General features: G+C 43.0%; 5 protein-coding genes and 1 non-coding gene across 17 annotated transcripts in view; 1 reads left to right on the top strand and 5 right to left on the bottom strand.

Moving 5' to 3' along the window:
• Positions 1–26,958: 26,958 nt before the first annotated feature.
• On the bottom strand, positions 26,959–27,810 carry LOC127302145 (uncharacterized). Its single transcript, XM_051332543.2, has one exon. The coding sequence runs from the start codon at positions 27,703–27,705 to the stop codon at positions 27,196–27,198; it is 510 nt and encodes a 169-aa protein (XP_051188503.1). The 5' UTR covers positions 27,706–27,810; the 3' UTR covers positions 26,959–27,195.
• Positions 27,811–34,124: 6,314 nt separating this feature from the next.
• Positions 34,125–34,629, bottom strand: LOC127298262 (uncharacterized). The gene has a single exon (XM_051328168.2). The coding sequence runs from the start codon at positions 34,541–34,543 to the stop codon at positions 34,175–34,177; it is 369 nt and encodes a 122-aa protein (XP_051184128.1). The 5' UTR covers positions 34,544–34,629; the 3' UTR covers positions 34,125–34,174.
• Positions 34,630–38,834: 4,205 nt separating this feature from the next.
• Positions 38,835–42,125, bottom strand: LOC127302143 (uncharacterized). The gene is made up of 4 exons (XM_051332540.2): positions 41,399–42,125; positions 40,919–41,038; positions 40,694–40,842; positions 38,835–40,266 (listed from the first exon to the last, which is right to left on the bottom strand). The coding sequence occupies exons 1-4, from the start codon at positions 41,850–41,852 to the stop codon at positions 39,934–39,936; spliced, it is 1,056 nt and encodes a 351-aa protein (XP_051188500.1). The 5' UTR covers positions 41,853–42,125; the 3' UTR covers positions 38,835–39,933.
• Positions 42,126–45,722: 3,597 nt separating this feature from the next.
• Positions 45,723–45,794, bottom strand: TRNAM-CAU (transfer RNA methionine (anticodon CAU)). The gene has a single exon. It is a non-coding gene; the product is annotated as a tRNA-Met (tRNA).
• Positions 45,795–55,464: 9,670 nt separating this feature from the next.
• On the bottom strand, positions 55,465–62,418 carry LOC127302139 (wall-associated receptor kinase 3). Of its 5 annotated transcripts, none has more exons than XM_051332504.2 (8): positions 61,884–62,418; positions 60,892–61,108; positions 60,247–60,320; positions 60,087–60,160; positions 59,930–59,995; positions 59,720–59,841; positions 59,066–59,180; positions 55,465–56,881 (listed from the first exon to the last, which is right to left on the bottom strand). In XM_051332504.2, the coding sequence occupies exons 7-8, from the start codon at positions 59,118–59,120 to the stop codon at positions 55,695–55,697; spliced, it is 1,242 nt and encodes a 413-aa protein (XP_051188464.1). In that variant the 5' UTR covers positions 59,121–59,180; positions 59,720–59,841; positions 59,930–59,995; positions 60,087–60,160; positions 60,247–60,320; positions 60,892–61,108; positions 61,884–62,418; the 3' UTR covers positions 55,465–55,694. The 5 variants fall into 5 exon arrangements, with proteins under 5 accessions (XP_051188464.1, XP_051188461.1, XP_051188465.1 ...); XM_051332501.2 differs by having other exon boundaries at positions 60,892–61,099; XM_051332505.2 differs by having other exon boundaries at positions 59,720–59,837; positions 60,892–61,099.
• Positions 62,419–69,250: 6,832 nt separating this feature from the next.
• The window catches only part of LOC139831103 (uncharacterized), a 6,561-nt gene continuing 4,057 nt past the window's right edge, over positions 69,251–71,754 (top strand). For 2 of the 8 annotated variants that reach the window (XM_071820328.1, XM_071820329.1), the window contains exons 1-4: positions 69,258–69,808; positions 70,017–70,079; positions 70,847–70,927; positions 71,258–71,509. In XM_071820328.1, coding sequence (XP_071676429.1) covers positions 69,384–69,808; positions 70,017–70,079; positions 70,847–70,927; positions 71,258–71,384 — 696 coding nt within the window. In that variant the 5' untranslated portion in view covers positions 69,258–69,383 and the 3' untranslated portion in view covers positions 71,385–71,509. Of the gene's footprint in view, positions 69,853–70,016; positions 70,111–70,846; positions 70,974–71,257; positions 71,510–71,754 lie in introns of all 8 variants that reach the window. The other 6 variants (XM_071820333.1, XM_071820332.1, XM_071820331.1 and 3 more) reach the window with 6 other exon arrangements.

Raw genomic sequence — 71,754 nt, 5'->3', positions numbered from 1 at the left:
CTGCAATAGTTAGGCCTTACAAAGGGTTGGAGGATCCAGCAACGCGTAGGGTGTAGTTTGCTAGCCCTAGACAGGATGTTCCGGGGATCAACCTCGTGTTGGTTTTTAGGCCTTGTCTAGGATCGGCTTACGATCACCGTGCGTGACCGCGAGGCCCAATCGTGAGTAGGATGATCCGATTATGCGGTGAAAACCCTAAATCGTCGTAGATCGTTTTAGCTTTATCTTGATCAAGCAGGACCACCATATATTCGTACACCTTGTGCGAATCATGGGTGGATCGGCTCTTTGGGCCGATTCACAGGATAACCTGAGAGCCGATCGAGGCTCGTATTTAATGTTTACGTGTATGCCATGCAGGAAACTAAGCGAGGCATCTCCATCACCTTCCTGACCAGGTATAGGTCAGGTGGCACGCCCTTGCACCAGCATCGGACGTGCGTGCCGGAGTCTTTGCGGGCCGTCGCTCGGAGGGACCAGGGCCAGCCGCAGCCCTAAGTTGTTCCCGGCTCTACTGTGTTGCCCGTCGCTGCTCGCCGGTGGGTTTCTGACCGCAACACTCTCTTTATGTTTTCAAAATCAAAGCTCTAGCACAAATATAGCAATCAATGCTTCCCTCTGCAAAGGGCCTTTCTTTTTCTTTTATGTTGAGTCAGTTCACCTATTTCTCTCCATCTCAAGAAGCAAACACTTGTGTGAACTGTGCATTGATTCCTACATACTTGCATATTGCACTTGTTATATTACTTTATGTTGACAATATCCATGAGATATAATGTTATAAGTTGAAAGCAACCGCTGAAACCTAATCTTCTTTTGTGTTGCTTCAATGCCTTTACTTTGAATTATTGCTTTATGAGTTAACTCTTATGCAAGACTTATTGATGCCTGTCTTAAAAGTACTATTCATGAAAAGTCTTTGCTATATGATTCAGTTGTTTACTCATTACATTTACCATTGTCTTGGATCGCTGCATTCATTACATGTGCTTACAATAGTATGATCAAGATTATGATGGCATGTCACTCCAGAAATTATCTTTGTTATCGTTTACCTACTCGGGACGAGCAGGAACTAAGCTTGGGGATGCTGATACGTCTTCAACGTATCGATAATTTCTTATGTTCCATGCCACTTTATTGATGATACCTACATGTTTTATGCATACTTTATGTCATATTTATGCATTTTCCGGCACTAACCTATTAACAAGATGCCGAAGAGCCAGTTGCTGTTTTCTGCTGTTTTTGGTTTCAGAAATCCTAGTAAGGAAATATTCTCGGAATTGGACGAAATCAACGCCCAGGGGCCTATTTTTCCACGAAGCTTCCAGAAGTCCGAAGAGGAGACGAAGTGGGGCCACGGGGCGCCGCCACAGTAGGGCGGCGCGGCCTACAGGGGGCCCGCGCGGCCCTGTTGTGTGGGGCCCCCGTGACGCCTCTTGACCTGCCCTTCCGCCTACTTAAAGCCTTCGTCGCGAAACCCCTAGTACCGAGAGCCACGATACGGAAAACCTTCCAGAGACGCCGCCGCCACCAATCCCATCTCGGGGGATTCAGGAGATCGCCTCCGGCACCCTGCCGGAGAGGGGAATCATCTCCCGGAGGACTCTTCACCGCCATGGTCGTCTCCGGAGTGATAAGTGAGTAGTTCACCCCTGGACTATGGGTCCATAGCAGTAGCTAGATGGTCATCTTCTCCTAATTGTGCTTCATTGTTGGATCTTGTGAGCTGCCTAACATGATCAAGATCATCTATCTGTAATGCTATATGTTGTGTTTGTTGGGATCCGATGAATAGAGAATACTATGCTATGTTGATTATCAATCTATTATCTATGTGTTGTTTATGATCTTGCATGCTCTCCGTTACTAGTAGAGGCTGCGCCAAGTTTTTGCTTGTAACTCCAAGAGGGAGTATTTATGCTCGATAGTGGGTTCATGCCTCCATTAAATGCAGGACGATGTGAGAAAGTTCTAAGGTTGTGGATGTCTTGTTGCCACTAGGGATAAAACATCGATGCTATGTCTAAGGATGTAGTTGTTGATACATTACGCACCATACTTAATGCAATTGTCTGTTGTTTGCAACTTAATACTGAAGGGGTTCGGATGATAACACGAAGGTGGACTTTTTAGGCATAGATGCATGCTGGATAGCGGTCTATGTACTTTGTCGTAATGCCCAATTAAATCCCACAATACTCATCATATCATGTATGTGCATGGTCATGCCCTCTTTATTTGTCAATTGCCCAACTGTAATTTGTTCACCCAACATGCTTATTCTTATCGGAGAGACACCACTAGTGAACTGTGGACCCCGGTCCATTCTTTTAATCGAATACAATCTACTGCAATACTTGTTCTACTGTTTTCTGCAAACAATCATCATCCACACTATACATCTAATCCTTTGTTACAACAAGCCGGTGAGATTGACAACCTCACTGTCACGTTGGGGCAAAGTAATTTGGTTGTGTTGTGCAGGTTCCACGTTGGCGCCGGAATCCCTGGTGTTGCGCCGCACTACACTCCGCTGCCATCAACCTTCAACGTGCTTCTTGGCTCCTATTGGTTCGATAAACCTTGGTTTCTTACTGAGGGAAAACTTGCCGCTGTACGCATCACACCTTCCTCTTGGGGTTCCCAACGGATGCGTGCTATACACGTATCATAAGGCAGCTCATGAGATCATTGTATTGAAGTACATAGGGAGAGAGATTAACCACATAGCTACCGGTACATCCCTTAGCCTCGAGGGAGAACTACTCCCTCCTCATGGGAGACAGCAGCGGTGATGAAGATGGCGGTGGTGTCGATGGAGATGCCTTCCGGGGGCACTTCCCCGTCCCGGCGGCGTGCCGGAACAGAGAGTCCTGTCCCCCAGATCTTGGCTTCGCGATGGCGGCGGCTCTGGAAGGTTTCTCGTACCGTGGCTTTTCCGTCTCGAAGATTTAGGTCAGGGACCTTTAAATAGGCGAAGAGGCGGAGTCGGAGGGCTGACGAGGCGGTGACACACTAGGGGGGGGCGGCCCCCCTCTGGCCGCGCCGGGCTGGCGTGTGGGGCCCCCAGGGCTCCCCTCTGGTGGCTCTCGGGTGTTCTGGAAGCTTCGTGGAATTTTAAGACTCTGGGCGTTGATTTCGTCCAATTCCGAGAATATTTTCTTACTAGGATTTCTGAAACCAAAAACAGCAGAAAACAGGAACTGGCACTTCGGCATCTCGTCAATAGGTTAGTTCCGGAAAACACATAAAATCATCATAAAGTGTGAACAAAACATGTAGGTATTGTCATAAAACAAGCATGGAACATCAGAAATTATAGATACGTTGGAGACGTATCAGGCTTCCACCCATTTAGTAACATAATCAACAGCAACAAGTACATGAGTGTTACCTTCTGAAGAGGGGAAAGGTCCCATGAAGTCAAATCCCCAACAATCGAATGGTTCAATAACAAGAGTATAATTCATAGGTATTTCATTGCATCTGGAGATATTACCAACCCTTTGACATTCATCACAAGATAAAATAAACTTTCTTGCATCTTTGAAGAGAGTTGGCCAATAAAAACCTGATTGTAGAACCTTTTGCGCGGTTCTATCTCCGGCGTGATGTCCTCCATAGGCACTACCATGACATTTACTCAGTATCTCTTGTTGTTCATATTCGGGGACACATCTTCGCAGAATACCATCCACTCCTTCTTTATATAAGTGTGGGTCATCCCAAAAATAATGCCTCAAGTCATAAAAGAATTTCCTCCTTTGCTGAGCTGAAAAGGTTGGAGGTAAGTACTTGGAAACAATAAAGTTAGCATAATCAGCATACCAAGGACTATCTCGCGAGCTCACCTTTATTACAGCCAATTGTTCATTTGGAAAACTATCATTAACAGGAACAGGATCATAAGCAATATTTTCCAATCTAGACAAATTATCGGCAACAGGATTATCAGCACCTTTCCTATCTATAATATGCAAATCAAATTCTTGCAACAGAAGCACCCATCTAATAAGCCTTGGCTTAGCATCTTTCTTTTGCATTAGGTATCTAATTGCAGCATGATCAGTATGAATTGTAACTTTTGAATCAACAATATAGGATCTAAACTTGTCATAAGCAAAGACTACAGCTAACATTTCCTTCTCAGTTGTAGCATAATTTCTTTGAGCAGCATCAAGAGTTTTACTAGCATAATGAATAACATTTAATTTTTTATCTACTCGATGTCCAAGAACAGCGCCTACAACAAAATCACTAGCATCGCACATAATTTCAAAAGGTAAGTTCCAATCAGGAGGTTCAACTATAGGAGCAGTTGTCAAGGCTTTCTTTAGAGTTTCAAAAGCTTCCTTACAATCATCATCAAAAACAAAAGGTACATCTTTTTGAAGAAGATTAGTAAGAGGTTTTGAAATCTTGGAGAAATCTTTAATAAACCTCCTATAAAACCCAGCATGACCAAGAACACTACGAATACCTTTAACATCCCTAGGATAGGGCATCTTCTCAATTGCTTCAACTTTAGCTCTATCAACTTCAATACCTCTCTCGGAAATTTTATGTCCCAATACAATTCCTTCATTAACCATAAAGTGGCATTTCTCCCAATTAAGAACAAGGTTAGTTTCTTCACACCTCTGCAAAACTTTATCAAGGTTCCGCAAGAAATTATCAAAAGAATTCCCATAGACAGAAAAATCATCCATGAATACCTCCACAATATTCTCGCAAAAGCCATGAAAAATAGCAGACATGCATCTTTGAAAAGTAGCAGGAGCATTACATAAACCAAAAGGCATACGTCTATAAGCATAAGTTCCATAGGGACAAGTGAATGTGGTTTTCTCTTGATCCTTAGTTTTAATAGCAATTTGTGAAAACCGTAATATCCATCAAGAAAGCAAAAATGAGTATTTTTAGACAACCTTTCTAACATTTGATCAATAAAAGGCAAAGGGTAATGATCTTTCTTAGTAACCCTATTAACTTTTCGATAATCAATGCACATTCTATACCCTAAAACTACTCTTTGAGGTATGAGCTCATCATTATCATTAGGCACAACAGTCATTCCTCCTTTCTTAGGAACACAATGCACAGGACTAACCCATCTACTATCAGCAATAGGATATATAATACCAGCTTCAAGAAGTTTTAATACCTCATTTCTTACCACGTCCTTCATCTTAGGAATTAGACGACGCTGATGTTCAACAACAGGCTTTGCATCATCTTCCATATTAATGGCATGTTGGGAAATAGAGGGAGAAATCCCCTTCAAGTCATCAAGAGTGTAGCCAATAGCTCCTCGGTGTTTCTTTAATATTTCCAATAACCTTTCTTCCTCGATATCTGAAAGCTTAGAACTAATAATAACAGGATATATTTTCTTATCATCAATATGAGCATATTTAAGATTATCAGGCAATGGTTTTAAATCAAAAACAGGATCTTCCTTTGGTGGTGGTGTTGTACCAAGGTCTTCTACCGGTAAATCATGCTTAAGAATAGGTTGACGAAGGAAAATTTCATCAAGCTCATTTCTTTCTTCCCTAAAGACTTCACTCTCACTATTCTCCAGATGTTGCTGCAAAGGATTATTAGGAGCAAGAGTAATAGATGCACACTGTTCAATTCTAAAATCATTATTAGGCGAATCAGCTTTATAAGGAGTTTTGGCAAATTTAGAGAAATTAAACTCATAAGATTCACTAGCAAATTTAGTCAAAATTTTCTCTTTCTTGCAATCTATAACAGCTCCACAAGTATTTAGAAAAGGTCTACCAAAAATGATAGGACAATGTTTACTAGCAGCAGAACCAAGTACTAAAAAGTCAGCAGGATATTTAATCTTACCACATAGAACTTCCACATCTCGAACAATACCAATTGGAGAGATAGTTTCTCTATTAGCTAGCCGAATAACCACATAAATATCTTCAAGTTCACAAGAACCAATTTCATGCATGATCTCCGTGTAAAGCTCATAAGGAATAGCACTAATACTTGCACCAATATCACATAAACTATAATAACAATGATCACCAATTCTAACAGATAGCATAGGAACACTAGTTTTCCTAGACTTATTAGGATGTGAAACAATATTAGAAGCATCTTCACAGAAAATAATATGACCATCTTCCACATTTTCAGTCACAAGATCTTTAACTATTGCAATAGCAGGTTCAACTTTTATTTGCTCTTCAGGTTTTATAGGTTTCTTTTCACTTTTATTAACCACACTATTTATAACAGAATACTCCTTCATTTTAGCAGGGAAAGGAGTTTTTTCAATATAAGCTTCAGGAATAACATGATCAACAGTTTCAATTACAACACATTTATTTATAGATGAATCAATTTTATCTTTATACTGTTCATGATACTTATCAAAATTCTTCTTAGGCAATTCATAATGAGAGGCAAAAGCTTTATAAAGATTTGCAGCGACTTGAGAATCAAGACCATAAGTAGCACTCATATTACGAAATTTATCAGTATCCATAAAAGCTTCAATGCATTTATAATCATAATTTACACCTGACTCTCTATCTTTGTCGTTCTCCTATCCTTCAGTATTCTCCTGAATCCGATCAAGAAGGTCGCTTTTAAACTCTTCTTTGTTGCGTGTAAATGATCCAGAACAAGAAGTATCCAGCAAGGTCTTATCTTGAAAAGAAAGTCTTGCATAGAAATTATCAATGATAATATTACCAGGAAGCTCATGAATGGGGCATTTGAGCATTAAAGACTTCAATCTCCCCCACGCTTGGGCAATACTCTCTCCATCATGAGGCCAGAAATTATATATGCGGTTCCGGTCCTTGTGAATTTCACTTGGAGGATAAAATTTAGGATAAAATAGAGGCACAATATCATTCCTTTCAAGAGAATCCCCATTATTCAATAATTTGTACCAATGCGCCGCTTTACCAGACAGCGATATAGAGAATAGCTTCTTCCTCACTTCATCCATAGCAATACCTGCACACTTGAATAAACCACATAATTCATGTAAGAACAGTAAATGCTCACCAGGATGGACAGTTCCATCCCCTGCATAACGGTTATCCACAACACGTTCAATAATTTTCATAGGTATTTTGTATGGAACATCGTTCTCACCTGGCGCCTCATCCACTACCTTTGCAGTAGTAGTAGATTTTCCAAATAAAAATTCAAGAGAAGATCTCTCCATAATGAATTATAGCAGCATGCAGAAATAAAATCAGCACTAACAGTAAAAGTTTCCATTACCAATTCCACTTACCAATAGCGCTTCACTCCCCGGCAACGGCGCCAGAAAATAGTCTTGCTGACCCACAAGTATAGGGGGTGTATCGTAGTATTTTGATAAGTAAGAATGTCGAACCCAACGAGGAGCAGAAGGTGTTGACAAGCAGTTTCGATGAAGGATTTACTGTAAATGCTCACAGACAAGTATTCAGGGGGTTTTGATATAGCAGATGAATAAAGTACGAGTAAGTAAAATGCGAGAGAAATAATTGCAGCGAGTGGCCCAATCCTTTTTAGCACAAAGGACAAGCCGGTTTGTTTACTTATAATGACCAAATGTTCTTGAGGACACACGGGAATTTAGTCTAGTGCTTTCGCTTCATATAGCTAATTAATATTCATTGTTTTGATAAGTGTTGTGTGGGTGAACCTATGCTAATGCACCGCCCTTCCTAGGACTAATACATACTTGTGATTATACCCCTTGCAAGCATCCGCAACTACAAGAAAGTAATTAAGATAAATCTAACCACAGCCTTAAACTCTGAGATCCTGCTATCCCTCCTGCATCGATATACCAACGGGGGTTCAGGTTTCTGTCACTCCGGCAACCCCGCAATTGGCAAACGAGTACAAGACGTATTCCCCTAGGCCTATAAAGGTGAAGTATCATGTAGTCGACGTTCACATGACACCACTAGAAGAATAACACCACAACTTAAATATCATAACATTGAATATTACTCAACCATAATTCACTACTAACATTTAGACTTCACCCATGTCCTCAAGAACTAAACGAACTACTCACGAGACATCATATGGAACATGATCAGAGGTGATATGATGATGAATAACAATCTGAACACAAACCTTGGTTCAATGGTTTCACTCAATAGCATCAATAACGAGTAGAAATCAATACCGGGAGAGTTTCCCCTATCAAACAATCAAGATCCAACCCAAATTGTTACAGCGGTGACGAGGTGCAGCGGTGGAGACGGTGGTGATGATGATGGAGATGATGATGATGCTGATGGAGATGATGTCCAGCTCGATGACGGTGACGATGGCGTCGATTTCCCCCTCCGGGAGGGAATTTCCCCGGTAGATTTCAGCCTGCCGGAGAGCTCTTTTCTCTCTGGTGTTTTCCGCCCCGCAGAGGCGGCTATGACTCTTCGCGACTATCCTCTGGAGCTTAGGTTTTCGGGACGAAGAAGTACGCGAACGAGAGGAGGCCAGAGGGGGCTGTGGGCCCCCTCCCCGCATGGCGGTGTGGCCGGGGACAGGGCCCGCGCCGGCCTATGAGGGGGCCCATGGCGGCCCTCCTCGGCTCCTCCTTTTGGCTCTCTTCGTCTTACGGAAAAATAGGATTTTTCATATAATTTCCGTCAATTGTCGATCTTCCGAAATATTGCATTACGACGGCGCTTTTTCCAGTGAGAATCCACGACTCCGGTGCGCGATCCTCCAATAATCATGAAACATGCAAAATAGATGAAATAACATAAGTATCACCTCTAAATATGAAATATATCAATGAATAACAGTAAATTATGATATAAAATAGTGATGCAAAATGGACGTATCATTCTCCCTCGAGGCTAAGGGCTGTACCGGTAGCTATGTGGTTCATCTCTCTCCCATGTACTTCAATACAATGATCTCATGAGCTGCCTTACATGATTGAGATCCATATGATGAGCTTTGTAATCTAGATGTCGTTATGCTATTCAAGTGGATTTTACTTATGTGATCTCCGGAGACTCCTTGTCCCACGTGTGTAAAGGTGACAGTGTGTGCAGCATGTGGGTCTCTTAGGCTATATTTCACAGAATACTTGTTCACTGGGTTATGATTTGAGTTGGATGTCTCTATGAAATTGTGGTGTGTTAGTACCTCCTATGAATGCTCACAGTGACAGCGTGGGGTGTTTATTAGTACTTGGGAATACATCTTTAAGGTTTGCCTACATGATGAATTAGTGTTCGTTATCTTGCCAGAGAGTAATTCAGAATAGCATAGTGAAGTGCTTATATTTATATTCAATTATGATTGCAATGTTGGGAGTGTCCACTAGTGAAAGTATGATCCCTAGGCCTTGTTTCTAAGCATTGAAACACCGTTTCCAACAAGTTCTACTGCATGTTTACTCGCTGCCATATTTATTTCAGATTATTATTACTACTCATATTCATCCATACCACTTGTATTTCACTATCTCTTCGCCGAACTAGTGCACCTATACATCTGACAAGTGTATTAGGTGTGTTGGGGACACAAGAGACTTCTTGTATCGTGATTGCAGGGTTGCTTGAGAGGGATATCTTTGACCTCTTCCTACCTGAGTTCGATAAACCTTGGGTGATTCACTTAAGGGAAAACTTGCTGCTGTTCTACAAACCTCTGCTCTTGGAGGCCCAACAACATCTACAGGAAAGAAGCCAACGATGAGACAGCAAGCTATTTTAAGGCGCCGTTGCCGGGAGGTAAGGTAAAAGGTATTCACATCCTCCGACTACTAAGCTATTTCCTAGCACTGTTGCCGGTGTGTGAGTGCTCGAAGTTATTTCCTTTAGATCCTGCAACTGCATCTTTTTGTTTCTTGTTTTTATCTTTCACTAGTTAGGCATAATGGAAAACAATAGTGAGCTTTTTAATCTATTTCCTGAGTTAAGACATGGATTGTTTGATGCGAAAATTAAAAAACCTATGGAACCTTATTTGCATGCTAGTAGCAATGATATTAGTATGAACGCTTTGAACACCATTGTTGCTAATGCTATGGAAAATTCTAAGCTTGGGGAAGCTGGTTTTGATGAGCATGATATTTTTAGTCCCCCAAGCATTGAGGAGAAAATTTTCTTTGATGATACTTTGCCTCCTATTTATGATGATTATAATGATAGTGGTATTTTGGTGCCGCCTACTATGGAGGACAAATTTTATTATGATTATACTATGCCTCCTACACTTGATGAGAATAATAATGATAGCTACTTTGTTGAATTTGCTCCCACTACAATTAATAAGAATGACTATGCTTATGTTGGGAGTAGTAATAATTTTATGCATGTAGCTCATGATAAGAATGTTTCATTTGATAGTTATATTGTTGAGTTTGTTCATGATGCTACTGAAAATCTTTATGAGAGAGGAAAATATGGTTGTAGAAATTTTCATGTTACTAAAACACCTCTCTATATGCTGAAATTTTTGAAGTTACACTTGTTTTATCTTTCTATGCTTGTTGCATTATGCTTCATGAATTTGTTTATTTACAAGATTCCTTCCCATAGGAAGTGGGTTAGGCTTAAATGTGTTTCTTACTTGCTTTTTGATGCTCTCTTTTGCTTCAACTCTTATTTCTTGCGAGTGCATCATTAAAATTGTTGAGCCCAATCTTAATGGCTATAAAGAAAGCACTTCTTGGGAGATAACCCATGTTTTTATTTTGCTACTGTTTTGTTGTGTCTTGGAAGTTGTTACTACTGTAGCAACCTTTCCTTATCTTATTTTATTGCATTGTTGTGCCAAGTAAAGTCTTTGATAGTAAGGTTGATACTAGATTTGGATTACTGCGCAGAAACAGATTTCTGTCTGTCACGAATTTGAGTAGTATTCTCTGTAGGTAACGCAGAAAAATCTGCCAATTTACGTGAGTGATCCTCAGATATGTACGCAACTTTCATTCAATCTGAGCATTTTCATCTGATCAAGTTAAGTGCCCCAGAAAAATTCGTCTTTACGGACTGTTCTGTTTTGATAGATTCTGCCTTTTATTTCGCATTGCCTGTTTTGCTATGTGGGATGGATTTCTTTGTTCCATTAACTTTCAATAGCTTTGGGCAATGTCCAGAAGTGTTAAGAATGATTGTGTCACCTCTGAACATGTGAATTTTTGATTATGCACTAACCCTCTAATGAGTTTGTTTTGAGTTTGGTGTGGAGGAAGTTTTCAAGGATCAAGAGAGGAGGATGATACAATATGATCAAGAAGAGTGAAAAGTCTAAGCTTGGGGATGCCCCCGTGGTTCATCCCTGCATATTTCAAGAAGACTCAAGCATCTAAGCTTGGGGATGCCCAAGGCATCCCTTTCTTCATCGACAACTTATCAGGTCACCTCTAGTGAAACTATATTTTTATTCCGTCACATCTTATGTGCTTTACTTGGAGCGTTTGTGTGCTTTTATTTTCGTTTTTGTTATTTTCATTCTATGAATAAATTCATGCTTGTGTGGGAGAGAGACACGCTCCGCTCATTCATATGAACACTGGTGTTCTTAGCTTTACTTTTAATGTTCATGGCGAAGGTTGAAACTGCTTCGTTGATTGTTATTTGGTTGGTTCAGAAAATGTTATATGTGGTAATTGGTATAATGTCTTGAATAATTTGATACTTGGCAATTGTTGTGCTCATATAGATCATGTTTAAGCTCTTGCATCATGTACTTTGCATCTATTAATGAGGAAATGCCGTAGAGCTTGTTGACATTTGGTTTGCATGATTAGTCTCTCTAAAGTCTAGATATTTTACGGTAAGGGTTTGAACAACAAGGAAGACAGTGTAGAGTCTTATAATGCTTGAAATATGTTCTTATGTAAGTTTTTGTTGTACCGGTTCATACTTGTGTTTGCTTCAAACAACCTTGCTAGCATAAGCCTTGTACTGAGAGGGAATACTTCTCGTGCATCCAAAATCCTTGAGCCAAAAACTATGCCATTTGTGTCCACCATACCTACCTACTACATGGTATTTCTCTGCCATTCCAAAGTAAATTGCTTGAGTGCTACCTTTAAAATTTCATTCCTTTGTCTTTGCAATATATAGCTCATGGGAAAAATAGCTTAAAAACTATTGTGGTATTGAATATGTACTTATGTATCTTATTTCTTAATAAGTTGCTTGTTGAGCGATAACCATGTTCCTGGGGACGCCATCAACTATTACACTTTGTTGAATATCATGTGAGTTGCTATGCATGTTCGTCTTGTCTGAAGTAAGGGTGATTTATCATGAGTTGAATGGTTTGAGTATGCATATTGTTAGAGAAGAACATTGGGCCGCTAACTAAAGCCATGATCCATGGTGGAAGTTTCAGTTTGGACATCAATCCTCAATCTCTTATGAGAATATTATCTGTTATTGAATGCTTATGCATTAAAGAGGAGTCCATTATCTGTTGTCTATGTTGTCCTGGTATGGATGTCTAAGTTGAGAATAATCAAAAGCGAGAAATCCAATGCGAGCTTTCTCCTTAAACCTTTGTACAGACGGCATAGAGGTACCCCTTTGTGACACTTGGTTAAAACATATGTTATGCAATGATAATCCATGTAAATCCAAGCTAATTAGGACAAGGTGCGGGCACTATTGGTATTCTATGCATGAGGCTTGCAACTTATAGGATGTCTTATACATAACACATATGCTTTATTACTACCGTTGACAAAATTGTTTCTATGTTTTCAAAATAAAAGCTCTAGCACAAATATAGCAATCCATGCTTCCCTTTGCGAAGGGCCATTCTTTTACTTTTATGTTGAGTCAGTTTACCCACTTCTTTCTATCTTAGAAGCAAACACTTGTGTTAACTGTGCATTGATTCTTACATACTTGCTTATTTGCATTCATCATATTACTTTGTGTTGACAATTATCCATGAGATAAACATGTTGAAGTTGAAAGCAACTGCTGAAACTTATATCTTCCTTTGTGTTGCTTCAAAACTTTCTACTATGAATCTATTGCTTTATGAGTTAACTCCTATGCAAGACTTATTGATGCTTGTCATGAAAGTACTATTCATGAAAAGTCTTTTCTATATGATTCAGTCGTCTACTCATTGTCTTTAACATTGCATCGAATCGCTGCATTCATCTCATATGCTTTACAATAGTATGATCAAGATTATGTAAGTAGCATGTCACTACAGAAATTATTCTTTTTATCGTTTACCTACTCGAGGGCGAGTAGGAACTAAGCTTGGGGATGCTGATACGTCTCCAACGTATCAATAATTTCTGATGTTCCATGCTTGTTTTATGACAATACCTACATGTTTTGTTCACACTTTATATCGTTTTGATGCATTTTCCAGAACTAACCTATTGACAAGATGCCGAAGTGTCAGTTCCTGTTTTCTGCTATTTTTGGTTTCAGAAATCCTACAAAGGAAATATTCTCGGAATTGGACGAAATCAACGCCCAGAATCTTATATTTCCACGAAGCTTCCAAAACACCGAAGAGTTGCCAGAGGGGAGCCAGGGGGCCCCACACGCCAGGGCGGCGTGGCCAAGGGGTGGGGCGCGCCCCCCTATGGTGTGGCCCCACCAGGGCCCCTCCGAGGCTTCCCTTTGATACGTCTCCGACGTATCGATAATTTCTTATGTTCCATGCCACATTATTGATGATATCTACATGTTTTATGCATACTTTATGTCATTATTATGCGTTTTCCGGAACTAACCTATTGACGAGATGCCGAAGGGCCAGTTCCTGTTTTCTGCTATTTTTGGTTTCAGAAATCCTAGTAAGGAAATATTCTCGGAATCGGACGAAATCAACGCCCAGCATCTTAGAATCCCCGGAAGCATCCAGAACACCCGAGAGCCGCCAGAGAGGGGACACAGGCCCCCCAGATGATAGGCCGGCGCGGCCCAGGGGTGGCCCGCGCCGCCTTACCCTCTCACCGCCTCTTCGCCCCTCCGACTCCGCCTCTTCGCCTATAAAAAGGTCCCTGACCTAAAACCTCGATACGAAAAAGCCACGGTACGAGAAACCTTCCAGAGCCGCCGCCATCGCGAAGCCAAGATCTGGGGGATAGGAGTCTCTGTTCCGGCATGCCGCCGGGACGGGGAAGTGCCCCCGGAAGGCTTCTCCATCGACACCACCGCCATCTTCATCACCGCTGATGTCTCCCATGAGGAGGGGTAGTTCTCCATCGAGGCTCGGGGTTGTACCGGTAGCTATGTGGTTAATCTCTCTCCTATGTACTTCAATACAATGATCTCATGAGCTGCCTTACATGATTGAGATTCATATGAGTTTTGTATCACTATTCGTCTATGTGCTACTCTAGTGATGTTATTAAAGTACTCTATTCCTCCTGCATGGTGTAAAGGTGGCAGTGTGTGCATCATGTAGTACTTGGCGTAGTTTATGATTGTGATCTCTTGTAGATTATGAAGTTAACTATTACTATGATGGTATTGATGTGATCTATTTGGTTATGTTGATCTATCTTGCACTCTAAGGTTATTTAAACATGAATATCGAATATTATGGAGCTTGTTAACTCCGGCATTGAGGGTTCGTGTAATCCTACGCAATGGTGTTCATCATCCAACAAGAGGGTGTAGAGTCTAGCATCTATTTATTTATTCTGTTATGTGATCAATGTTGAGAGTGTCCACTAGTGAAAGTATGATCCCTAGGCCTTGTTCCTAAATACTGCTATCGCTGCTTGTTTACTGTTTTACTGCGTTTCTACTATCTGCAATATTACCACCATCAACTACACGCCAGTCCTGGATAGCAAAGCACTTTTCTGGCGCTGTTGCTACTGCTTATATATATTCATACCACCTGTATTTCACTATCTCTTCGCCGAACTAGTGCACCTATTAGGTGTGTTGGGGACACAAGAGACTTCTTGCTTTGTGGTTGCAGGGTTTCTTGAGAGGGATATCTTTGACCTCTTCCTCCCTGAGATCGATAAACCTTGGGTGATCCACTTAAGGGAAACTTGCTGCTGTTCTACAAACCTCTGCTCTTGGAGGCCCAACACTGTCTACAAGAATAGAAGCTCCCGTAGACATCAAGCACTTTTCTGGCGCCGTTGCCGGGGAGGAAAGGTAAAAGGCACTCATACTTCGGTTCCAGGTAACAGTACTTTTCTGGCGCCATTGTGTGTGTGCTCGAAGCTATTTCCTTTAGATCCTGCAATTGCATCTTTTTGTTTCTTGTTTACACTAGTTCGGCATAATGGAAAACAACAAAAATATGAGAGATCTTTATGAACTTTATCTTGAATTAGGACATGATGTGTTTGAAGAGAGAATTAAAAAACCCATGGAACTTTATATGCATGCTAATGGGAATGTTATTAATATGAATGCTTTGAACACTATTGTTACTAATGCTATGGAAAATTCTAAGCTTGGGGAAGCTGGTTTTGATGAGCATGATCTTTTTAGTCCGCCAAGCATTGAGGAGGAAACTTACTTTGATGATACTTTGCCTCCTATTTATGATGATTATAATGATAGTAGTCTTTTGGTACCACCTGTTATGGAGGATAAATTTGATTATGATTACAATATGCCTCCTATATTTGATGATGAGAATAATAATGATAGCTACTTTGTTGAATTTACTCCCACTACGACTAATAAAATTGACTATGCTTATGTGGAGAGTAATAATTTTATGCATGAGACTCATGATAAGAATGCTTTATGTGATAGTTATATTGTTGAGTTTGCTCATGTTGCTACTGAAAGTTATTATGAGAGAGGAAAATATGGTTGTGGAAATTTTCATGTTACTAAAACACCTCTCTATGTGCTGAAATTTTTGAAGCTACACTTGTTCTATCTTCCTATGCTTGTTACTTTGCTCTTCATGAACTTGTTTATTTACAAGATTCCCTTGCATAGGAAGCATGTTAGACTTAAATGTGTTTTGGATTTGCTTCTTGATGCTCTCTTTTGCTTCAACTACTATTTCTTGCGAGTGCATCATTAAAACTGCTGAGCCCATCTTAATGGCTATAAAGAAAGAACTTCTTGGGAGATAACCCATGTGTTATTTTTCTACAGTACTTTGTTTTATATTTGAGTCTTGGAAGTTGTTTACTACTGTAGCAACCTCTCCTTATCTTAGTTTTGTGTTTTGTTGTGCCAAGTAAAGTCTTTGATAGCAAGGTTGATACTAGATTTGGATTACTGCGCAGAAACAGATTTCTTTGCTGTCACGAATCTGGGCAAAATTCTCTGTAGGTAACTCAGACAATTATGAAAATTTACGTGATTGATCCTCAGATATGTACGCAACTTTCATTCAATTTGAGCATTTTCATTTGAGCAAGTCTGGTGCCTCAATAAAATTCGTCTTTACGGATTGTTCAGTTTTGACAGATTCTGCCTTTTATTTCGCATTGCCTCTTTTGCTATGTGGGATGGATTTCTTTGTTCCATTGACTTCCAGTAGCTTTGAGCAATGTCCAGAAGTGTTAATAATGATTGTGTCACCTCTGAACATGTGAGTTTTTTATTATGCACTAACCCTCTAATGAGTTTGTTTCGAGTTTGGTGTGGAGGAAGTTTTCAAGGGTCAGGAGAGGAGGATGATACAATATGATCAAGAAGAGTGAAAGCTCTAAGCTTGGGGATGCCCCGGTGGTTCATCCCTGCATATATCAAGAAGACTCAAGCGTCTAAGCTTGGGGATGCCCAAGGCATCCCCTTCTTCATCGACAAATTATCAGATTCCTTCTCTTGAAACTATATTTTTATTCCATCACATCTTATGTACTTTACTTGGAGCGTCTGTATGTTTTTGTTTTTGTTTTTATTTGAATAAATGATTGTGTGGGAGAGAGATACGCTCCGCTGATTCATATGAACACATGTGTTTTTAGCTTTTAATTTTCATGGCGAAGGTTGAAACTGCTTCGTTAAATTGTTATATGGTTGGAATCGGAAAATGATACATGTAGTAATTGCTATAATGTCTTGGATAATGTGATACTTGGCAATTGTTGTGCTCATGTTTAAGCTCTTGCATCATATACTTTGCACCTATTAATGAAGAAATACATAGAGCATGCTAAAATTTGGTTTGCATAATTGGTCTCTCTAAGGTCTAGATAATTTCTAGTAAGAGTTTGAACAACAAGGAAGACGGTGTAGAGTCTTATAATGTTTACAATATGTCTTTTATGTGAGTTTTGCTGCACCGGCTCATCCTTGTGTTTGTTTCAAATAACCTTGCTAGCCTAAACCTTGTATCGAGAGGGAATACTTCTCATGCATCCAGAATCCTTGAGCCAACCACTATGCCATTTGTGTCCACCATACCTACCTACTACATGGTATTTCTCCGCCATTCCAAAGTAAATTGCTTGAGTGCTACCTTTAAATTTCTATTCTTCATCTTTACAATATATAGCTCATGGGACAAATAGCCTAAAAACTATTTTGGTATTGAATATGTACTTATGCACTTTATCTCTTATTAAGTTGCTTGTTGTGCGATAACCATGTTCCTGGGGACGCCATCAACTACTCTCTGTTGAATATCATGTGAGTTGCTATGCATGTCCGTCTTGTCTGAAGTAAGGGAGATTTACCGCTAGAATGGTTAGAGCATGCATAATGTTAGAGAAGAACATTGGGCCGCTAACTAAAGCCATGATCCATGGTGGAAGTTTCAGTTTTGGACAACTATCCTCGATCTCTTATGAGAAAAATTAATTGTTGTTGAATGCTTAAGCATTAAAGAGGAGTCCATTATCTGTTGTCTATGTTGTCCCGGTATGGATGTCTAAGTTGAGAATAATCAATAGCGAGAAATCCGATGCGAGCTTTCTCCTTAGACCTTTGTACAGGCGGCATAGAGGTACCCCTTTGTGACACTTGGTTAAAACATATGCATTGCGATGATAATCCAGGTAATCCGAGCTAATTAGGACAAGGTGCGGGCACTATTAGTATACTATGCATGAGGCTTGCAACTTGTAGGATATAATTTACATGATGCATATGCTTTATTACTACCGTTGACAAAATTGTTTCTTGTTTTCAAAACCGAAGCTATAGCACAAATATAGCAATCGATGCTTTCCTCTACGAAGGACCTTTCTTTTACTTTTATGTTGAGTCAGTTCACCTATCTCTGTCCACCTCAAGAAGCAAACACTTGTGTGAACTGTGCATTGATTCCTACATACTTGCATATTGCACTTATTATATTACTTTGCATTGACAACTATCCATGAGATATACATGTTATAAGTTGAAAGCAACCGCTGAAACTTAATCTTCCTTTGTGTTGCTTCAATGCCTTTACTTTGAATTATTGCTTTATGAGTTAACTCTTATGTAAGACTTATTGATGCTTGTCTTGAAGTACTATTCATGAAAAGTCTTTGCTATATGATTCATTTTTTTACTCATGTCATTTACATTGTTTTGATCGCTGCATTCATTACATATGCTTACAATAGTATGATCAAGTTTATGATGGCATGTCACTCCAGAAATTATCTTTGTTATCGTTTACCTGCTCGGGACGAGCAGAAACTAAGCTTGGGGATGCTGATACGTCTCCGACGTATCGATAATTTCTTATGTTCCATGCCATATTATTGATGATATCTACATGTTTTATGCATACTTTATGTCATTATTATGCGTTTTCCGGAACTAACCTATTGACGAGATGCCGAAGGGCCAGTTCCTGTTTTCTGCTGTTTTTGGTTTCAGAAATCCTAGTAAGGAAATATTCTCGGAATCGGACGAAATCAACGCCCAGCATCTTAGAATCCCCGGAAGCATCCAGAACACCCGAGAGCCGCCAGAGAGGGGACACAGGCCCCCCAGATGATAGGCCGGCGCGGCCCAGGGGTGGCCCGCGCCGCCCTACCCTCTCACCGCCTCTTCGCCCCTCCGACTCCGCCTCTTCACCTATAAAAAGGTCCCTGACCTAAAACCTCGATACGAAAAAGCCACGGTACGAGAAACCTTCCAGAGCCGCCGCCATCGCGAAGCCAAGATCTGGAGGACAGGAGTCTCTGTTCCGGCACGCCGCCGGGACGGGGAAGTGCCCCCGGAAGGCTTCTCCATCGACACCACCGCCATCTTCATCACCGCTGCTGTCTCCCATGAGGAGGGAGTAGTTCTCCATCGAGGCTCGGGGCTGTACCGGTAGCTATGTGGTTAATCTCTCTCCTATGTACTTCAATACAATGATCTCATGAGCTGCCTTACATGATTGAGATTCATATGAGTTTTGTATCACTATTCGTCTATGTGCTACTCTAGTGATGTTATTAAAGTACTCTATTCCTCCTGCATGGTGTAAAGATGGCAGTGTGTGCATCATGTAGTACTTGGCGTAGTTTATGATTGTGATCTCTTGTAGATTATGAAGTTAACTATTACTATGATGGTATTGATGTGATCTATTTGGTTATGTTGATCTATCTTGCACTCTAAGGTTATTTAAACATGAATATCGAATATTGTGGAGCTTGTTAACTCCGGCATTGAGGGTTCGTGTAATCCTACGCAATGGTGTTCATCATCCAACAAGAGGGTGTAGAGTCTAGCATCTATTTATTTATTCTGTTATGTGATCAATGTTGAGAGTGTCCACTAGTGAAAGTATGATCCCTAGGCCTTGTTCCTAAATACTGCTATCGCTGCTTGTTTACTGTTTTACTGCGTTTCTACTATCTGCAATATTACCACCATCAACTACACGCCAGTCCTGGATAGCAAAGCACTTTTACGTGGCGTTGCTACTGCTTATATATATTCATACCACCTGTATTTCACTATCTCTTCGCCGAACTAGTGCACCTATTAGGTGTGTTGGGGACACAAGAGACTTCTTGCTTTGTGGTTGCAGGGTTGCTTGAGAGGGATATCTTTGACCTCTTCCTCCCTGAGATCGATAAACCTTGGGTGATCCACTTAAGGGAAACTTGTTGCTGTTCTACAAACCTCTGCTCTTGGAGGCCCAACACTGTCTACAAGAATAGAAGCTCCCGTAGACATCACCCTTCCACCTACTTAAAGCCTCCGTCGCGAAAACCCTAGACGAATAAGCCACAATACGGAAAACCTTCCAGAGCCGCCGCCATCGCGAAGCCAAGATTCGGGGGACAGAATTCTCTGTTCTGGCACACCACCGGGACGGGGAATTGCCCCCGGAAGGCATCTCCATCGACACCACCGCCATCTTCATCGTCGCTGCTGTCTCCTATGATGAGGAGGGAGTAGTTCTCCCTCGAGGCTAAGGGCTGTACCGGTAGCTATGTGGTTCATCTCTCTCCCATGTACTTCAATACAATGATCTCATGAGCTGCCTTACATGATTGAGATCCATATGATGAGCTTTGTAATCTAGATGTCGTTATGCTATTCAAGTGGATTTTACTTATGTGATCTCCGGAGACTCCTTGTCCCACGTGTGTAAAGGTGACAGTGTGTGCACCGTGTGGGTCTCTTAGGCTATATTTCACAGAATACTTGTTCACTGGGTTATGATTTGAGTTGGATGTCTCTATGAAATTGTGGTGTGTTAGTACCTCCTTTGAATGCTCACAGTGACAGCGTGGGGTGTTTATTAGTACTTGAGAATACATCTTTAAGGTTTGCCTACATGATGAATTAGTGTTCGTTATCTTGCCAGAGAGTAATTCAGAATAGCATAGTGAAGTGCTTATATTTATATTCAATTATGATTGAAATGTTGAGAGTGTCCACTAGTGAAAGTATGATCTCTAGGCCTTGTTTCTAAGCATTGAAACACCGTTTCCAACAAGTTCTATTGCATGTTTACTCGCTGCCATATTTATTTCAGATTGTTATTACTACTCATATTCATCCACACCACTTGTATTTCACTATCTCTTCGCCGAACTAGTGCACCTATACATCTGACAAGTGTATTAGGTGTGTTGGGGACACAAGAGACTTCTTGTATCGTGATTGCAGGGTTGCTTGAGAGGGATATCTTTGACCTCTTCCTCCCTGAGTTCGATAAACCTTGGGTGATTCACTTAAGGGAAAACTTGCTGCTGTTCTACAAACCTCTGCTCTTGGAGGCCCAACACAGGAAAAGAAGCCAACAGTAGACAGCATGAACCTAAAATATATCTTTAATTGCAACGATGTAGAGGCGAGCCAAATACTTTGGATGAGAAGAGATATTTTTCTATGCACTTGTTAAAACGTTCAGTGAGAGAGAACTGCTACAAGATAGCATCCACACCTCTGTGAAAAAGCAAGTAGACATGTTTCTTCATGTTATCAGTCATAACCAGAGGTTCAGAGTGATCTATAGAACTATGAGGATCTATGAAGACTACGTCTCTCTACTTTCAGGAGATGTTATTTGAAGTCGGGAGCTTAGAGACGAAATAATCAAGCTACCATCAAAGAACATACCACCTAAAATTAAGAACAGCTACAAATCATTCTCGTATTTTAGGGTGAGCATAATTCATATTCGTTCAATTCATCATACGTGTCCAACTTGAGGGTGAGCATAGTTCATGGGATGGGGGCACAAAATTCAAGGCATGTTTCCAGTTGGAACATCACGACTAGAATATCGCCCTCGTGTGTATTCTTTGCAAAATATCGACAACGAGAGCATCACTAGTTTAACTGAAACGTGCATTTACACCATTCATTGTATATATACTATACTAGTAAAAATGCCCGTGCGTTGCTACGGGATGTAAAAACATTTTATCGTATAACATCAAGCGCCACATCCAAAATATTTACATGGACATCTCATTCAATACCCTCTCCTCGAGACATTGGTTTTTAGTGTTTGTTGGTACAAATATTGCTCCTTTCATGTGGATGTGCAAATGTCTCCTCGGTACGATCCCTCTCTATTGATCATCCAAAAAAGAAATAAAAAATGTGGCCACATCTCATATATAATTAAAGCAACATCCTTTGATTGAAAGTTGCAACACCAGCATACCAGATTAGGAATAGATTCAAACCCGCAGTGAAGAAACAAAATTCCATAGCCACTGGTTCAATGTTCATGACACAAATGAATTCATAATTTTGAACATCTCTCAATTAATTTCATGAAAGATATTCCAATGTCTCTGATATACATATATATAGCAGGCGATGCGGCTCAACATTAACCAGATCCAGTCACTCAGCGCTATCCTGAATTAAAAATAACGTATATATATAACAGATTTGCCTCCATTTCCATTCATTTCTCTCGTGCGTGCCACTCACATCAAACTTTAGCTCCAGCACTCCACCTTTGTTGCCGATCTACGTGCAGAACTCGACTTACAATAGTAAATCTTTATAAGATGCTAGCATTATCGATGGAGGTCATGGTAGTGCACATAACAAACCGAATTATCCATTTACAATGGGATGTCACCATAAGCAAAAGAGCGGAATTTTAATATATCAACCACAAACCTTGATCCTGAAGTATTGCATGACAATGAAATCAATCTCAAGAGGTTTGGACTTGACAACACACACTTATGTTGTCTTTATAATGGAGATCTAAGTAGATACGGAGCATTGTCTCCTTAACTTTTTTTGTCAGAGAATCTCACTCGAGTTCAAAAAGTTCTGAAGAACTGAAGAGTATAGTACACCAACACTTGGTAAACGATCAAAATATATATGTGGTACTGCACCCTGGAAATAAATAAATAGTTGAGCAAGCATACTGACTAAAATAATTTGAAATTATCTAACAGCCAGGAGTAGGCAATGGCCAAAAGGACGGAAACAACAGTGTATTTTGGCATAAGTGCAACAATTGAATGTTAGGTCCCTAGCACCGATGCTTTGGCAAAGTATGAACACTAAAATGAGACAAATCAAATTCATTCGAAAATGATATGATGTAATCGAGGAATTGCATGATGAAACAAATCGAATTCATTCGGAAAAGAGCATAACTATATCTTTTCTCAATGCATCCTTAAGAAAGAGATGCAATTTTTCAGGTAAAAGCAATAACCGCTAGATTACCTTGTAACTGGAAGGGTGCCCATCTGGGTGAACCTACATGCAAACAAGGGTGTAGAGTGAGCATTTCTTCTAGCCTGAGTAGCTACTGATGCACGACTACTCTGATTAGTTACACTTCCATTAATATCTGAGGTACTAACGTGTTCAAAACCAGGAGTACCTCCAAACTGACATTTCTATGTATTTGTTGTTCTGGTTGAAATAAATACTCTGTTCAAGCCCACTATGTAGTGTAATCTACTGCTATAAAATCACATTTTCAGGCTTTCTTTTTCTGCCTTTTAGATTATGAAAAGAAGAAGCGCATACAGGCTAAATGAATGGTACCTTGGCTCAGCTGCAACTGAAGATTCGATGTGACCCTCAACAATCAGAGCTCGAAACATATTGGTGTTACATCCAAAGGTTTCACCAATGGTCAGAAACAACTTATTTATCAGCCTAGAATGAAACAATTGCAAAGCTTTATTAACAATTTACAGATTGACAACAAACCTGTGAAGAAGGAAGCAAAACTTGCCGGGAAGCATCTAACTTCATATAAGATTCACATTGTACACGAATCACTCCAGCGAAGTAAGTTAGGTTCAAAAGGTCTGGTTTCATAGGAGAGGCAACCTCACAGGCACAATATAATCATCCCCATCGTAGTCAATTTCACGGCCAGGACCAAGGGGACAAAGTACCATCACAAGAGTGATTCATAATGCCTGGATTAATCAAATAAATTATCTTTAGAGAGATTATATATGCTCGAAAGTTATTGTTCTCTATGAAAGTACAGTGGCAGTTAGTCCAATCCAGAAGTATGAAAGGTAATTAGATGATTATAAGCTCATGTAGAAGTCCTACTTGCACAAAGAAAAGCATCCAACATTCCATATAAGAGAAAAGCTACTACAAGCAGCTACCATGCTTATAAACAGGCAAGAGTTCCTCAACTCCTAGTTTAGCATAATTGTTATACATGATAGAATTTTACAAAGGTGAGCAATGTTTAATTTTCAAGCATAGTGAAATATCTCAATCTATTCATGGCTTCTGCTTGCTTCTGCTTATGCTTGTGCTGGTTTTTTTTTAGCGAATCACAGTTCTTGGGCTACAAGTGTAATAAGCAAAAAAGAACGAAAATTGAGGTTCAGTGTGCAGAATATCTCACCTAAGAACCCACCGCGCCCGGGTATCCATAAAGTATAATTAAGTTGGACATGTTCATGATTCTATAGAGAATGATGTGACCATGGGGCATTCAAAAACAGTGGCGAAAATATACTTATTGAGCTGGTTCTAAAAAAGTGCATAACACATATAGTGGTTTTCCACTGAGGCTGAATCACCAGCCTCAACTAAGTAATGCTAAAATAAATACATTACTATATATTTACCTGACATCGTATATTGGAGATTTCACTAATGTCACACTGATATCTCACCGAACTACTGAAATCTTATCAAGCTCGCTGCAAAGCATTTTCAGCAGGTATAATTGATAGTAGTGGTAGCCAAACTAAAACACATGTATCTGTTTTGAATTGGATTCCATACCAGATCTAGAAATTAGAACACGATGGATCTTTTTTGTATAATTGATATTGCATTCCAGCATTTCTCTACATTAAAGTGGTCTGATAAAATATTGAAAATACCACCAAAGACTTTGCCATCAACTTGCAGGTTAGATGATTTAAGACATAATCTGTGTTGTCTCAGCCTAGTCTTTGGATCTTCCCGTGGCATTAAAGCACCACATCAATACATTTGCCATCTACAATTTTGCAAATCCAGGATCTAGTTAATTGAGATGTTTTAGAGGAGTATAGCCATTGTTAATGTTGATATTCAGTGTTATATTGTTTTTTCTTATTGGAAATGACTCACAATGGCGGCCGGTCTGCAGGCTCATGAAATTTTTGGCGAAGAGAAAATGACTGATTGTTGGGTTGATCTTCCGATGTTTGATTTAGCAATAAAGGGGCAGCAGATGGTTAATGAATAAATAAAAATTGTCAGCCAAAACAAATGAGGTATCAAATATGAAGGCTACCCTGCAAGGGGAAATCAGGATCTTCATGTGGGTGGCACAGAACGACAACATTGCAGACTGGGCGAGCACTCAATGGAGGCGACATCCAGAACTTGGGCTAGCTGGCTGTCCGACTCCGTCATCATCTTTGCAGATAGGTACAACCAAAGCTTACTAACTTTGAAACACGAAAAATGTAGGTAGACAAAGTCGTGTAGCAATGTATATAATTTTGAACCAAAAATTACAAACTCTCTATAGATAATTTCAGCAACAAAGGAGAACTACGAAAAAATAATCAAAATTATGAATGCATAGCTCTTCCTGTGAGCTAGAATCTTTCTAATAACATCTTTATGCAATCTAGACCAAATGTCTACCATGCCATCATCACAGTTACACTAACTAAAAAAAATGAATGGACAAATAATGAAGCTAACAGCTACCTTGATTAATTCCAGTATATTTGTTAGCGAGAAGCTTTTGATGCACACCGCTACCTCAACTCCTTTTAGCACATTTTCCTTGACTCGATCTCAGAGTTTAATTTGAATTTCAGCATAAGTCATCACAAGTAATCGTCCATGATTTCATTGATCATATTCATTGCTCTAACACGTGCACGCATCCCACAAAATTCAACATCAGCGACACCTATTAGACAATTTGCTAGCAAGTTAGTTTTACAGAACGAAACAGTACCAATGATACTGGTCCCGAGGGACGATCCAATGGCGAGCCACAACACGAACCCCCGAAATCCACAACCGTGCGAGGAGTACCTGTTTTCCCTGAAAGTCAATGATGTAGAGATCGACGTCGTGGGTGCCGCAACATTGCAGGACCGGAGGAAACGATGGCCACATCACGACGAGATCGTCGGGGAGGGTGATGGCGGTAGCAGCTGCACACAGGTCGGGGAATCCGGGCCGGGGAAAAGAAGATGTCGAGGTCGAGGACAACAGTCCGGTCGGTGGTGGAGGTATGGACCAGCCTAGCAGGGGACCTCGTTGCCGACCACCAAACGCCCACCACTCACCGGAGTTGCTCGTCCCGGCCAGACCGCTGCAGGAGGCGGCAGATCCGGCCGCCAACCGCCACTCTGCCTGGAGCCCAGGCCACGACGGCGTCGCCCCGGACGCAGGCCCGCCCAAGCCCAGATTGGGCCCGACCGCAGTGTTCCCCGCGCCTCAGCCACGCCCTGCACCTCTTCGCATGACTCCGCCGCACCGTCATGCGCGCCAAGCAGCGCCGTCCTTCGCCAAAGTCAGGTGCCAGCCCGCCTCCTCCGTTCGACGAAGTGTCCAGCGCAGCCCTCCTCACAAGCGGGGAAGGGAGATCCTGCCGCTGCCCACGCTGCGTGGGTTTGCCCGACAACGCTTGCCGCCGGCGGCGGCGGGGGAGGAGGGTGGAGGTGGAGCTGCTCCCGACGCACCGGGTTGGCACGCAGGTCGCCCGCGGGGAGCGACCGAGGGAGTTGAGCACAGGCGACGCAGAGGTGCATGCACGCGGCGGCGGCGTCGTGGGATGGGGCAGCGGACGCGTCAGCCACAAGGATGACCGGTACGAGGGGTCACGGCGACACGCTCGTTTGACGCGACGACGAGCGCGACCAGGATGAGTCCGTGATCCCGGAGCGGTTCTTGTCGGCGGTTGGGACGGGTGCCGCGGCGAAACCCTATCTGTGAGAGGTGGCGGTCCGTTCGGGGGGCAGCCGCTGTTTGAGGAGAAGAGGGGAGGGAAGGTAGCGAACCGGTAAAGGGCAACTGTAGCAGTATGTAAATTCGTGGGAGGGTAAAATAGTCTAAAAAAATATGCTTGACGAAAACTACAACTACAACCGGAGGAAACAGAACCAATACCTCCTTTTTAGATAGTAGAGATAGAGATAGAGATTTCAGGCACTACCATATATAGGGTGTATAACGAGTTTGTGTTCCTTGATCAAAAAATTACATGTACACAGAAAAGAATGGAAGCAGAGGTACCCTGTACGGTTGTACATACTCCTACATACGATCTCCTCCTCAGTTCGGAGATCGAGCTATCGACGAGATCAACTACTCAGTAACAAAATTAAGTAACGCATAACCTACTTAATTAACTACACTCTCTAAACAATATAACCGTTAAATCGTTGAATCCATCGACTCAGGCACTGGCCTCAGAAATGGCGCTCAGCCTTTGCACGACCGCAGGACGGCTAATGGCCGTCATGCGCGTGCCGTATTTTCCGTAGACGTGGTGATTCCATCTGCCCTCTCGTTCGCCCTCCTCGGCTCCGACGAGCGGCGCCACTCGAGCCGCCTCTCGTCCCTTGCGGTTCATGGCGACAGCGGCGAACGCGGAGGTTGCCTTGACGGCGAGGGCGGCCATGTCCTGCCCGGATAGCGGCCGGCGGAGCATGGACACGGGGAGCGCGAAGTAGAGGCACCCGGGCTGGAGCTCCTCCTCGGCCGCCAGCGCGCGGGCGGGCGCGTCGAATCGAAGCTCGTCGCAGCTGCAGAGGAAGCTCGAGGAGCTGGCGGCGTCGCTGCCCAGAGCATCCCGCGCCGTGATGGGCGTCGCGAACTGCGCCATGGAGCCGTCCTCGAGCACAATCTTCGCCGTGGCCACTGTCGGCAGCGCCGGCGCCGCCGAGAGCGAGACGCACGAGCCCATATGTATGTCTCTCTGCGACGAAATCCACGTACTTTTGCGTTCACCTGTCGATCGGCTGCCGATGGATGCGTGTTTGAGGAAGTGGATTTGCCTATCAATCTGGATACGGGCAGATGGAGCCTTTGCGACGCTGCTTTATATACGGGACAATACAGCAGCTGCACGTTGTTTATGCGATGACGCATGCCAAGGCGTCACGAATTATCGCACTCGATTCATGCTGTCGGTGTCAACGGAGACCACAGGGAGAGCATAATTGCACTGCAGCTTGTCCTCTTGTGAGCGGTCAAAGACTCGAACAATCAGTGACCTGAAAATGGCTCTTCTGAGCTCGAATACTTTAATTTTATCGGGGGCAAGTACTGTTATGGCGGTGAGAGCGACTTGGCATGCACATACATCGTCACGGCTCGCGGCAGCTGATCGCGACGATCCTGCGTGGCTTTTAAATTTTTTTTTGAACAAGGCTTTTAATTAAGTTGCATGCATGCATTGAGGCTTCTTGCTGCCTACGAATCGATAGTTGGACTGTTCGATTTGTTGGCCAATTAAACTGAGTGGTACGTACAGTATACGATGTGAATGGAGTTGACTTTGAGCAAATATATATACGGGCGTGTGGAAAACGACCAGGTGCATCTGTGGTCATGTCTGTGGTAATGGATTCTCATTTGGTCGGGTTTCCATGCAACTTCCTACGTACACGTACGCTAGTCTGTACCAGCTGTCGTCCTTCCCGACCCACGGACACGGTCGCCGCACCGCTCATGGTTTTGCTCCTTTTCAGCCCAGGAATCGAAGAAGACACAAGTCACCCGGATCGAATGTCGTCTTCGTTCTGAAACACCCCTTGACATAGCACTCCACTACTGCTCCATCACTTACATAAGACGTTCTAAAACTAACCCGTAACCGTCTGCTAATTGCTTTTCAACGTCGTCTTGCAACGTGTTGTTATGTGTGAGCGTTTTGTATTTAGGATTTGCTAGTTCTTAGAGCATCTCTAGTGGTTCCTCTAAATGAGGACCTCTATATCGGGAAATACAAAGGAGCTCTCGGGTGCAACGCACCCCCATACTTGGAAAAATTTAAAAAAAATAAAAAAAAAGTTTTAAAAAATTTAATTTTTTTTGGAAATCAAAGATGATCAGGTATTGTACCTGAAACAAAATATTTTCCTAGAAAATTACTTTTATTGTATCCTGGGTAAAAAAAACAAACTCGAAATGCCCCATGACTAGGTACTATTCACTTTATTTTTGTCATAATTTTGTCTTTTTTGCCCTGGAGTCCATGGGAATCATTTCGTGTCCAAACATTTTTTTTACGAATACAAACTTGATCATCTTTTATTTCCAGGAAGATTCAAAACTTTTTTTTGACTTATTTAAATTATTATAATTTTTTTGGTCTATGGGGGTGCGTTGCACCCGAGAGCCATAAGTCCGTTTCGCCTCTATATCTCCATATAGATGACCATCTATAAAGATTCCCTTTTAGATGTTCTAAATTTTTCAGTGGAACGTCTATATCTAGACCATCTATATTTTTGATATAGTCACTGTCAAGTGGACCTCTTGATCTCAGAGGTGTGTGGGGACGTGTGCGTGGGGAAGGATTTTGCTTTGGATGGTCCTCGCTCCGTCCTCCAAATTTGGAGGATGAGTAGAGGAAATGGATGGTCCTCTATATTTAGATGGCCATTTAGATGAGCCACTGGAAGCGTTTTTTCAGCTCATGGTCATCTATACACATTTAGAGGATCATATAGAGGAGCCACTAGAGATGCTCTTAGCTAGTTGAGAACTAACTTCATCCTATATTAAATTCTACAACAATTGATTTGCATCATGATTCATGCTAGTCATGAGTTACAACTGAAATTTAATAATGCCATCTAATTGAGAACGAAGTAAGTTCCCAGTCGAGTGAAAAATAGTTACACTTGTTCTCCCATCATTTTCTAACCCTTCAACGTTCTTTAAAACAGTGTTATCAGTTTTTCCCAATTATTTTTGAGCAGTATAAACATTTTATTCACTACAGCGAGCAATTTCTATAAACTAAATGAAAAAACCGAAAACCAACTAGTTTTATTAAGCTTCAAATAATTGAAGCATATTTTTGCTATAAGGTTCACAAAAATATGTTTTTTTCTATTATTTTAATTTATAGGTGACATTGTATAAAAAACCAAAGACGGAACTATGTTAACAAGTGTGTTTAGATTTTTTAATCAAGATATTTTTGTTAGTGTGTATACGAGACGAGTTAGGATAGACTAAGACTCTAGATCATCTTGTACTCTCTCCATGCGCAACAAATATGGGGCCACCTCCCTCTTTTGCTTACCACCTCCATTAGCTCCCAACAAATATACTTTTTCACTTTCGACAACAGCAACAGCGGCGAAGGCATTCCAGATCTATACTCCTACAGTGTATCCACGCCATCCTCTAGAGGAGGATCTCGTCTTCTTGGTCTTCGGTGCCAGACCAGCATCGTCATGTGCATCGAGAGTGGAGGTTGTTGTCATCTTCTCCGACTTTGGTCTGTCTCCTTCGCCTGCTATGGTGGAGGTAAGAGTCACTCCTCTGTTCTATTCGTTGTTCTAGTGGTAGAACCATTTACCTAGAACAACGTAGGGTCGATTTGGCCGTTCAATTTTAGTAGGATGATCATATTGAGCTTCTCATGCCACAACACTTATTGTTATCATTCAGGCCTAGATCTTGCTACTGCACAAAAGAGCAGTTATGTGTGTTGCCTTTTCTCGTCTCACCAGCGGTTCAGTGTTACCACGAGATCAGGAGGGGATGGTGAACCTAAAATATATCTTCAATTGCAATGATGTAGAAGCAAGCCAAATCCTTTGGATGAGAAGAGCCATTTTTCTATGCACTTGTCAAAACGTTCAGTGAGATAGGATTGCTACGAGATAGCATCCACACCTTTGTGGAAGAGCAAGTCGACATGTGTTCTTCATGTTATCGGTCATAACCAGAGGTTCGAAGTGATCTATAGAACGCTGAGGATCTATGAAGACTACGTCTCTCTACTTCCAGGAGGTGTTATTTGAAGTTGGGAGCTTAGAGACGAAATAATCGATCAAGCCACCATCAAAGAATATACCACCCAAGATCAATAACAACTGCAAATCGTTCTCGTATTTTACGGTGAGCATAATTCATATTCGTTTAATTCATCATACGTGTCCAACTTGAGGGTGAGCATAGTTCATGGGATGGGGGTATAAAATTGAAGGCATGTTTCCAGTTCGAACATCACACTAGTGGAAAACGGGGCTACAGGCCCGGTTCGTTTGGGCCTTCAGTCCCGGTTTGCAAACCGGGACCAACAAGTTCCCGCCACGTGGTGCGGCGAGGGCGCTCGAGGTGGAGGACCTTTGGTCCCGGTTCAACCAGGACTGGAGGTTATTTGTTAATTTTTTAATCCATTTTGTTATGCCCAATTATTTTTCGCTCCTCCTTTTTTTTCTTTTTTTTCAGAATTTCTAGTATTTCAGTTATTTAACTAGTTTAGTCTCTAACTACACTTAATCTCTAACTACGCTTATAATCTCTAGTCAAATTACTTACCCGTGGTCCAACTTCCCGCTCGGTCACCCATCCTCCCACTACTCCAGCACTAGCACGCTTAACTTCCAAGTTCCTTTCCCATCCTCCAAGTGCTTCGCACGCATGTTGTGATAATAGTATCATATCAATCCTATTAACATGTTGGTCGATGTCACGCTTATTTATTGTTCGAATTCCAAATAATTATTTTAATAAACAAAACTAATGACGTAATAACATGTTGTGATAATTATATTATAATTTTATTTTTTCATAAATATTAATTTTTTAATTTGTATTATAATTGTTCTTTAATATTAAATTTTTTAATATTTTTTTTTGCCAAACTTTGAAAATCTAAAAAATTGGCTAACTTTATGGTTAAGTAATAGTAATCTTTATGCATGATGAAATTATTAATTTAAAAAATATAAAATATAAAATTCTGAATTTCTGGCAAAAACTAAAATCTTCCTGCTTTCATATTTTCATTTGGAATTTACAATTTTTCTAACCTTTTTTGCAAAAAAAGTGAAAATTCAAATTTGTTAATTTTTCCTAATAGTAGGTTGCATAACATACAAGAATCTGAAAACATTTTATTTTTTTGAATTTTCTATCATTTTATTTTCTATTTTACAGTGTTAAAAGGCGATCCGGGGGGGGGGGGGGGGTGGTGGTGCGTGGGGAGCCAAAAAAAACCCAAAAATCCTTTAGTCCCGGTTGGTAATACAAACCGGGACTAAAGGTCTACCCTTTAGTCCCGGTTGGTAATACGAACCGGGACTAAAGGCTTTTGCCCCAGAGGCCCCCCTTTAGTCCCGGTTGGTATTACGAACCGGAACTAAAGACCCCAAACGGACCGAGACCAAAGGGTTTCCACGATAAACCGGGACCAGTACCCCTCATTGAACCCGGTTTGGTTCAAAACCGGGACTGTTCCTCCCACGGGCTTGGGACGAAAGGCATGTTCTCCACTAGTGTCACGACTAGAATATCCCCCTTGTGTGTATTCTTTGCAAAATATCGACAACGAGAGCATCACTAGTTTAATTCTGAAACGTGCATTTACACAATTCATTGTTTATATACTATATTTCAGGCACTACCATATATAGGGTGTATAACGAGTTTGTGCTCCTTAATCAAAAAATTACATGTACACAGAAAAGAATCGAAGCAGAGGTACCCTGTACGGTTGTACATACTCCTACATACGATCTCCTCCTCAGTTTGGAGATCGAGCTATCAACGAGATCAACTACTCAGTAACAAAATTAAGTAACGCATAATCTACTTAACTACACTCTCTAAACAATATAACCGTTAAATCGCTGAATCCATATTGGGTTCCACTCACGAGTCACGACTCAGGCACTGGCCTCAGAAATGGCGCTCAGCCTTTGCACGACCGCAGGACGGCTAATGGCCGTCATGCTCCACTAGTAGAGAAACCCCCCTTTAGTACCGGTTCTAAAGGGCCTTTAGTACCGGTTTTGTAACCGGTACTAAAGATCCGGTACTAAAGGCCTCCCACCTTTAGTACCGGTTCCTTACGAACCGGTATTAAAGGTGCCTCCACGTGGGCACGGAGGAGCCCGCGGGGCTGAAGACCTTTAGTACCGGTTCGTAACACGAACCGGTACTAAAGGCTATTTCGTTTAATTTTTTTATCCATTTTTTTCTAATTATTTTTCACTCTCTCTTTTATTTTATTTTTTTCACTCCATTTTTTTTCCAGAATTTCTAGTATTTTCGTTAGTCTCTAACTACACTTTATCTCTAGTCAAATTACTTACCCGTGGTCAAACTTCCCGGTCGGTCACCCATCCTCACACTACTCCCACACTAGCACGCTTAACTTCCGAGTTCCAACCCGTTCCACTTCCAAGTGCTTCGCGCGCATGTTGTTGATAGTACTATCATATCAATCCTATTAACATGTTGGTCGATGTCACACTTCTTTATTATTTAAAATCCAAATAATTATTTTAATAAACAAAAGTAATGATGTAATAATAATGTTGAATAAATAAATTAAATTAAAAAATTTAATTTGTATTATTTTTAATTATTTTTTAAATTTTAATTATTTTTTCCAAACCTAAAACCTAAAAATTTGAAAATCTTATAATTTGCTAAAAGTAATAGTAATATTTTAGTACTCAAAAAATCTTATAATTATTAATTTTAATTTTTAAAAATAAAAAAAACATAAAATTCTAAATTTCTGGAAAAAACTAAAATCTTCATGCTTTCATATTTTCATTTGGAATTTTGAGAATCTAAAAATTGGCTAACCGGGTAAACCCAGGTGAATTCGGATATAACTTTTTCTCACGATGATTTTGATATATTATACGCATTTTTCCGACGTCGTATGCAAAAATTAATGCGATTTAACCATTTTCAAACTTTTTTTGCAAAAAAGGTCAAAATTTGAATTTCTTAATTTCACCGAATAGTAGGTTGCATAATATACAAGAATCTAAAAATATTTGTTTTTAAATTTTCTATCATTTTTATTTGTATTTTACAAAAGAAAAATTTCTATCATTTTCACCGAATGGGGAGCAGGAAAACCTTTAGTACCGATTCGTAACACGAACCGGTACTAAAGGTCTACCCTTTAGTACCGGTTCGTGTCACGAACCGGTATTAAAGGTTTTCCGGCTGACGCTAACCTTTTAGTACCGGTTCGTGACACGAACCGTCTTAAGGTCCTTCTGAACCGGTATTAAAGATCTGGCGGTCTGACAGTGCTAATGCACTTTAAGACGGTTCGTAAGAAGGAAAGACTAAAGCGCTTAGACGGAAGGCCCCCTTTTCTACTAGTGCTCGTGCCGTATTTTCCGTAGACGTGGTCATTCCATCCGCCGTCTCGTTCGCCCTCATCCGCTCCGACGACCCCGCCCTTTGCAGCTGTTGGCGAGGGTGGCCAAAGCGGAGCTTGCCTTGACGGCGAGGGCGGCCATCTCCTGCCCGGAGAGCGGCCGGCGGAGCATGGACACGGGGAGCGCGAAGTACAGGCACCCGGGCTGGAGCGCCTCCTCGGTCGCCAGCGCGCGGGCGGGCAAGTCGAACCGGAGCTCGTCGGAGCTGCAGAGGAAGCTCGAGGAGCTGGCGGCATCGCTGCCCAGAGCATCCCGCGCCGTGACGGGCGTCGCGAACTGCACGATGGGGCCGTCCACGTGCACCACCTTCGCCGTGGCCACTGTCGGCGGCGGCGGCGCCGCCGAGAGCGAGACGCATGAGCCCATCTTTATCCCTGCGAGGATGCGCAGGTACTTTTACTTTCACCTGTCGGCTGCCGATGGATTTGTGTTTGAGAGAGTTGATTTGCCTATCTGGATGCTGGCAGATGGAGCCTATGCGACGCTGCTTTATATACGGGACACCGGTACATGGCATGTTTATGCGATGACGCATGCCAAGGCGTCATGAACCAGTGCACCGGCCCGTAAGTTCTGTCAGTGTCAACGGAGACAGGGAGGGCACTTGCGCTGCACTTGTGAGCGGTCAAAGGCTTGAATAATCAGCGAGGGAAATGGCGCTTTTGTGCTCGAATACTTTGATGTCACTGGGACAACGGGTTGAGAGCAAATAGTGTTATGGAGTGGGTAGTGTGCGGTGACAGCGGCAGTGAATGCACACACATCGTCACGGCTCGCCGCATCTAATTGACAACTAGGGTAGTAGTACTACAGTATTAAACTTGGAGTATTAATTACTCCATCCGTTCCATGATTTTAATCGTACTAGTACAAATGCCCGTGCGTTGCTACGGGTCCTCAAATTTTATTTCTCAATGCACATATATAATTCACAACCGGAAATTCCTCTCGGCTCCCGGGAGCATTTGCTCCCGGATTTTTGGGGAGCAAATTTTGTTTTTCAAAACTTTTCAAAAAATTCCGAAAAAAAATCATGCACGTACCTGACCATAGCACACACCACCTTGTGAAATGTCGCTGCGAAATGTCATTGTATGCGTCCTGGGCAAAAATGACAAATTTCCAGATCTGAGATTCAAAATTTTGGATCTCATTTCATGTCAGAAATTTGTCATTTTTGTTCAGGACGCATACGATGACACTTTGCAACGACATTTTACACGGTGGTGCGTGCCATGGTCAGGTACGTACACGATTTTTTTTCGATTTTTTTTTGATAAGTTTTCGATTTATTCTGATTTTTCGAAAAAACCGGGAGCATATGCTCCCGGGAGCCAAATCGCCGCTCCCACTCACAACTCACTACGAAAACTCAAAACAAATCAGAAATATCATAATGTATTACAACATGATAATATTGAACGCAATAAACCCGGCGTGCTAACAGGTCCTTATATCTAGCAAACATGAGATAATGTCTGAGATTGAAGTGAAACAGATACGTGCACAAGGCCATTTAGAGGAACGGTACTTCACAGGCTCATCGATTTCCTCCCAGCCATGGTGCCTAAGGGAGGCAGTTCCACTTCTAAGGAGAGGCTCATCGATTTCCTCCCAGCCATGGTGCCTAAGGGAGGCAGTTCCACTTCTAAGGAGAAGCTTCTTCATCGGCCGCAACTGCAATATGATTAAGTCAGAAAAGGTAGCTACTATAGGGCAACAACCAGGTGAAGAAGGCATCATCGTGGAACCATGTTCAAGCCTTCCATATAACTTAGGAACCAGGATGATAATGCGCGCATTCACATCAAAGCTCTTGGCAACACATGATGCATTCACAATATTTAAGTAGATACATAGCAACATTCTCAAGGCCTGGACCTGTAAAAAAACTACTATAAAGCAGACAGAAAGCTCGTACACTCACCTAAGCTCTTATTTTGAAGCGCAAAAGTGGTGGAGGCCTGCAACCGCCATTGTGCTCCCCCCCTATGCTTAAGGGTCAACAGACCCCACATTGCTCCACCATCAAAATCATGAGTAGCAGTAGGTGTTATTACACACGAATGACAAACATATAACTCTATCTCTTAATTCAATGGGAACACCTGTAAATTCTTTGTTGCAAAATGGTCCTCCTCATATATGATCACATTGATTTGCCAGAAATAAATGATGTAATATTGAGACAACAGAAACATATATTCAAAGAGCCAGAAACCAATAGAGAGGTGAATCAACTCCATACCTACAAACTCGAGACTCAAGTCGGATCTACATTAGCATATGCAGTTTCAACGCGATCAACAATGCAACCACACCGAAATTGGAAGTAGCTAAAATCATTTGAAGATTCAAGTTAAAGATCATGGATCATATTTGTCATATGCATACAAATATTAGATTACCGATCTAGTCTGTTCATACAAATTTTGAATGAGCAACACTTTGGTAGGAGTTTGGCCTAGCCCATGTCAGTGAAACTATTATTCCTCCAGATTTAATGCCCTGCCATTCTCCTTGAAAATCCTAATATTCGATAGCAGCAAAAAAACATGTTTGTACAAGAAATAATCCGCCCAAAAATTGTGCATATGAAACATTCACTCGAAGATCCTATAATACACAAAACTCATTATACTTCATGTGAGTTGCTATTTCCATGAGATAAATTTTGTTACATGCTACATGACTACATATCTTTCGATATTGCAAAGTAAAATATCATGTTTATCCCTATGAAATCTTATATATAATCAACACATATATCAATCTCATACTACTTTTGGTACCAAAACAGTAGACATATGGTACTTAGCACATCCCAATCGGCTGAATATATATTTCTTAGATCACTGGTATCATAGATGAATTTGTATAAGTAGAAGTTATCTAAAATAGGGAATTTATAAGGATTGAGTGACTTGCTTGCTTAGTGGGCGCAGCAATGACCAGATGTCGGCATACACCTCTTCCTCCACTACAATAAGCAACTGCTATAAGTTTTTTAAAAGTTCCAAGCGGATGATAGCTTCCGAAGTACTAATATGCCTTTTTGTATGGTAAGCAACCTAACTAATCAATTAGCACAATTTAAAGCATTGTTCACAAATCAAACACTCCAGACGAGCTATCCACAGCAGAGCAGAAGGCCAAAGCATCAGGAAGGGTAGTAACGCAAGAAATACACTATGAGATGAAAAGGTTTTCCTTGACCCAAGTATTGCATCAAAAGTCAATTCCCCTTTCCATGTTATCTTTTCCAACATAGTGCAAGTGACGGCAAAGTCGAAGAGAAGGTTAAATTTTACAATGTTAAAATATCATTGCCTGGCATACAGATAGTTTCTTACATTCCAACTTATACTCAAATATGTGTCTAACAGATGTACTCAAATAATTGTTCACTGCCTAGCATTAAAAACATCCATCGATCTGCAACATTTGGGAAACATGTTTAGGAGGCTCTGTATAATGTATTTGTTTACATGTTGTAAAACACTCGGTGGCAATACATCTCAGTGTGCTTGTTTTTTGAAATGGTTTCGGAACTTGCATGCTTGAGTCAATGACAGCAACCGTCACTCGAAAGCAATACATGTTCAAGGCGAGTGTTTGCGTTCATGCAAACTGCACGAACCATCACTACTTTCAATCCAGAGAAACCACATTCTGGAATTTTTGCCCTGTATGGCACACGAACATGTTAATCAAATTTCTAATAGCAGTTCTCCTGAAGGCATGAATGCAGAAAATTTGTGGGCATCAGACACCAGCAGAACGCGTACCAAGAGATGAGTAGGGAAAGGAAAATTCAATAAAAAATACATTTTTTCAGAGGTCAAGAAACTACATTGTTTTGGCGTACTTGTAAGTAGAGAATCCCAAATCATAGGCTGGGGATCAATCAGAGTAGCTAACGTCACGGCATCGAAAAAATAGATCACCAAGCAGCTAATTCAGGCAGTAATTATACACCAACAATGCCCAGCACAATGGACGCCGCCCGGTTCAATCCATAGCAAATAATGCAGTGACAGCCACAGTCAGACACACTACACCCGTAGACTGGAGAAGAAGCTCTAAATCTGAATAGAAGGAGCATGCATACCTGCTTGTACTGGACCTGGACAATGTAGCACAGTTGAAGAGCAGCATGGGCGTGATGTCCCCGGCATCGGGGCGCTGAAGTTCGCTGCTCCTACTACTCTGCTTGGTGAATGTTACTACTGGTAGCTAAATGTCGCTGAATTTAACATGGAGAAGGTTATATTTATTGTCGCAGAAAAATCTTATATAGCTCATGGTTTAAAAGAGAATCTTAGCGCACATGAAAATGAGCTATTGTAAAATTTATAAATAGAAGTTGTCAGTAGTCAAGATAGTTCTAGAATTTTCTTTCAAAAAAGGAAAAAAGGATAGTTATAGGGGAATGAATTTAGGCGACCTGTTGAAAAAATATGATATAAAGGAGAAATCCCTTAGAGTATATAGCATATATGGAAATATCGACGATTGGATCTAGACCTTTTCTAGAGATGCCCTTAAGCTATAAAAGATATCTTCCCTTTCACTTTCGATTGGTCCTGCTAGCTACAAGTTGGGTTGCTATAATCTTAGTTTCATCGTGCTAATGTGCTAATTCAGTGCTATTTAAAATATCTACTGTACTATGAACGTTCCTATGTCGAGAAGAGATATTGGGATAATCAATCAACCTGTGCCTACAAAACGCATCCAGGGAATCTGTAATATAACACAAAGCAAGGATCCAGTGAAAATATAAATACCAATATCATTTTTTCACCGGTTCACCCTTCAGGTCATTTTTTAACCAATTGCAGCAGTTAGATTGCTATTCAGCAATAAATTAGCAAACCAATACCAAGGAGTACTTCACCATGAGGACACGAGGATTGGTTGATTACTACAGATTCTTTAACATAAGTATCAACAGTGAGAAAAGATAGAGATAATATGACATGTACGTTACTGTCCCTTGCTCAATCTGAGATGATTCTTCCATCCACATCGCCATGCTTTGTTATGCACTGGGATCCTCCATGACGTAAATCTTTATTAGTAATCTCCAAACTGCCATCGATTCAGGTGCTCACCCAGTGCATCAATCATCACGGAAATTAACTGGACTCAAAGAGAAGCTAGACTGCAACGTACTCAAAATTTCAAAGCTGAAGGAGATTGAAAGTCTGCACCGAATAGTTCCATCGACATCACTGGATTGCATCGGTTCAGGCGATCACAGACACACTACCCGTAGACTGGAAAAGAAGCCCCAAATATGAAGACATACGTCATACCTGCTTGTACTGGACCTGGACGGTGTAGCACAGTAGAAGAGCAGCGTGGGCGTGATGTCCCTGGCGTCAGGGCGCTAGACCACGACGATCCTAGCGCGTGCGCCGCCACCTGATTGGCATCGATGGCAACACGGTCTGGTGGTCAACCGCCGTCTCCTCAGCCTGGCCGCCAAGATCTTCCGCGCCTTCACCGACCTCGGGCACCGGCCGCCGCGGAATCCTAGCGCCGACAATCCCCGCCCCCAATCCAATCCCATCGCTCCGCCGACGACCACGTACACGCCTCTCCTCCACTTGGGAAAGGGGACCGACCACGGGGATGACTGCATCGTCCTCCACCACCCGGCCGCCAAACTACGCCGCTGGCAGAAGACGTGGAGCCAAGGATGCGGTGGCGAAGATCGAGATCCTCCGGTTCGCCCGCCATTGCGCTCGCTAGCAGTAGCAGAGGGAGAAGAGGTGAGGCCGGAGAGGGAGAGGAGAAAAGATGACTATAACCTGAGGAATTGGACCGTTGAGGAATTGATAGTGATTTTGCTGATGTTCACAAGGATCTACAAGTTGCACCTTGTCTCGCTTACAAATCAGATTCAAATTTGTATCTCTAGCCAATAGAAATACATCCTGGCCTAACTCCACATTACGTTCCAATGACAAAGTCTTCAATGAAATATCCCCACTAATCTCAAAGAAGGCTATTTCATAGTGCTTGCTGAAGAACATCAAACGACATTCTAAAGTTGAGTCATCCAACATATGAACATTAACCTGAAAAAAATTAACTGAAAGAGTTGAATATACCAGGTCAAACATTTGCCAATAATAGACAAAAGAGGTGGTCAGAAATATTTTCTTTTTTTAGTTTGAAACTAATGGTCAGACATTCTTAGTTTCAAATGGTCTTGTTTACACAATTCATAAAACATAGGCAGATTGACTCAGACTTTGATTAGCTGAAAGCAAATACTATAAAGACAATAGCATTCCCCAGCTAACAATTAGCACACCGTACAAGAACCCATCATCATGTCATAAGAAAATACAACTTGAGTGGCATATAGACGTCAAAAGGTGTTGATTTTCCATTAGATCATATCCCACAACTCATTGACATAAGTGCATTGCTATTGTGGTTTATATGTAATCTGAACAACGATGCTATGACTTAATTGCATGATTTGTTTTAAGATTTTACCTTTGCCTCAGTAGGGTACTCCTTTTTTGTCCAATCATCCAAAGGTTTCTTGGTGCAGAAAAGCCATGCTGAGGTGAGAATGATAGCGGAGTTCCTAAATGCATCTACCTCAACGACAATTCCTGTGCACTGGTTTATCATCTTGCCATCTGCTCATGTTACAGAGCATGCTTAGAAATAGCAACAACAATAAAACCAGGTTAGTCTAAAGACTAAGAAGAGTACCCAGGTAGGCTGAAAGGCTTAGAACCGATTCAGCACACTTTAGAACAGACTCTGTCTCCTTGGCGGTGCGGCGCTCGGTGACACTGGACGGTGCAAGTGTTAACATCCGCTTGTGACGATCTAGGAAAAAAAAATCCATATCCATGAGAGCAATACAAGAACTTGGTCAAATATAGTGTCACTCAATATACATATGCCCAGTTTGACAGCTCAGTTTTCTCAAAATCAAAGTATTCCAAACCACATTATTTCAATGTTTCGGAAATGAATACTACAGTTCTCATAAATCTCAGTTTTGTACTGTTTCAGTGAAAATGATAAGGCGTTTGGCAGCGTTGTATTTTGTTATTTCAGTCGTACAGCACCAAGTTTTTTAGAAAAATGCAGAAATACAGCACTTTTGGCAATACCACAATTTATAAGACCGCAATATTCTCTAGCTAATCAAAAAAACTACTGAGCAGACAAACACACTCTTACCCCTTTTCTTGATGTATTTCTGCATATCATCATGGTATCTGTCCATGACGTCTTGGTCGTCAGTGAAGCCGTAGAGCACGGTGCCATCCTCCTCCGTGCAGATGGGCATCAGGGGAGCCTTGGGCCTGCGGAACGGAGAGCCAGAGGAGTCGGAACCAGAGCCCGCCGAATCCCCATCCCTAGGCTCGGTGACCCTCTTCCTCTTCGTCCCCCTTGCCGACCCAGAGTCCGATTCAGACATTTCCTCCATGCTCCGACGCGGTGACGAAGCCGCTGGCGACCCTGGGTCGGACGGCAGCCGCGGAGGTGACCTGGTAGTGCTCTCCGGAGCAACTTCGCCGACAGCTCCTCCCAAGAGTAGATTGGACCCTTGCCCCCTCGATTCCGTCATCATCCCGGTTCTCCCACGCACTGCCGTTGTTCGCCGTTGGACCTGTGGTCGACGTAGGCGCATCCGTCCCCGGTTCTCCCTGCTCGCTGTTCCGCCACCACGCTGATGGCGTCACCGCACCCCAACTCCCTCAGGTGAAGCAGCGGCCAGATCGGCACGCATCGGCGGGAAGGCACGCGCGGCGGCCGGTGGCGGCCTCGCGTCCAGGATCGTGGCAACCGTGCGTTGCCCTCGTGGAGGCAGGCGAGGGCCCTCGTGATGCTGCCCGGCCCTGTCTCCATGTCGACGACCAGTGAGGAAGGACTTGAGGGAGGGTACTGGGAAGAGGAGGAGGCCATGGCGACCGAGGATGAGGTGGAGGAGGGAGCAGCCAGCGGATGTACCGCCGCGCGTCTCATCTGACCCGTGGCGGGCGAACTGGCGGTGGCGCGGTGCTGGAGGTTGATGGGAGGCGGCGGCGGGGGAGCGGGTCGGGTATCCTGGGAACTGGAAGATGGAACGAGGGACGAGCGACACGCGACGGATGCATCGTGATGGGCCTGGCCCAACTTGGTGGAGCGACGTAGCGCGGAAGCTAGCTGAAAATGAGGACGACGAACGTATTGGCAGAATAAGGAACTACTTTAGTCTTTTTAAGTAAGTAGTAGAGATATTTGGAGTATCTATACGTAAAATAAGATTTTCCTTGTGTGGCTAATTCGATTGACTTTATCATACATGCATGCAAAGCCAGCGCCAATAGCGTTTTAATTACTCCATCGGTTCCATGAAATTTGTCTTACTAAGTAAGTTTGTTGGCCACGAAACTGATAGAGCAGTACAGTTATGTGAATGCAGGTATGCAGATGACTCGGAGCATATATACGGACGAGGAAAACGGCCAGGTGCATCCGTGGAAAAGGACTGGTCCATTGATGCCCTCTAGAAGCAAGTCATCTCTTGCGCGCCAAGCTGGCATCCACCGCACACGTGCATAATGTACAGGCGATCGTGCTCGATCTGTATGCCACGTCCGGGATCGACATTCTCCACATGGATATTCATTTGGTCGGGTTTCCATGCAACTTCCTACCGACTGTACACATGTACCGTACGATAGTCTGCACCAACTCGATCTCGTCCTGCATGCCCACGGTAAGACACGGTCGCGCCGCCGCCCCTGGTTTTGCTCCTCTTCATGCAGGCGAGGAAGAAGACGCGTCACCCGCGTGGCGTCGTCTTCTAACCAACTCTCACCGGTCACTACTTTCTCTCCGTTGCTTGATGAAAAAATTTATATTTTAAAACGAAGGTAGTAGTACTAATGTAAATTTGGATGCTTCCATTGTGGAAATAGATGCACAATATGCCGGACAGTGGAAGGCTCCTCCCATAGTTGCAGAATATATATACCCGCTTCGAGGGAGATTGGGCGCCACAAATGCCTCCTATCGTCTCCTTCCTCTTTTCTTCTAGTTCCATTCTATTCAAAGCAAAACTACACATATAACGTCCGAATCAGCCCTCGGAGGACAACATAGTATAGGCCAACACGCACCAAAATTAGCTCGTGTTCAAACTAACAACAACAGTTGCAATGTCTTTTTTGTCAACCTAACTTCCACACTAAAGCTCGTTCAACTAACAACTAAGCTAGGCTCGACTAGTTCAAAAACCAAGTCCACAAATGAAACTCAACTCGACTCGCAAAACTCGTGGGTAGCTCGCTAAAAACTGTCAGCATGCGACATGCATGAATATATATGATGCACTTTTTTTCTAAAAATGTAGGTGTCAGTGGTAGATGCCTCCTAAATGCCTAGTTGTGTCCGTTGATGACCTTCTTAACACTTTTGACTTACCGAGGTAAATGAATATTCGATGGACTCAGCTTGTTTAGATCAAATCGTTTAATGATAAAATTTGAAACTCGGTTATACGCGTGTTCGAGCAAAGCCGAGTCGAATCGCGAGCTACTCATGAGTTTCAGCATTATCGTGATTTCTAGCATCTGGCATATCCCGCTTTTGCAGCCCTAGAGAGAGATTTGCTGATTAGATAATCATCTCCTTCAAAGAAACAGACTACTGGTTTTAATTTCGGACATAAAAGTCAAGTCAAAATCTGCTTTTATTTCCGTATATGTAACCTGAGTTTTGAAAATGAAATTTACAACAAGGCTGACTCGTGACAAATGACAAACCAAATGAAAACAAAGAAATGCATAATTATCACCCACAGTGACTGCACCAAGCAGTAGTCCCTCAAAAGATATAGGTGATTCCGGCCGGGTGGTACTTTTCTTAGACAGAAACTCTGGAGGGCAAAACTTCATGTCTTTTTCAAATTGCGTGATGTACAAAAACCAAATCAAAAGTTGGGTATAGTGGGATGAGTTAGGTATATGATGATTTTCCATTATTTTGTTTTGGCTACAGTGTTTGTTTATAGGTAGGTAGGGAAAAAGCTGGCCTTCCCCCGGGGGATCGCGGGCAGCGATCGTCCGCCTCGCTGGCGCTTGTGAAGGTGGGAGACATCTGTTTTGGGCCCACCACGAAGCTTTTTCTTCTCCACTCAATTTTCTCCTTACCCTTACCTTATCCTCAGTTTCGTTTCCTCCAGCCCGTGTACGCCATGGTTTGCTCCACCCGCCGCCGACCATGGCTCCCGCCCTCTCCGCCTAGGGCCCTAAGCTCGAGCCCAATCCCGATTCCCCCCTTCTCGGCCTAGCTCCGGCATGCGCCACCCCAGTTAAGCTCGAGCAGAGAGACGACGATCGCCTCGTCTTCCGTATCGGCATGCGCCCCTGTATCTCCTGTGACTAGCGACGTGCTGCAAGGGTGCTTCTCCCAGCGGCTGGCCGTTGATGCTACAACGGGCGGGCGGCGCTACTACCACCGCCGGCAGCCGATGCTACATGCAGCTGGCGACGCTGCTGCGAAGATCGGGCAGAGCTGCTGTCGCCGCTGGCAGCCGATGCTAGTCATGCTACATGGAGCTGTCGGCGGTGATGCGTAAGTCGGGCGGAGCTGCTGCCGCCGCCGGTAACCGGTGCTACATGGAGCTGGCGGCGCTGCTGCTAGGTCGCACGAGCGACGGTGCTACAAAGGTCGGGTGGCGCTACTGCCACCGCCGGCAACCGGTGCTACATGGAGCTGGCGGCAATGCTGCGAACGTCGGGCGGCACTGCTATGACTGGCGGACGGCGCTACTGCCGAGGTCGTCCACCGATGCTACCACGGGCCGCCGATGCTACAAAGACCGTCGTGCGACAACAACTACGAAGGTCAGCGCCGATGCTACGATGGGCAGGCGGTGCTGCAACGACTGCGGTGCGACAGCTGCTGCGAAGGTCGGTCGCCGGTGCTACTGCTGCTTGGCGTCCCTGCTACGACTGTTGGGTGGTGCTGCTACATGGAGCTGGAGGTGATGCTACCGGCGATGATGCGAGGCCATGTCGCCGGAGCTAAGACTCGGTGTGGGAAGAAGAAGAAATGATCCCGCTTGTAGGAGAGAGAGAGAGGAGAAGAAAGCGACGTGAGCTGGATCCACTAGATGAAAAAGAAAGCGACGTGCACCGGTTTCACGGGTCGTATCGAACGGTCTTCTCAGCCGCATCGGACGGACGCGGACCCGGAGGATCGTAAATTTAATCCCCCGAAGGACGCTTAGTACTTCCCGTATCACCCTATGGCACCCCTCTTCTATTTATCTAACCAATGGAACTTCTTTGTTTTTAAGCAAGGGGAATTATGTTAGGTGTCCTTCCAACTTCCATAGCACCATTTTAATTTGTTGTGATATTTCTACCTACGGGGATTATTTGGAAAAGGGAGCTACAAAACCAACATAACAGAAAATAGTTCACTGAAATTATCAGATAATTATTTTGAAAGAAGAGCTAGAAAATCAATATAATAAGTGTAGCCACATATGGAAAAAAAAGAAACAATTTATCAGAGCCAGGTTTCGATCCTGGGACCTGTGGGTTATGGGCCCACCACGCTTCCGCTGCGCCACTCTGATTGTTGTTGCATTAGATGGGAAACTATCTTATACAAATCGTTAAGCAAAGGCTTATCATATCCTGCTCCGTGTCTCCCGAGATGGCAATGTCATACCTGCGCTAGCTGCATGATGATGCCGCGTCTGTTGCGCGGTCCGTGACGTCCGTAGATTGATTTGAAGCGATTTTACACTGATTTGCACCGTTGTGGGTCAAGTCTAGAGATTTTATTTGGCTAAATCGGACTTAATCTATGAAATTTGGGAATTCAAAAATTGTATATATGATCTAAATTAAGAACCGATCAGATCTTTGATCAAGACCGAGTGCCGCGTCCCCGAGGAGATCTCCTCAGGAGCGACATGATGGGAAAGTGGTGGGATGAACTAGGATCCGCGCCGCGAGAATAACCGCTCTGATACCATGTAAAATTGTAGAATCCTAGTATTATGTGTTTATTGCCATGACCCTTTAGGGTATATATAATAGAGGTACAAAAGGGAGATAGACTTAGAGTACAAAATGATCTAAACATAGTCTAATCTCAGCCGTATATATATTCCAACATAATCATCAACAATAGTATAAATAGCTTAAAAATAATTAAAAAAATACAGGTTTTAGTATTTGGTGATGTAGAGTAAGAAATTATCAGGTAGCAGATAGTGGTGACAATGTAATAAACTGATGGGTTGAATTTCATGCCATAAAGTTTCAAGGGATCAGTATGGCAGATCAAAGATCGTGATACATGTCTATGCATGCATCATGGATCGTGAAGCACGAAGTGTGAACCACAGATTTTTTTTTTCGATAAAAGGAATATATTAATATTAAAATATACCAATTACACTCAGCCTTTCTAACAACGTAACACCCTAATAACAGTACGGATGCACACAGCTAAAAAGAGAAAAGAAAACTAATAAATAAAGTCCCGCCACAGTATTCCAGTTCTAGCAACATCAATACATCCACCAAGATGACAACACCTGAAATACAGACTCTCCAATAGCAACGCCTCTAAGAAGGGAACATTGAATCAGCGCCGTCATCGCCCGATCAAAGATCTTAGGTTTTCACCCTAAATATAGTCCCTGCTCTCAAAATAATGCCTCCAACAAGGTCATTGCCAGGCACAACCAGTTAAGGCCAGACCTTGGGTTTTCATCCTGAAAGGTAGGACTCTGAACTTCACCTGTGCTGCAATCCCCACTTTCATACCACTGCTGCGAATCCCGAAACACCAAGCAAGTTTCTCAACATCACAAAGATTTGGACCTTCTTTAGCTAATCCCTCAATCCCGCCTTCATGATATTCTCTGCTTCTGACTTCACCATGAATGAAAAATCTCTTGATGTCAACACAGAACAACAGAGCTTCACGCCGCTCCCTCCGGAACCAAACGGTCGGAATAAAAGCATGACGGCCGAATAGCACCCGATCCTGTGAACTCCAGGAAAAAGATCCACTGTTCTATTCGCTGTGGGAGCCTTCCGGAACTCATCACTCCTACTAGATGAAGAAAGATCGGCAAACGGAACGTCTTCATCTTCGCGAAAGAAGAACCCTAGCTAGGACCACCACCATAAAAGCCGGAACGGTCGGCCTCATGAAGCACAAATATGTAATGACTAGAATAAAACAAACTGACTACTGAGAATCTTTTTAGTCGAATGAGATGTCATGATAAAATTTTGGATGGAAGAGAACAAACAATGTGGATCACTATGGTTGAAGCAAAAAAAAAACATCATCTAAGTAAAGTTCCTTTCCACATTTCCATCGACTGTTAAGTAAGCTTTCATCGTTGGTGTGACCCTTCGCAGAAGGACGATTAATTTACTGTTAGGGAGACGACTCCATATTAAAATCTAGCAGATCAATTAGGTCAAAAGACTGAGGGTGACACCCACTTGTGGAGCTATGTTGATGTCGGGGGCCATTGCCCCCCCCCCCCCTAGATATTCACTAAAGTTTTTTGTGTATAAGGACAAGATCAGGAAAATTGGAGCATTTTCCCGTAATAATTTCTGTTTCCTACAGTTCTTGACCAAATTTAGTACCAATTTTTTCGGGTCTGGCCTATTTGGCTTTGGTCCTTGATCTTTCAGTCTTCGATAGAAATCTCCACCCTTAGTTGAGGATACTATAAAAGAAATCTTTCATTTCATCTATAAGTAGCAATAACACTATAATTATTTATTCTATAGACCCCGGCGCGGAAGTGGTTATTTTGTCGCTGACAAGGTTAAACACCACCCATCCGTTCATGTGTTGGGTGTGCAACAAGGGCTTCAATAGGGGGGGAAAATTGAGGATCTCGTGATATAATACCACGTTGGGTGTGCAACACATTAGCGTGCTCGGCCTTGATACGTCTCCAACGTATCGATAATTTCTTATGTTCCATGCCACATTATTGATGTTATCTACATGTTTTATGCACACTTTATGTCATATTCGTGCATTTTCTGGAACTAACCTATTAACAAGATGCCGAAGTGCCGATTCTTTGTTCTGCTGTTTTTTGTTTCAGAAATCCTAGTAAGGAAATATTCTCGGAATTGGACGAAATCAAAGCCCAGGGGCCTATTTTTCCACGAAGCTTCCAGAAGTCCGAAGACGAAACGAAGAGGGGCCACGGGGTGGCCAAACCCTAGGGCGGCGCGGCCCCACCCCTGGCCGCGCCGGCCTATGGTCTGGGCCCCCCGAGCCGCCTCCTGACTTGCCCTTCCGCCTACTTAAAGCCTCCGTGACGAAACCCCCAGTACCGAGAGCCACGATACGGAAAACCTTCCAGAGACGCCGCCGACGCCGATCCCATCTCGGGGGATCCAGGAGATCGCCTCCGGCACCCTGCCGGAGAGGGGAATCATCTCCCGGAGGACTCTACGCCGCCATGGTCGCCTCCGGTGTGATGTGTGAGTAGTCTACCCTTGGACTATGGGTCCATAGCAGTAGCTAGATGGTTGTCTTCTCCCCATTGTGCTTCATTGTCGGATCTTGTGAGCTGCCTAACATGATCAAGATCATCTATCTGTAATTCTATATGTTGCGTTTGTTGGGATCCGATGAATAGAGAATACTTGTTATGTTGATTATCAAAGTTATATCTACGTGTTGTTTATGATCTTGCATGCTTTCCGTTACTAGTAGATGCTCTGGCCAAGTAGATGCTTGTAACTCCAAGAGGGAGTACTTATGCTCGATAGTGGGTTCATGCCTGCATTGACACAGGACGATGTGACGAAAGTTCTAAGGTTGTGTTGTGCTGTTGCCACTAGGGATAAAACATTGATGCTATGTCTAAGGATGTAGTTGTTGATTACATTACGCACCATACTTAATGCAATTGTCTGTTGCTTTGCAACTTAATACTGGAGGGGGTTCGGATGATAACCTGAAGGTGGACTTTTTAGGCATAGATGCAGTTGGATGGCGGTCTATGTACTTTGTCGTAATGCCTAATTAAATCTCACTATACTCATCATGATATGTATGTGCATGGTCATGCTCTCTTTATTTGTCAATTGCCCAACTGTAATTTGTTCACCCAACATGCTGTTTGTCTTATGGGAGAGACACCTCTAGTGAACTGTGGACCCCGGTCCAATTCTCTTTACTGAAATACAATCTACTGCAATACTTGTTCTACTATTTTCTGCAAACAATCATCTTCCACACAATACGGTTAATCCTTTGTTACAGCAAGCCGGTGAGATTGACAACCTCACTGTTTTGTTGGGGCAAAGTACTTTGGTTGTGTTGTGCAGGTTCCACGTTGGCGCCGGAATCCCTAGTGTTGCGCCGCACTACATCCCGCCGCCATCAACCTTCAACGTGCTTCTTGGCTCCTCCTGGTTCGATAAACCTTGGTTTCTTTCTGAGGGAAAACTTGCTGCTGTGCGCATCATACCTTCCTCTTGGGGTTCCCAACGAACGTGTGAGTTACACGCCATCAAGCATATTTTCTGGCGCCGTTGCCGGGGAGATCAAGACACGCTGCAAGGGGAGTCTCCACTTCTCAATCTCTTTACTTTGTTTTTGTCTTGCTTAGTTTTATTTACTTCTTTGTTTGCTGCACTAAATCAAAATACAAAAAAAATTAGTTACTTGTTTTACTTTACTTAATATTATGCATGTTTTTATTTCACTAGTTTGGCATAATGGACAAGAATGAGCTTCTATTTCTATTTCCTGATTTAAAACATGGATTGTTTGATGCGAAAATTAAAAAACCTATGGAATCTTATTTGCATGCTGGTAGTAATATTAGTATGAACGCTTTGAACACCATTGTTGATAATAATATAGAAAGTTCTAAGCTTGGGGAAGCTGGTTTTCATGATCTTTTTATTCCCCCAAGCATTGAGGAGAAAATTTACTTTGATGATACTTTGCCTCCTATTTATGATAATGATATTGGTCTTTTAGTACCGCCTGTTATGGAGGATAAATTTGATTATGATTACAATATGCCTCCTATATTTGATGATGAGAATAATAATGATAGCTACTTTGTTGAATTTGCTCCCACTACAACTAATAAAATTGATTATGCCTATGTGGAGAGTAATAATTTTATGCATGAGACTCATGATAAGAATGCTTTATGTGATAGTTATATTGTTGAGTTTGCTCATGATGCTACTGAAAGTTATTATGAGAGAGGAAAATATGGTTGTAGAAATTTTCATGTTACTAAAACACCTCTCTATGTGCTGAAATTTTTGAAACTACACTTGTTTTATCTTCTTGATCTTGTCACTTTGCTTTTCATGAATTTATTTGTGTACAAGATTCCTTTTCATAGGAAGCATGTTAGGCTTGAATTTGTTTTGAATTTGCCTCTTGATGCTCTCTTTTGCTTCAAATACTATTTCTTGCGAGTGCATCATCAAAACTGCTGAGCCCATCTTAATGGCTATAAAGAAAAGAACTTCTTGGGAGATAACCCATGTGTTATTTTACTACAGTACTTTATTTTTATTTTGTGTCTTGGAAGTTGTTTACTACTGTAGCAACCTCTCCTTATCTTAGTTTTGTGTTTTGTTGTGCCAAGTTAAGCCGTTGATAGAAAAGTAAGTACTAGATTTGGATTACTGCGCAGTTCCAGATTTCTTTGCTGTCACGAATCTGGGTCCACCTCCCTGTAGGTAGCTCAGAAAATTAAGCCAATTTACGTGCATGATCCTCAGATATGTACGCAACTTTCATTCAATTTGAGTATTTTCATTTGAGCAAGTCTGGTGCCATTTTAAAATTCGTCAATACGAACTGTTCTGTTTTGACAGATTCTGTCTTTTATTTCGCATTGCCTCTTTTGCTATGTTGGATGAATTTCTTTGATCCACTAATGTCCAGTAGCATTATGCAATGTCCAGAAGTGTTAAGAATAATTGTGTCACCTCTGAATATGTCAATTTATATTGTGCACTAACCCTCTAATGAGTTGTTTCGAGTTTGGTGTGGAGGAAGTTTTCAAGGATCAAGAGAGGAGTATGATGCAACATGATCAAGGAGAGTGAAATCTCTAAGCTTGGGGATGCCCCGGTGGTTCACCCCTGCATATATTAAGAAGACTCAAGCGTCTAAGCTTGGGGATGCCCAAGGCATCCCCTTCTTCATCGACAACATTATCAGGTTCCTCCCCTGAAACTATATTTTTATTCCATCACATCTTATGTGCTTTGCTTGGAGCGTCGGTTTGTTTTTGTTTTTTGTTTTGTTTGAATAAAATGGATCCTAGCATTCACTTTATGGGAGAGAGACACGCTCCGCTGTAGCATATGGACAAGTATGTCCTTGGTTTCTACTCATAGTATTCATGGCGAAGTTTCTCCTTCGTTAAATTGTTATATGGTTGGAATTGAAAAATGATACATGTAGTAATTGCTATAAATGTCTTGGGTAATGTGATACTTGGCAATTGTTGTGCTCATGATTAAGCTCTTGCATCATATGCTTTGCACCCATTAATGAAGAAATACATAGAGCATGCTAAAATTTGGTTTGCATATTTGGTTTCTCTAAGGTCTAGATAATTTCTAGTATTGAGTTTGAACAACAAGGAAGACGGTGTAGAGTCTTATAATGTTTTCAATATGTCTTTTATGTGAGTTTTGCTGCACCGGTTCATCCTTGTGTTTGTTTCAAATAAACCTTGCTAGCCTAAACCTTGTATCGAGAGGGAATACTTCTCATGCATCCAAAATACTTGAGCCAACCACTATGCCATTTGTGTCCACCATACCTACCTACTACATGGTATTTTCCGCCATTCCAAAGTAAATTGCTTGAGTGCTACCTTTAAAAATTCCATCATTCACCTTTGCAATATATAGCTCATGGGACAAATAGCTTAAAAACTATTGTGGTATTGAATATGTAATTATGCACTTTATCTCTTATTAAGTTGCTTGTTGTGCGATAACCATGTTCACTGGGGACGCCATCAACTATTCATTGTTGAATTTCATGTGAGTTGCTATGCATGTCCGTCTTGTCTGAAGTAAGAGAGATCTACCACCTTATGGTTAAGCATACATATTATTAGAGAAGAACATTGGGCCGCTAACTAAAGCCATGATCCATGGTGGAAGTTTCAGTTTTGGACATATATCCTCAAATCTCAAATGAGAAAATTATTAATTGTTGTTACATGCTTATGCATAAAAGAGGAGTCCATTATCTGTTGTCTATGTTGTCCCGGTATGGATGTCTAAGTTGAAGAATAATCAATAGCGAGAAATCCAATGCGAGCTTTCTCCTTAGACCTTTGTACAGGCGGCATAGAGGTACCCCTTTGTGACACTTGGTTAAAACAGTGCATTGTGATGATCCGGTAGTCCAAGCTAATTAGGACAAGGTGCGGGCACTATTAGTACACTATGCATGAGGCTTGCAACTTATAAGATATAATTTACATGATGCATATGCTTTATTACTAGCGTTGACAAAATTGTTTCATGTTTTCAAAATCAAAGCTCTAGCACAAATATAGCAATCGATGCTTTTCCTCTATGGAGGACCATTCTTTTACTTTCAATGTTGAGTCAGTTCACCTATTTCTCTCCATCTCAAGAAGCAAACACTTGTGTGAACTATGCATTGATTCCTACATACTTGCTTATTGCACTTATTATATTACTCTATGTTGACAATATCCATGAGATATACATGTTACAAGTTGAAAGCAACCGCTGAAACTTAATCTTCTTTTGTGTTGCTTCAATGCCTTTACTTTGAATTATTGCTTTATGAGTTAACTCTTATGCAAGACTTATTGATGCTTGTCTTGAAGTGCTATTCATGAAAAGTCTTTGCTTTATGATTCACTTGTTTACTCATGTCATATACATTGTTTTGATCGCTGCATTCACTACATATGCTTTACAAATAGTATGATCAAGATTATGATGGCATGTCACTCCGAAATTATACGTGTTATCGTTTTACCGCTCGGGACGAGCGTAACTAAGCTTGGGGATGCTGATACGTCTCCAACGTATCGATAATTTCTTATGTTCCATGCCACATTATTGATGTTATCTACATGTTTTATGCACACTTTATGTCATATTCGTGCATTTTCCTGAACTAACCTATTAACAAGATGCCGAAGTGCCGATTCTTTGTTTTCTGCTGTTTTTGGTTTCAGAAATCCTAGTAAGGAAATATTCTCGGAATTGGACGAAATCAAAGCCCGTGGGCCTATTTTTCCACGAAGCTTCCGGAAGTCCGAAGACGAAACGAAGAGAGGGCCACGGGGTGGCCAAACCCTAGGCGGCGCGGCCCCACCCCTGGCCGCGCCGGCCTATGGTCTGGGCCCCCCGAGCCGCCTCCTGACTTGCCCTTCCGCCTACTTAAAGCCTCCGTGACGAAACCCCCAGTACCGAGAGCCACGATACGGAAAACCTTCCAGAGACGCCGCCGACGCCGATCCCATCTCGGGGGATCCAGGAGATCGCCTCCGGCACCCTGCCGGAGAGGGGAATCATCTCCCGGAGGACTCTACGCCGCCATGGTCGCCTCCGGTGTGATGTATGAGTAGTCTACCCCTGGACTATGGGTCCATAGCAGTAGCTAGATGGTTGTCTTCTCCCCATTGTGCTTCATTGTCGGATCTTGTGAGCTGCCTAACATGATCAAGATCATCTATCTGTAATTCTATATGTTGCGTTTGTTGGGATCCGATGAATAGAGAATACTTGTTATGTTGATTATCAAAGTTATATCTACGTGTTGTTTATGATCTTGCATGCTTTCCGTTACTAGTAGATGCTCTGGCCAAGTAGATGCTTGTAACTCCAAGAGGGAGTACTTATGCTCGATAGTGGGTTCATGCCCGCATTGACACACAGGACGATGTGAAAGTTCTAAGGTTGTGTTGTGCTGTTGCCACTAGGGATAAAACATTGATGCTATGTCTAAGGATGTAGTTGTTGATTACATTACGCACCATACTTAATGCAATTGTCTGTTGCTTTGCAACTTAATACTGGAGGGGGTTCGGATGATAACCTGAAGGTGGACTTTTTAGGCATAGATGCAGTTGGATGGCGGTCTATGTACTTTGTCGTAATGCCCAATTAAATCTCACTATACTCATCATGATATGTATGTGCATGGTCATGCTCTCTTTATTTGTCAATTGCCCAACTGTAATTTGTTCACCCAACATGCTGTTTGTCTTATGGGAGAGACACCTCTAGTGAACTGTGGACCCCGGTCCAATTCTCTTTACTGAAATACAATCTACTGCAATACTTGTTCTACTGTTTTCTGCAAACAATCATCTTCCACACAATACGGTTAATCCTTTGTTACAGCAAGCCGGTGAGATTGACAACCTCACTGTTTCGTTGGGGCAAAGTACTTTGGTTGTGTTGTGCAGGTTCCACGTTGGCGCCGGAATCCCTGGTGTTGCGCCGCACTACATCCCGCCGCCATCAACCTTCAACGTGCTTCTTGGCTCCTCCTGGTTCGATAAACCTTGGTTTCTTTCTGAGGGAAAACTTGCTGCTGTGCGCATCATACCTTCCTCTTGGGGTTCCCAACGAACGTGTGAGTTACACGCCATCAGGCCTTCAGTTGCTAGATATCTTATATTGAATGAAAATATTTCTAACAAAGTATAGCCTTACACACTTTAACTATGATGTAAAAGTCATAATTTATAGGTAAAGACAACATTAAATATGAAACCAATAAATCTAGGCATGCAAATGTGTGAATCATTTCGTTCACATAGGCCAAATCATCTCCACCATGAAAAAATTGTACTTTAAATGTAACAATTGATATATTATAAGCCTTATGTGCTTAGATTTAAATCTTATTAGAGTGAAATCATATACTTTTGCTTGTCATGGTGAGGTTGTGATTAATACTCCAGTTACCATATACCAACACAATTACCAACAGTGTAATGCACATAATGAGGTTTTGATATTACAGTAATACTAATTTCGTAAAAAATGGCTACGTGAGCAAATTCCAGAGAAAAAATAATACCACATTCTTCCCGTTCTTAAATAGACTACATCCTTGATTGAGTGTCAACAAGGTTTACTAAATTAGGCCATATATAAAATAGTGATATTTAGATTGGTAAAAAAAGTTCAATTTACTCATCATAGATATTTCTTCATAATGCAATTAATTGTTGTTTGATACACGTATACTGATATGAATAATAATTACATACTTCCTCCCTTCCAAATTATGTGTTCCACCTTTTTTTTCAAAATAAGCAAACCTACCCACTAAAACTCGTCAAGATATATACACCAAATCTGAGGAAAGCTGGATGCTAAATTTGGAACGGAGGCAGTTGTTGTGTATCGAACAAGTTTACACTACTTGCGCGCATCACTCGGCAAGTTAAACTGCACGCACACACATTATACATTGACTACCTGGGGTACCTTGATGACAACAAATACTCTTCTTCCAAGCTATATTGTCTGCTCACCTCCTCCCTATTTGTACCCTTAATCACAGCATAATTTGGTGCATCCATATCACACGTCACAATGTTTCCGTGGGGTACATGAAGGCTCTCGAGCGTCATCTCCACTTGCCTCATGGTCGGACGGTGGTCACCTTCCATTCTCACGCATGCTGCCGCCAACATAGCTACCTCTTCTACATCCTTGCCTCCTTCCTCCACGACCTGAGGATCCAAGACACGAGCTAGGTCGCCTGCTGCAAGCAAAGTGGTGAAATATGAGACAAGGCTTTCCTCGTCGGACGACCGATATGAGCACGGTTTTTTCCTGGTGAGCAACTCCATGAGAAGAACGCCGAAGCTATAAACGTCGCTCTTCTCTGTGAGCCGCCCCGTGTAATAGTACACGGGGTCTAGGTACCCGAATGTCCCTTGGATGGCCGTTGCGTCCCCTGTCTGATCGATCGGAATGCACCTCGAAGCTCCAAAGTCCGACACCTTTGCTACGAGAGTGCCATCTAGCAGAATGTTCTGAGACTTGATGTCCCTGTGGACTATGGGGACTGATACGGCCGAGTGAAGGTACGCGAGAGCTCTGGCGGTCTCCGTTGCGATTCTCAGCCGATCCATCCATGGCAGCGATGCTCTAGGATCCTCGATGTGAAGGTGGTGATAAAGGGTCCCATTGGGGATGAACTCGTACACCAGCAGCGGCACCTCCGTCTCGAGGCAGCACCCGAAGAGCTTGACCACGTTTCTATGGTTGATCTGCGAGAGGATGGCCACCTCGTTGATGAACTCGTCGATCTCCCTCTGGACTGCGACCTTGGACTTCTTGATCGCCACGACGTGTAGGTCGTCGGACATGATCCCCTTGTACACCGTGCCATGCCCTCCCCCTCCGATCTCGCGAGCCTTGTCGAAGTTGTTCGTGGCCTTCTCCAGCTCCACCAAAGGGATGATCATCCTCTCGGCGATGTCCGCCTTCTGTGACACCAGTTGTTCCAACAGATGTCCCCTGTTCTGCTTGAAGAACTTCTGCTTCAACATTTTTGCTCTTTGATGCTTGATCTTCCTGGTCACGAAAATAGCACCGAGTACTAGCAGTAGAAGGCCAGCGCCACTGCCAATTCCTATGCCGACACTTAAACCTGAAAATTGGAGAGAAAATGTGTCATGGTTCTGAAAAAACTCTGTTAGGAAACAGAGCAAGAGCCGATGCAATCTCTGATATGCAATCAGCATTTATCATGATTGGTGCTGTGCTCACCTAGGGAAGATTTGATGCAGCCATCTTTGATGCGTGGGTTGCCACGGGCGCCACGCGGACACCGGCATGTGTATCCCCCAGGGGTGTTGGTGCACTCGCCGGAGCACAGGCCGGGCAGCGCGCACTCGTCGATGTCTTGGCATCCGCCGGCGACGTAGGGGTTGCCCTGGTACCCGTCCTGGCACTGGCACACAGCGGCCAGTGGAGTTGCGCGTCTCCGAGACGACGAACGGGCCGGCGGCGGTGAGGCCGCCCCAGGTGCCGTTGCCGTCGGGGGTCCCGTGGTAGGTGATGTTGACGGCGCCCGCGCTGTCCTTGACGCGCACCGTGGAGTTGGCCAGCGAGATCTCCACGACCTCGAGGGTGCCGATGAGCAGCCGGCCGCGCGTCCGATCGCAGGTGAGGTTGAAGCCCGGCCAGTGGCATCCGTCGCCGATGTCGAATGGGTACGGCACGCTCACGCCGCCGCAGCTGGTGGGGCAGCCTGGCGGCGGCCGTGATGCGCCTCGTGTGACCTGAGCCGACGCCGAGAAGCAGAGCAGCAATAGCAACACAGCGGCCAGTGGAGTCGCCGGAATCATCATGGTAGATATGGGATCGCCGCCTACTGCGTCTGTTGCATATGTACTGTCGGTCCAAGCAGTGAGTTAGCCGTGCATTCGCGTGTTGACTGGTCTACGCCTATTTATGACCTCTGTCGTTCCGCCTGCTCCGCCACGGTCAAATGTACCTGAGGACCGACGTATTCAAAGCTGAAGAAAAAAGACCGATCCTCGAGACTCGAGTCCTGACTGAGGCTTCCCAGCCATTCCGGTATCCTCCCGGAGAGGTGGTTGCTGTATGCCTTCGTCTGGAACAGTGGCAGGATCAACCGTGCTGCCGAAATTAACGCGTCCTTTGCTTTGTTTCTTCTCGCGGCTCCCGGCACGTGCATCGACAGCTGGCGTCCCGTGCTTTGCCGTTTGCACGACGGAACAAGAAAGCGAGACAAAGCAGCAGCGTGCATCGATCGGACACTGCTTTGGATTATTTCGTGCGTTTTCCCTCTTTTCTGTGTACCGCGATTAAATTAGCGTCCTGCTGCCAGCCTGGCTCCACTGCTTTGGTCCTTCTCGATTCCTTCCCTCGCCTTCTCACGTACCTACGACGCGCTTCACTTGTGTGATTCTAATCACGTCCTCCATCATTGCCCACACGCACTGCTACTAGACTATTACGTAAACCACCCAACAAAACTTTCTCAATCTTTACAGCACAAAATCATGATGTTCATGTACAATAGCAACACTATGGGAAAATGGCAAAATACTTATCAGATGACTTTTGGCCAGCAATCAACTGGAGTAGATAAGAAATCACAGAATTCTACCAGTAAATCCTCCTACACATCGGCCAAAGTGAATCAACACAACAGAACAATGCCCAGTTCTGAAATTTCATTACATTGCCAAAAATATAACTAGCAAGCTATTTGAACACAAACCACTCGAGCCAAACGGAAGCTACCGTGATACAATGGTTATCAGTACATGCTGCATATGTTCATGGTGATGAATAACACTAGCAGTGCCAGCAAAATTGATAGACTCAAACAATACAAAATCATGTCCAGAATCATATGTAACACTGCAGCAATTGTGGCTCATTTACTACTATTTACAAACAGGTGAATCAACAAAATGACACCCAGGTTGCATCAGGTTTGAATTAGCTACTCCAAACAAACATGGATCCATCACCTATGCATCATCACAAGCTTGACAGGAAAAATCATCTCGACAACAGAACAGGGCCGAGTTCCAAAATTTCATGACCTTGACAAAAAAAATTATGAGGCTATCTCAACTCAAACACTCAAGCCAATATGACCAGTCGGAAGATACCGGGTACCGATGGTAATCAGTACAGCTGCGCAAGATCTCGACTTTTTTAGACAACTATCAGTTTGTTCTCGCGACCTCATGAATACTAAAAGAGCTGAATAGCATAACATGATGCAGTCATTGTAGTCTGCAAACATTCAACAAGCCCAACCTGCAATTTTGAAGAGTTCAAAGCTCCTAACCTGAATCGCTTGTCGAGAAACAGTTCATGTCAAGGCAGGGCAGAGCAGTTGCCATCACATGGCCATATATACACAACCTAACAAAACCCACCACAAGAGCATCTCTACTAGCAGCCTGCACGAAGCAATACACTGGGAATTAAGGAGACATTCAAATGAGCTGGTATGAACATCACAATAAAAGTACTAAAAACATCCTACTACTTACACCAGTGCCAGTTCATCTGTCATTAACCAAATCAACACACAATCTAGCAATAACCGGTTGACGCAAGAAATCAATTGGACAAGTGTAGATGGACAGACGTAACATAGATGTAGTAGCCAACAGCATGATAGAAGCCAGCAACTTCAAGATGATCAACTCGAGAGAGAAAGATAACAAATCAATGACTATCTTTTGTCCTTCTAAACAAAGTATTGAACACTTAACATGGAAATACCAGAAACATGTCTGCAACCAGATATGCAACCTCAAACCTCAAAAGAACATGCAAAGTCAAAGGTCAACTGGGATATACATATAACATCTACCAACCCATGTTTAAGAACTACACATCCATCTCACTGCAAACCAACTTTACTTGAGCATTTTGTTATTTACAGGAAAAGAAAATATTTTACCATAAGATTATTTTAAATAAGAAAACGTACCAGAGTTTACAAGGCTGCTGCATCTGCTGTATCATGGAAGGCTCCAGATGCAGATAGACACTTTCATGGCTGAACCCTGGCAACCTGGGCACCTCATGGAAGCACCAGACTTAAAGCCCTTGCTGAAATAAACAAGGGACCATGGTCAAGAACAGTACTGCGAAAGATACATGGCCAGCTGGGTTTTTGGAATGGACAAACAAGACTTACCCCTTGCAGTTGGTGCAGAGTACATTACTAGAAAGAGAGAACTTCCAATCATGCAACACCATACAGCTGGGTTATGCCCATATGAAAGGAATCAAGACATAAGTCAGCAATCAACCCATTCCATCAAGTGAAGAATTGCAAATAAAGGAAAGCCAACCTGAATGCCAGCATGACTACACAAATAGAAATCAAACTCTGTCGGATGGCAAAGCTTCGATTCAATAATAGTGCCTAAAAAAATCAGAAAGGTCCATTCCTCAGTGATAAGATGGAATCAAGCAAAGCCCACAAAGAACTTGTTTGCACAAACAACTAACCAGGGAGTATGTTCCCACTTTTATCAACAGTATGCTGATTATTCTGGTTATTAGCAAAAAGCCTCGTGCTTCTCCTGCAAAACAAATTCAGAATCAACTGCAATTCAGGCTTATAAAACACAGGCAAAAAAGTTTTTTTTGCCTAAGCGGCTGCTGCTCTACTACTTAAACACATTAAATAAAAATGTATATATAAGTTCTTGCTCGCAAAGGGCAATACCAAATCATGCACAAATTATAATTTATCTAAGTGGCTGCTGTCCTGCTACTTAAACAAGTTGAATCAATAAGATGACGTGCATGTTTGATCAGGTTTTAATAAAAAAGACCTGGTGATGGTTTATTTCATCAGTTCAAGAAAAAACTATTAAAAGTCTTGAAGTGGCACATCAGGCTTGAACATTTACATACAGTTCGACGAGATTAATAAGGTCCAGATTCTTAAATCAATAAAATCTACTCTATGTGGCTGGTGTACTACAACCAGATTTAGACATGTTAAATCAATTAAACAACATCCAGATAGATAAGGTCCAGATTCTCAGCTTTGTGGCATGCAACAAGATACCAAATGTTAGCTTCGTGCCAGATTCGTAGAAAAGATGCAATTTTTAGCAAGAATAGATAGAAGAAAAGGAGAGAGACCTCACGATGCAGTAGCGGCTCAGAGTGGTGGCCGGCAGTAGAACCTCGATGGCGTGGCCACCAGAAGATGCCAGCGGCAGCAGCTCCGGCTGGACTGCGGGCAGCAGCAGCCAGGGCAGGTAAACACTGATTTGTCATCGGTGCCCTCCCGCCGCCATCACAGCAACACAGCGAGCCCCTCACACAGCCTGCCGTCACAAGCCATCACCTGTAGCAGCTGTTCAAATATTAGAACTGGAAAAGTCTGAACCTGTAGATTAATGTAACAGGAAGCAAATAAAACTACAAGAAATGGAGAACCAGTGACTGTTTTCTTCCACAATGTTGTAATAAATAGGTACATGAGGAGATAGGGCAAAATACACTCATACTACAACAGATTAGCAACGAACTCATACTACTAGAATACCTAGTCTATCAGCTGCATATACATGCTGAGAGCACATTACACTAGATAGGCTTTTCGATCAAGGCATGGATAACTAATGGACATGTTCATACCAGGCTAATGGACGTGGTAAGACACAAACAGATGCAATATAGAGCTACTAGTGATTAGTTTGCTATTTTGGTTAATTAATCTATAAATGAGATGCCGAACCGCTCGCTTGTTGGCGTTTGCACTCACACCAGCAGCACAAGGAAACAGAGAAAAATCAATGAATTCAAATTTGGATTTCACAAAAACTTGGTGACATTATATTGTCCTGTCGGATCGAAAATATATCCCTTGCATACGAGGGCTAATATATACCTGGAAGGCTGGAACACATTTAAAATCCTTCCTACTGAATGGGCGTACATGCGTCGATTGGTTAACAATTATTTTAGGCGTGCGTGACCTGAAGAATAGCTCAGCTGAACAACACTATCTAACAGATTGAAAAATATTCAGTTGCATGTGACTTCCTCTACTGGTTACACGTTCAACGGGAGAAAAGCTACAAATTTTAGCAAGAACAGATGGAATAAGAGGAGGAGAGAGGCTTCACCGGGATGCAGCGACTTCGAGTGGTGGCCGACATCAGTAGGTCGAGGGCGAGGTTGCCAAAAGAAGGAGAAGCCGGCAGCAGCACCTCCGGCCGGAATGCGGCAGAAGCAGGCGGTGCAGGCGACCACCGGCTCGCCCTCCGTGCCTCCCCGCCGCCATCCCGGCGCCGCAGCGAGCCCTCCCGCAGGCCGTGGTCACACGCGCTCACCGGCAGCAGCGATTCGATCTTTGGCTGTGAGTTGCGGTCGAGGCGGCCTGTGGATGCGGTTGAGGAGGAGGGCCGGCCGGAGCTCGACGGAGCAACGCGGTGGCACCGCTTTGGCGGATTCCTGTGGGTCTATGGATCGCCGTGGGGGCTGCAGAACGGTGGTTCCATGCCATGGATACGGTGCAGGAGGAGGAGTTGGTGCCGGTGCGGTGGTCGGCGGCGCGAGGGCTGGCCAGAACCAGGCGGGATTTGCCGGCGATGGAAGGGGAACGGGAGGTGGAGCTGAGAAGGGTAAAAGACGAGAAAGAAAGAGAGTGGCGCTGTGTTGGGTGGGGTTTGGACTTAACCAAATTTTCGTCTCTTGATTTTGGCAAGTTAAGGTCCCGAGAAAAAATTAAACGCCCAGTAATTACTACCTACCTTGAGAAGATCAATCAGCATACCGTGGAAAAATATATCGCGCCGTAATTACTACCTGCCTTGAGGAGATCAATCGGCATCATGAGAAGAAATAAGTCGCCGTAATTACTCTATCTTAAGTGATGAAAATCCAACTGATTGTTAATTGCATTGTTGGCACTTTCCTTACTTTCTCTGTTGACTAAGTTGGATATTGACGCCATTTCTGATTCCCACTATGCTGCATAGGTATGCTTCGGCGATTACAACAAATTTTAATCGGAATTTAGAGAGCTACCATATGAGAGACAAATGGAAAATAGCTTGCATGTAGCTTTTCACATGTGTGTATATGCATGTAGCTCTTCTACCTAAACGCCTAGGCCATGTCGATTTTTTTTTTTTGAAATTTCGCATGTATTCATCAGAAACAGAGTACAAACACCGATACAGGAACAGCCAAATACATACGAAAAGAGTACACGACGCAACGCAAAGCATCAGCCGCACCGCCGTCGTCGGAGCAGTAAGGAACCGAACCACCTCGAAGCCGCAACCCGAGAGCACCTCCACGCATGAAGAACGGCCGCAAGATCCGCCCGCCACGCCGTGACAGACTCTGAGACGGTGAACGACCACGACCAAGACCCTCTCCCACCAACCGCACCACCGCCTAGACTCCTCCACCGCCGACGAAGACGGCGAAGCTCGCTGCCGGCGCCGCTAATCCTCCTACACCCCACCTCACAAGCTTCCCGCCGCCGCTGGAGGAGGCAACAGCGGAACGAGGACGAAGCCGGAGGACGGAATCCCCATCGCATCTGGTCGGCGCCGACGCCTTGCCGGCCAGATGCAGGGAACGGAGGCTCAGAAGACCCGAAGACCTCCGAGCACCAAAAGCCGCCAGATCCCCCACGACGCCACCCAGGACGCCGTCGGAGAGGCGAAGGATCGGCGGAACCACACCTCGCCCCGACATCACCACCACCTCCACAGCGATGCCGGCCGAAGACCTACCTAATCCTACCCTATTTACAAGCCAGAGCAGAGATCCGGGGTTCCCCCACCCTCCCGCCGCCGGAGCGGCCGGCGGAGGGGGAGAGAACCCGCGGCTCGCCGGCGAGAAAAGGGAGGAAACTGGAGTCGCCTCTCTCACTACTGTTCACGGGGGAGAGAAAAGGGGGCCGATTGTGTTTGTGCCATGTCGATTTTCTTTTCTCACAAGGCGCGCTTATCACCTACACTTGCACTACATGTACATATGGAGAAACTCTCTCCACACATTTGTCGCGTCCGGCAGCTTCGACGACTAAAGGTCGCATCCTTCATCATCGATAAACTCAACTCCCCTAGCTAAACAACTACCTACACCTACCGTCTCCGAGATAACAACAATCAATGTCATATAGAGACACGTCGACAACGCCCCAACCTCGATGTGTAATACTCCGCCGAGAAGCAATTGTACATACTAGGGCATGAGCGAGAAGGCAAACTCAAAGAGAGAGTCCCAATGGTCCAACTTTTCAGCCCTGGCCAGGACGTCCAACAAGTATAGTCGAATCAACAGGGTCCGAAAAGTTTTGTTCCGTTCGCGAATTAGGTGTCACTTCAAGAGATGTGTATTTAATTTTCCTATTTACACCACCCTCTGGCTGGTCATAGTGCATAGTATCATATTGTAGTATCATACATATGATACTTGTCTATAATACTATCACTATAGTGGGTGGTATTATAGAGTAGTATCATAATCTTCTAAATTTATTGTTTTGTAGAATCGCAACTACAAAATGTGTGTACAAGATCTATTTAGCATTAGTTTTTCTCGTAACGTGCGCTATGATACGGTTATCCACCTATGTTACTGTAATCTTATCTCTCCTCATTAATTAGATGCCACATCAGCTTTTTTGTGGGCCTAAGATGCATGATACTACCTAAAATACTAGCACTATGACCAGCCTCATATATGCATAGTAGGACCCCATGCAAGTGGGTGAGTGTCTTCAACCATTCCTCTTCTAGTTTCAGGAGAAACCATGTTTGCGGGCCCCACGACGACAATCCCTATCTTTCCTTCCAAGCAGTGGTTCCATGTGATTTTTCTCTTTACAACACTCTTACATACTACTCCCTCCGTCCTAGTTCGCAAGGCAAAGTTTTCAAATATCTTGGCCCAAGGTGAATTCTCATTGGCTCTAAATTTGCACGTTAAAACATGCAAAAACTTTGCCTTTCACATGCATGGAGTACTAGTGCGTGGTGGTTTCACATGCATGGAGTACTAGTGCGTGGTGGGAGATGAAAAGAGGAGTGTTTGCATGCAAAAATGAATTAGTTTACTCCCACATTAAATGCAAAATATGCCTAGGAGGTGAGGGATTTTGGGACAAATATTTTTTGGGAATTTGCCTTGCGAACTGGGACGGAGGGAGTAGTATTAATACACCATGACATAAAAGGGTCTCCCGTCATTCCTCGCTCGCTTAAAGGCAAAACTTTGTTTGTGGTCCCGCAACATCTACCCCTAACTTTCTTTAGGCATGCGAATTTTATATTTGTATTTGTTTAACATAGGTCATAATGACATGAAATATCAATAAATAGACCAAGTTCTTACAAGAATTTGGTCGGTTGCCTCGAAGTGGGATGTTTGCGCAAAAGTCTAGAAATCTTCCTTAAGGGTAGACATATATGTGAAGCAAAAGCCACTTATGAGTTGCGTTCCAGTTTTTTTCTCTCTCCCCGACACCATACCTATAATAGTACATCATGAATTAGGAGGAGGGTTTCCAATCCTTCCTTGTGCCATATCAAGTTGGCTCCTATTTTTGTGGTTCCCGCTAGGTCAACGCTAACTTTCATTCAAAAGTGGTGATTCCATGTGACTTTCTCTTTATTTGTGTTATCACATGTCATGTGAACATGAAAACCTCCAAAAGAGGTCAAGCCTTATAAGAGTTGGGTCGGTGCCCCGAAGTGGGAATTTTCCCTATAAGTTCATAATCTACAGTCATGATAGTCATGTTTGTGAATCGAGTGGCCACTTAAGAAGTCGAATGTTGTGTATTGGATTTCTCTCTTTACGCAGCACTTATATGTATACCTATATAGGACCCTTTGTTGCGTGTTTTCGAGCAAAACCCTATGTACTGGGCCAGTGATGTCTACTCCGGGAGTGGTGATTCCATGTTAAATTTTCTCTATTTGTGTTAGAATATGTCATACGGACATGGCAAACCAAAAATGAAGCAGAGTTCTTACTAGAGGTTGGCTAGGGCTCCTAAGTGGACGCTTCGCACTTTAAGTCGGAATAGTCATGTTTGTGAAGAAAGTGCCACTTGAGATTTGTGTATTGACTCTTCCTCTTTTAACCACCCTCAAATACCCACGATAGGACTACATGCAAGAGTTAGAGAGTTTGTCACCCCTCATCGGGGTGATTTTAGGTGAATCCATGTTCGTTAGGCTCCACCAAGTCTGCCCCTAGCTTTCCTTCAAAACTGGTGATTCTGACTTTTCTATTTGCTTGTGTTATAATCATTATTCTTTAAAACATCCGCTGAATCAACGATTAATAGTCCAATTAATCGTTGCTCCGGACCTGACTATGTCGAATACCTCTAATTGGTTGTGTTAATCTTTTGTCCCGACTAATCACTATGACAGTTCGATTACTAGGCATGCTCCCAATCAACTACTATATTTGGTCAAAAAAATAGTCGCAAATTTTACAACGCAAATCTATTGTCCAGCCGGTACACCACCCAAATCAAGTAGGTTTGCGAAGCTCCCTCGCTAGTTCCTTGTCATCAGCGACCAGCTCCTTGTCGTCGCTGATCAGTTCCTCCTTTGCTGACTAGACTTCACATACATGATCTTGTCCGCCTTGAGGAGCTCGTCAAGAAGCTCGAGGCCGCCTTCATTAGTGTAGGTTGTTGAGTTGCAAGGGGAATCATACCTTGGCTAGGTAGTAGGAGATTATAAAGTTCAAATGTCGGAGGAGGAGAAGCGAAAGGAAGGAACATGGTGGAGGCTGGTGGCTCCTCAGTCGCTCATGACCTTGAAGATTAGATGAGAGTGGAGAAGCGTACTTGGTTTAATAAGATTTTGGGCTCTAGAGAAGTAAGGCTAGACATATAGAGGGCCGTAAAATATTTCTTTCTTATATACATGTGTTTTAAGTGCTAATATGTATATGTTGCACCGATTAATTGCTGACCAATTAAAATAAATTAATCGTCTTACTTCTAATTAGTATGTACTCCCAAGCCAGCCGAGCAGCTAACGATTAACAATTTTCTTACCATTGGTTATAATTAATATGTTATGGGAACATGAAAAATGAAAGAATAGACCAAGTTCTTAGAAGAGTTGGGTTGTTTGCCTCAAATTGAGAGTTTTGCACTATGGGTTTGCAATCTTCCTACAAGATAGTCCTATTTGTGAAGTAAGTGCCATTTTAGAGTTTTGTAGTGGATTTTCCTCTTTACACTACACTTACATAATCATATTAACACATATGCAAGAGGGGTAGGCTTTCTGAACCTCCCTCGTGCAATTTAGTTGACGCCATGTCACGTAAGCCTCGGGTCGAAAGTGGTTACTCCACGTTACTTATCTCTCTATTTTTTTAGGATAGGTCACTTTAGAGTTGTATACTATTTTTGATCTTTACAACACTCTTATATACTACCTCCATCCCAAGGCTTAAGGCCTATATTTTTTAGAAAGTCAAACTATGTTAAGTTTGACTAAGTTTTTATCAAAAATCATTAATATGAAAAGTACAAAATCAATATCATTAGATGGATAATGAAATATATTTTCATATGGTACCTACAAAATATCATATTAGTTCATAAATTCTTCTAAAAATTTGGTTAAACTTTACTTCGTTTGATTTTATGAAAAAAATATAGGCCTTAAGCCTTGGGATTGAGGTAGTACCATATTAGAACCCCATGCAAGCGGTTGATTTTTTCCAAACATTTCTCGCATGATTCCAGCGCAAGCCTATTGCCTGGGCTTTGGGTCATCTAACCCAAAGTTTATTGTCGAAATTGGCTATTCCATCTATTTTTTTATCTTTTCCACCTACATGTACATAATCTTATGTGTGATATCATATTTTCACACCAATATCATATTTCATGTTACTTTCATCTTTGTATATGTTCATGGTATAGGTTTTATGTATATCTCCTGTTTCTTAGGTCGAGAGAGACGCAAAGAGAGGTCGAGAAAGCAAACAAGACTTTCTCTCGGTGATGATATCATCATTATCGCATGAGGCAACGTTAATGAAGGAACCCACACGAGCTCAGGTTCATCGTCCTCACATCTAAGTACTACCACCGCCCTTTCACCATGCCACCACCGATGCTAGCCCCCTCATATCCTTCCAGACTTCAGATCCCTTAGAATGGGATTTAAGGAGGTTTTAGGTGATCAAAAAATCTACCTGACAAAGTAAGTGTTGCTAAAATGTATAGTCTAGCAAAACGGAAAGACGCTAGACGTGGGTAATCGGGGCCGCAACTATTTGGAGTAGATGAAGTAGTGCATTAGCCGGAGTTTGAACTGAAGACCTTCTTGCTCTGATACCATGTGAAACAGGAGAAGTTTTGGTAGGGTGCCGCACGACACCACAAGGGTCGACCTCATGTATTTATAGTAGGGTATTACAGGGGTATTACAAGGGTACAATACATGTATTTATAGTAGGGTATTACAGGGGTTTGTCAAGTGCGATGTCATAAGTAATGTACGTGTATGTACATGCACAAAGACGGTGCAATGAATGCAAAGAATTTAAGGACATGTCAGAAATATCTCAAATTATTGAGAAACTATTTTGGGGGACACAAAAAACAGACCTGCAACTTGAGAAGGAAGCTCCGCCTGTCGATGCGCTCAGACGAGGACTACCAAATATAGGTTGGAGGAGATACAAAGATCTCGGTTCTCTTCTATACTTGGTGGGATCAGCAGCGGGATGGACGGGCGAGATGCTTCAGGCCACTGATCGGTGATGCGAACTCGCTAAATTGATCATAACAGGAGAGACGAGGTGTGATGAATGTCACAAATATACTGCAACGGTTAATGAATGTGTTTTTTTTGTTGATGTAACCATATATTTCATTAGACAATCTGTTCACGGAGATTACCCATATGATCACCACACAAGACAAATATCTGCGTCAAACAACTTTATAAAACTCACAAGAAGTAAAACTACAAGTTCACCCTTGGAGAAACATGTGCCTCGCTGAAACATCGTCCATCTTCCTCCACCGTCACCATGGTAACGCCGGAAAAGAGACGAACAACCTCCACACCTAGATCTAGGAGAGCACCATCGCATTCAATGATGCCTTTTGAGCCGATGAACCGGGTCGTCGCAGAGGACGAGCCCGAGACTTTGTGGCACGTCGGCCGGGGATCTTCCCCGTGGTTTGGGAGCGATTATATCTTGGGAGTTTTTCGCACAAAGCAACACTGTGCCACGAGATATGGTTAATGAATGTGTTGTGATTGTGGGCGGCACAATTTCATGTTTTTTTTTCATGTACTCCATCCATTTCATAAAATGATGTCGAAAATTTATGTAAATCCAGCATATATATATTTAGACAAACTTTCGACATTATTTTATGAATAGAGGTACTTAGTAAGCCAAGCGGGAAAAGAAATTTGCGCCGCAGTCGAATGAGTGAATGACTAGGCCACCACACCTATCCAATCCAACGCACACACAACGCATGCATCTGAAGAAAAAGAAAACACACGCATTACTCACCTCGATTCCCCATCCCTTTCTCTCACAACCCATCGGGAACCGCTCCCGCCATTCCCTCTTCCCCGCCGCCGTCTACTCCGGCCACCATGCCGCCCCCGCTCGCCCTATCCCCGCTCACTTCCCCGCCGACGGAGCCCTCCCGTGTCCTCAATCACGCAGCCCCGCAAACACTAGCCGCTCCTCTGCCGGCGCTGGCGCCGGCGCATGAGGACGGGGCCGACCGCAGTACGGACTTCTGGTCGCATCCCGAGCTGTTCCAAACTCTAGCTCCGGAAGACGACCATGCGGCAACCTCGCGCCGTGCGTCGATTCGCCATCCGTCGGAGCCGCTGCTCGTCCACGGGAACCACCAAGGTCGCCGCCGCCGGGCGAGCTCCGGCACCGCTGCCTCGCCGGCGTATTGGAGGGATCACCCAGGGCCATGGACGCGGCCCTTCCGCGACCTGCAAGACCTCGGCCCCAAGCCCCACCTCCACGCTGCCGTCCTGGAGCACATCTTGCCACCCCAAAGGTCGAAATCTTCGCCGCTCGCGCTAGAGTCGACACAACAATTTTGTATGACTGCGTATTTGCTCAAGTCCTACTTCAAGCTACATTGCACTAGATCACTCTAGATTTTCGTACTAGTACTGCCTGGTTCAAAATTGCATTGTATGCATCAATAGAAATTTTCGCACCTACAGGAAATTGAACTGGTTTTGCATGTATCTTCGTTGTAGGTGTGGCTGGCAAGAATGCAAACCAGCCTGTGCATTTACCGCGGCGGCGTGCGATGGCAGCGGGTGGTCTACTTCTTTGACTCCGTGGCCTTTGGTAAATTTTCTGGTTCCTCTTCTTAGTCCTCTAGGTTTTTCCGTGATAGCACGGGCTACACGGCCATCTAGCTATACCTATGTGTGTTTCATATGTTGTGGATTCGATATGAAAACTTGGGAAGCATATTGATGGTTTGATGGTAGTGGGTTTTGTTGGAATGGTTCCAATACCCTGTTCATCTTTTTGGTGAAGAACACTAATTAAGGCTGAATGAATGCTTCAGGTAGTCTGTACTTGCATTGCGTGATGTATGTTATTCATATGTGGTAGTTCAGGATCACATCAATTGAGCAGCCTATCTTTTCTGCCCTTGAATTGATTTTTATCCTGTGTTGCTTTGCATAGCAAAATCCTAGTTCAAGTGTTGCTGATACTTTGTGAAATTGAAAACAAAGTAGATTACAAGCTTCTGTGATTACCCCTGCCCAAGTGAAGTGCTTGTCCGATCTTAACATGTTGCCCCCTTCCAATCCATAATAAGCATAGGTGATTCAGTATAACTTCATACAAAGTTGTACTAACTCACCGACACTTATTATGGATCGGAGGGAGTAAAAGAAATTGCTAATTGTGTCACTTGAATTCTTTTTTAAGCGGTGTTTTAATGGTTGAAGCCCTGCCTGATTTTGTATGCATTGCTACTAAGGAGTGCTTATTTTGCAATATTAAGCTGATGCATATGTTGGTTCAGTTTGAACTCTACATGACATGGTTCTTATTATTCTGTTTGCAGCGGACCTCGTGAGGATGTCACCCATATTGATTCTTCTGGTGTTTTGAGGACGCATGCTGTGTATATCTTCCCCCTGAGGAGGTTGAACCAGACAATCTACTTGTTCCATACTTAATAACCTACTAATGTAAGTCAAGGAAAGTGATTTTTTCAATGTTTAGTGTCCAGAAATATACCATGATGGTCTTGTTTAATCATGTGCATCACTACATTTTATCGGCCTCTCTCAGTGCTAAGATATATTTGTGTAATTTATTCTGGTGTAATAGGCTAATAGCTAATATGACAAGAAATGGTGTATCAATTTGTTAGCTCATATGGTTTGGGTCTTCGTCAGGTTTGCTTTCTGCAAGCCGTATGAGTTTTAAGCTGCCACTTTGGTAATGAAGTCGTTTTGTTGCTAATATGCAGGTATGTATACTTTATTTCGCCTGGAGAAAGAGCACCTACCCGGGCTGCACCTGTGATGGTGGCCTCGTGGTCCTACGAGTGCAGGATCTGCCTGGACGAGTTCAAGAACGCCGGCAGGTCGGGCTGAGTGAACCTGCCCTGCCTGCACGCTGTTGCTGTCCGCAACGGGGCACTGTTGATGTCGGTGGAGAGGATACCACAATCTTCGTCCCTCGCTGCTGGGCGTCCAGGATGCATCAGCATCAAGTAACGGTAATCTCTCTTTCCCAACCCTGGTGGATCAGTATGTATGGCGTTGCTGCACATGGTGATATGCTTTGCGCTTTATGTATGCTCTTGCCAATTGCGAGGTGTACATATGCAGCTTGCATGTTGTGTTGTATTTTACCGTCCCACCCTGGGCTCGGAAGGGATTGTGGAAACTTTGATGATGTGCTTTGCCTTGATGGTTGTTTGTTGTCCGGTGTTGCGTAAATTCTGGTTGATTGTATGTCACA

This window comes from Lolium perenne, chromosome 5, assembly GCF_019359855.2.
Source record: "Lolium perenne isolate Kyuss_39 chromosome 5, Kyuss_2.0, whole genome shotgun sequence".
Taxonomy (NCBI): domain Eukaryota; kingdom Viridiplantae; phylum Streptophyta; class Magnoliopsida; order Poales; family Poaceae; genus Lolium; species Lolium perenne.
This window is presented reverse-complemented; position numbering and strand designations above follow the sequence as displayed.

What these genes read in the sequence shown, in the direction of transcription:
- LOC127302143 (XM_051332540.2), bottom strand. Translation starts at nt 41,852, where the DNA reads ATGCGCCTACGTCGACCACAGGTCCAACGGCGAACAACGGCAGTGCGT. An exon ending in GAAATACATCAAGAAAAGGG is followed by an intron (nt 41,039 to 41,398) that starts GTAAGAGTGTGT and finishes TTTTTTTCCTAG; the next exon opens with ATCGTCACAAGCGGATGTTA. An exon ending in AGTACCCTACTGAGGCAAAG is followed by an intron (nt 40,267 to 40,693) that starts GTAAAATCTTAA and finishes AATTTTTTTCAG; the next exon opens with GTTAATGTTCATATGTTGGA.
- LOC127298262 (XM_051328168.2), bottom strand. Translation starts at nt 34,543, where the DNA reads ATGGGCTCATGCGTCTCGCTCTCGGCGGCGCCGCCGCCGCCGACAGTG.
- LOC127302145 (XM_051332543.2), bottom strand. Translation starts at nt 27,705, where the DNA reads ATGGGCTCGTGCGTCTCGCTCTCGGCGGCGCCGGCGCTGCCGACAGTG.
- LOC127302139 (XM_051332504.2), bottom strand. Translation starts at nt 59,120, where the DNA reads ATGGCAACTGCTCTGCCCTGCCTTGACATGAACTGTTTCTCGACAAGC. An exon ending in TTTCTCGACAAGCGATTCAG is followed by an intron (nt 56,882 to 59,065) that starts GTTAGGAGCTTT and finishes TCCAATTTTCAG; the next exon opens with GTTTAAGTGTCGGCATAGGA.